At 38.0% G+C, this 65,353-nt stretch overlaps 1 protein-coding gene across 2 annotated transcripts; it reads left to right on the top strand.

Moving 5' to 3' along the window:
- Positions 1 to 19,415: 19,415 nt before the first annotated feature.
- LOC111142474 (VAMP associated protein A) lies at positions 19,416 to 59,249 on the top strand. 2 transcript variants are annotated; one of them, XM_022495660.1, is made up of 7 exons: positions 19,416 to 19,738; positions 40,483 to 40,635; positions 44,227 to 44,330; positions 44,813 to 44,893; positions 50,763 to 50,897; positions 55,153 to 55,326; positions 58,482 to 59,249. In XM_022495660.1, exons 1-7 carry the CDS (start codon positions 19,660 to 19,662, stop codon positions 58,638 to 58,640), a joined length of 885 nt encoding a protein of 294 aa, XP_022351368.1. In that variant the 5' UTR covers positions 19,416 to 19,659; the 3' UTR covers positions 58,641 to 59,249. The 2 variants fall into 2 exon arrangements, with proteins under 2 accessions (XP_022351368.1, XP_022351369.1); XM_022495661.1 differs by lacking the exon at positions 50,763 to 50,897 and having other exon boundaries at positions 19,419 to 19,738.
- The last annotated feature ends 6,104 nt before the right edge of the window (positions 59,250 to 65,353 follow it).

Here is a 65,353-nt window from a genome sequence, read left to right as displayed (position 1 = left end):
ATTTTATTTATTTATTTGACAGACAGAGATCACAAGTAGGCAGAGAGGCAGGCAGAGAGAGAGGCGGAAGCAGGCTCCCTGCCGAGCAGAGAGCCCGATGCGGGGCTTGATCCCAGGTCCCTGGGATCATGACCTGAGCTGAAGGCAGAGGTTTTAACCCACTGAGCCACCCAGGCGCCCCTCTAGTCCCACTTATTGACAAGACTGTCTTTCCCACTGAATTTCAGTGGTGCCCTTGTTTTCCAATCAATTTCTACAAAAAATAATCTTCCTGGGATTTTGATTGGGATTGCAGTTAAGCATGTGTTCCATTTACTTACCCCCATAATCTCAGCAATATGAGACTTCCAATTCTATAACATGGTATATTACTTGATTGATATATATATCTTTAATTTCTCTTCTTGAATATATATATATATATATATATATTTTTTTTTTTTTTAATTTTATTTATTTATTTGACAGACAGAGATCACAAGTAGGCAGAGAGGCAGGCAGAGAGAGAGGAGGAAGCAGGCTCCCTGTGGAGCAGAGAGCCCGACGTGGGGCTCGATCCCAGGACCCTGGGATCATGACCTGAGCTGAAGGCAGAGGCTTTAACCCACTGAGCCACCCAGGCGCCCCGGTTTTTTTTTTTTTTTTAATCATAGGTCTTTCTTTATGTTGAGGTTACTAAGTGATGACATGGACGATGACCTAAAGAAAACCCCTGAAAACAGTCATGATAGATTTTTCAGGTGATTTTAAGCCATTCCTGATGTAAATCAAGGGAGGAAGGCAAAGCACAGCTTTGCAAAGGCAATTCTGTAGGGCCAACACAATGCAGAGCAAATGTGGGGCTCTCTGACAATCTAATTCCATCCAGGGATTAAAATCTAAACTAGCAGAGAATTGATTCATGTCCTTCAGGCTACCCACCCTAAGCACCATTTCTTTGGACTGTTTGGATAATGGTTAAACAGTAACCAGGTCAAAGTTATGTTTTCTGGCACAAAGCTTGAGTATAGGCGTTCTGTTTTGCTGGTTAAGAATCATGCACTTAGAAAAAATGAACCAAGCAATTGTCATCACCTCTAAGATTGAACATGAAGGAGAAATAAGAAGCATGTCTAATGAGAAAGAAGATTCCAGATAATCAGATTGGCTGCATGATGATAATCTAACGGGAGCCCTAGCCAGAATCAATAGAATACCTGTTTGCTTTGATAAGAAAACTCAACAGGGCCACCTGGGTGGCTCAGTCAGTTGAGCGTCTGACTCTTGATTTTGACTCAGGTCACGATCTCAGGGTTGTGGCGTGGGGCCTGCTTAAGATTCTCTCTCTTCCTTCCTCTTTGCCCCTCTCCCCTTGCACGCATGTTCTCTCTCTTAAAACCAAAATGAAACAAAAAACAAAACACCAAACAAAACCAAACCAAAACTCAACAAAGTGGCAGTATTCTAAGTTATCTGCAAAAAAATCAATAGCTTCCTTTTGATTCACTGATAAGTGATTAAGAATCATTATGGAAAAAGGTCTCCATTTACAATAGTGACAAAAAAATAGAACACCTAGCAATAGTCCTAGCAACAGTAAGGATTTTTAAGACTAACGCAAAACATTTTGAGACATATACAAATAGATCTGAATAGAGGTGCCTGGGTGGCTCAGTGGATTAAGCCGCTGTCTTCGGCTCAGGTCATGATCTCAGGGTCCTGGGATCGAGCCCCACATCCGCCTCAGCATCCTTGCTGAGCAGAGAGCCTGCTTCCCCCTCTCTCTCTGCCTGACTCTCTGCCTACTTGTGATCTCTTTGTCAAATAAATAAATAAAATCTTAAAAAAAAAATAGATCTGAATAAAGTGAGACACAGTCTACTTTCCACATTGGAAAGAAAGATTGAAAAATGTTGAGTCTTTCCGCTTGAGTAGACTTAATGTGATCCCAACCAATATCTCATTGAGATCATTGGGAGAATCTGACAAAATACTTAAAAATTCAAAGATAGGAAAAAGTTTTAAGAAGTAATGAAGAGATATTTGCTCTATCAGATAGTAAAAAGTAAAATGTAACTGTATTGTAAGTGTACAGTAAGTGTAGGGATACCAATAGAAGTATTGATGAAGAAAGAAGAGAGAGGAAACATCATAGTAACCAAAAATCAGACTTCAGTATATAAATAGTAATATATCAATAAAGAAATGTTTCACTTTGATCAAATGTGAGTGGGTAATTTTTAAAAAATTGTTAAACATTAGGTGTCTTGGGACCCCTGGGTGGCTCAGTCTTGCCTTCGGCTCAGGTCATGATCCCAGGGTCCTGGGATCCAGCCCCACGTCAGGCTCCCTGCTCAGTGGGGAGCCTGCTTTTTTCTCTCCTTCTGCCGCTCCTCCTGCTTGTGTTCATGCTCTCTTTCTCTCTCTGTGTCAAATAAATAAATAAATAAATAAATCTTTTTTTTTAAAGATTTTATTTATTTATTTGACACAGAGAGAGACAGATCACAAGTAGGCAGAGAGAGAGGAAGAAGCAGGCTCCCCGCTGAGCAGAGAGCCTGATGTAGGACTCGATCCCGGGACCCTGAGATCATGACCTGAGCTGAAGGCAGAGGCTTAACCCACTGAGCCACCCAGGTGCCCTAGATAAATAAAAAAATCTTAAAAAAAAAAAAAACCACATTAGGTTTCTAGGCCTCCATACTTGTAAAATCGGTTTTAGTAGTTGTGGGCAGGGTCCAGGAATCTCTCCCCATAGTCCAAGTTTAGTCCCAACCCCACCCCCAAACTCCCATCCTGTGTGCACCGTAGGGTTGTCTTATCCCCAGATGGGTTCCCTTCCCACAGCATTTCCTTCCTGAGACTCAGTTACTCAGTTTGGGAAACCACTGCTAGAGAGAGGCCTGACCCCCTCCCCCTGTCAGGGGATGGGGACAGAAGGGGGATCTTTGCTGTCCAGGTTCCATACAAGAGGCTAGGCTTGAGCAGGTTCAGTCTCCTTGGAGATGTCCCCGTTGGCAGGAATCCTCACTAGCATGCCCCTTATTTTTCTGATAATCCAGAATATCACTGTTGGAGCAAACACGTTTCCACTACATAATCCCACCTCAGTGACTGAATTGCCTAACCCCACAAGGAACTTCCTCCCCAGAAACCTCTTCCTGTCCCCATAATTTGCAAGGCTGCTTCTTTTCCAGTGGAATTAGGACTTCACATTATTAGACCAAGCATCCTTCCTTCGCACTCTCTCAGATTGGTTCCACAGGAACCTAATGGGTTCTAACAGGAATAAGAAAATAGGCTCGTTGCTGAGTCATGTTTACAGGGATTTCTGTGAGTTTATTTGAGTAAAAATTGATTCCAACAGGGAAGTGCCAAACTGGAAATGGCTACGTGTTCTGCCGACAAGAGCCAGGGGAAGACTTGGTGTAGACAAGGTGTGTGAGCAAAGAAAGGACATTATTTGATTGGCTAGAGCTTCAAGCCTAATGGGCTGTTTGAGATCGGCTGTCCTTAGGTTTTGATTTCTTAACCTTGAGGCATTTATAGGCTTAGATTTTCGATTGTTTACATAGTTTGAGTCACCTCAGGCTAAAGGCCTCCCTATTTAATTAATTAAACAAATGCTGGAATTCAGCCCACTGAATTCTAGAGCAGAGGTGTGAGGTCGCTCTGTTAAACGCCTCTTAATAGACTGGCCAGATTTCTGAACTTCACTTATTATAAGGATGGTCCTCCTTCTCCTGTCAATGGAAGAGCAGGTGGAAATGAGAAAATTGGTTTCCTCTTCTAGATTCACCAATCAAAAAATAAAATAAAATAAGAGTAAAATGGTCAAAATACTAAAAACAGAATGATTCCTGTTTTCTGTAAAAATTGAATAAAGTATTGTTAGCTCTCTGTGTATGGATATTTTTTCTTTCATTCTATTCTTGTTTTTGTTTATTTGTTTTTGCTGCTTACATAGACAGTGAAAAGAAAAAGCAGTTAATGAAATGTTTTGGGAGAACCCAGCTGCTAAAGCAGAATCTGGGAGGACTGAAATAAGAGGGAGCAAGCATATGGCTCAAGGTCAAGGATGCTTCTGGCCAAGGCTTCAACTGTGGAACTTCACCTGAGGCTTTGTGTTCAGGTTGAGCATTCTGGGCCTTTCTGGCTTTGTGTTACCCATAGACTTAGAGACAAAATCCTCTAAGATCTTCTGCTTGAGGATGAAGTGCCTACGTGGTCGAAGAAGCCGTAAGGAAGGCAGTATAATTGTGTTTTGGTGGCAAGGGACAGAGACCCAACACAAACCTGGTCCAGCAAAAATGGAGAATGTGTTGGATCTTGAGACTGGAAATTCTAAGGGGACAAAGTGTTTCAGGGATATGTGGAGGTTCGATGAATATCACCAAAACACTGATGTTTTCCACCTCTCAACTCAGCTACCCACCACTCCCTCTCTAAAAAAAAAAAAAAAAAAAAAAGTTGGTGGGGGTGTTGGTGCCTGGAAGGCTCAGTCAGTTAAGCGTCTGTCTTCAGCCTGGGTCATGATATCAGGGTCCTGGGATTGAGCCCCATATCAGGCTCCCTGATCGAAGGAGAGTCTGCTTCTCCCTCTGCCCCTCCCCTTGCTTGTGTTCTCTCATTCTCTTTCTCTCTCTCTCTCAAATAAATAAATGAATAAAATCTTTAAAAACATTTTTTTTTTAAATAATGGCACTTTAATCAGGAGATCCTTCAATAGCCAAGGTTGTCACCTATTGCAACAATAGTTGCAATAGTCACGCATTGCAACAATGACAAATATTGGGATCCAGATAGCAGGGAGCCAGAGAAAGCCCACGGCTGTAGCTTCAAGGTTTAGGAAAATCAGGATTTTCAAATTCCAGAGTGGAAAAAAAATGATGATTCATTTGAAAATGAAAGGGCCAATGTTAGAAAATGATAAACATGAAGTTAAGGGTGGTAAAGACAAGCAGTGATTGAAATGAAGAAAGGTGAATCATGAGCCCTGAAGGAAAACGTGATCATTCTATTATATATTGATTAGAAGTGTGTTACTTTTACTCATACAAGTTGAGAGTCATCTCTTAAGATGGTGATTTCAGGGGGCGCCTGGGTGGTTCAGTGGGTTAAAGCCTCTGCCTTTGGCTCAGGTCATGATCCCACGGTCCTGGGATGGAGCCCCTGCTCAGCAGGGAGCCTGCTTCCCCCTCTCTCTCTGCCTGCCTCTCTGCCTACTTGTGATCTCTGTCTGTCAAAAAAAAAAAAAAAAGAAAAAGATGGTGGTTTCAAATAAGAGGGCAATCTGGCTTGGGGAGGAGCAGAGAAGGGCATGGCCGTCCCCCCACAGAACAGTTCTGCAGGTCTTCATTGCTGGTTTTCCCTAAATGCCCCTGAAGGGTCTCTGGCCTCTAAGAGCCACCTCACTAGTGCAATCTGAGGAAGGTGGAAAGGACTGCTTCTCCCTCCCATGCCCCAGGAAGGCCACAAAACCTCGGTGTTTGAAAGGCAAAGCTAAATGCAAGTGTAATGACTCACAGATCTATATCTTTCACAGACATTAGGAAGATACAGAAGAAATTCACCAGTTTGCAATGATTCTTAGTTTAGAAATGGCAAATGAGGCTAGCCTCCCAGGGAAGGGTTTAAAGAAGATTTCCCTTAAATCAGGCCAGTTAACACTGGCAAGACTACAGTGTGTTATCATGCTATCAGAAACAGCGAAACGGCTAGAACTGCAACAGTGTAACAATTCAGCATTAATGTTCTTTCTTAAATCTCCCTATGTTCATTTCCCTAATAATTTTGATCTCTTTCTGTGAGTTTGAAATTGCTCATAGGATAAAGATGCTTACTTTCAAATATCTCTGCTTTGGCACCTGAGGTTTTTAAAAAAAGGATTTATAAATCCAAATTATAATCCTACTTCATTTGCGATTGCAAGTTTCATGTATGTTTATTGAGAAAAAAATGCTAAAATAAATTTGGTGGCTGTATCGGTTGGATACCAACTGCCTTCCCTCACTCTCCTTAGGACCCATCCATGTACTGATTGTTTTCTATTTGTGGTTTAAAACACACACACACACACACACACACACACACACACACACACTCTGAGATTTATTATGTGAAGGTCAGATACTACACATGTTTATCACTGGTATTTAAGTTGAAAGCAGGAAGATAGGTTCACATGTCAGTAATGAACTCTATCCACAGCCAATAGATAAACTGCTTTCGATGCAGGGAATATTCAGAGCCCGTAGGCTGTCTTGTGGGAAGACTGTTTAGAGGTGCTTGTGAAACTGAAAATGCCTGTTTTTAATTAAAATCAATAAACTGGTTTTTAATTCTTAGGATTCTTCTATCCTTTACTGACTTGCTCAAATATGAGCTCTTGATAACCCTCGTCTCTCCTCTTGGATGGAGAGGAGATGCCTTTCCCACAATCCAAGTGAAATATGTCAAATGGCCCCTCTCTGGGAGGAAAAGGGCTTGAGCTGAACAGCAAGGCAATAGGGAGTTGGAGTTCCTTAAAGGTCAAGGGCTGAGAGTAGAGGTCTCTTTTGTGCAGGCAGCAGACGTGACTACATAGCTAAAAATGAGCACTGAGAATGAGACCCAAGAAACCAGAAGGGGACCATGGAAGTTGCCTCAACCATAGGGGTGATGGTGATCAGTGGTTGTAAAAGTCAGAATCTGGTTACCGGGCAAGGAGACAAGGGAGGGCTCAGGGGAGACGATGTGCAGAAGGTGTGGGAAGTGGAGGAAGAGGTCACCTGGGACAACCACTGGTGAATGGGGCTGAGGTGAAGTGCAGAGTTGGGTCCCCTTGACTTCACGAGCCATGGCGAGTATGGACAAGATCTTAGTGTTTAAGTGCCGCCCTAGCAATACACTTACTACATCTCTTCCAAGTAGATCATTGGGCTACAGCAGAAGTCTAAAATCATATTGTTTATTAAATTTTTAGGAACTGTAACCAGATAATGCTTACCAATCTCACTGTAAGTTAGGTAATAGATGTCCAAAAAGTCTATCTGAACTAGGGTATATTTAATTCCACAATGGAGTTTGCTATCCCTTGACAAAAGACAAAACAAAATGTGTTAATGTGTGAAAAAACCCTGGCAGTTTGGGGTCCTTGACTTGTGGGGTAAGAGCTATCCTAGTGGGAAAGACTAGGAATGAGTCTTTAAAACTGCCCCCATTCCCCAGGTAGGTCAGAATAGTAAATCAGTGCAATATCGCATCACAGAGGCTCATGCCTCTGTTTAAAGCTTGAAAGGATACAGGGTAGTGGCCCCTCCTATCACATCTTTATTTGAATAGCCATTCTGGCACTTGCAGAAAATGGATGGTAGAACGTCACAAGCTAAACCAAGCTGTAGTTCCTTTGCAATTGCTGGACAGAGCCATATGGTTGCTAAAGCAGATTAATAAGGCTTCAGGTACATATTATGGGGCCAGTGATTTGGCAAATATGTTCTTTTCCATTCTGAAAAGAAACAATTGGTCTTCAGGTGGAAGAGACAACAACAATCACTTACTGTTTTGCTCCAAGGTGTTTTGAAATTTTCCATCTTTTGTTATCACATAGTATGAAGAAAATAGGAACCGTCTGGACCTCCTGTGTAACAGTGATACATGACTTGATGACATCACACAATCGAGGAGGACAGCAGAAGCTAGAGTACCTCAGTGTCCTTGGCAGGATGGTGGAAATTCAGGGACCTGCCATTCAGGAAACATGTCAGGGATCCAGTGATCAGATGTGTGCTGAGATGCCTTCTCCAAATTAAAAGATGAATTCTCGCTTTTGCATCCCACAAAGAGAGAAACAGTGCCTGGCATGCCTCCTTGGTTTCTGGTATAGATAGATAGATACAGATATATATATATATATCTGTATCTAACTATCTGTATATGTATGAATGATTATTCACTGAAGCCTTGGTTGCTTATTGCAAAATATCTCTTCAGAACTATTTGGAGTACTATTCAGCTATAAAAAAAGAGTGAGGAAGCTCTCTATGAACCCAATATGGAGTAATTTCCAGGATATGTTAAGTGGAAAACAGCAAAGTACAAAAAAGAATATAATATGTAACCCTTCAAGTAAAAATGAGGGTGATCTAAGAAAGTATACATGCATCTGTTCATTATCCAAGGAGGGAAAAAGAATGGTTTTGACTCTAAGAACCATATCAATGTTTCACATATGCCCCCAAATAAATAAATAAAGCAAAGAGGAGGAGCAAAATGGAATACAAACAGTAAAAAATGAATTTAATTGTATTCCAAGTGAACAGTATAACCATAGTGAAGGGAGTGGGAAAGGAAAGCACTTAGGTAAGTAACCTTGAAAATCAGTATTTTGACTGTAACTGTAAAGTAAAAGGCAAAATGAACTGTCACAAATATCCACCTCTGGTCAGTAAATCTGTGAGGTATGGGTTAGCAATTCTGAGATTACTCTATGTGCATTGTAGGTTTGAGCAAATAAGTACATTTATTGTGGGTAATGAGAGTAAGGTCTCCTACTATCCCATGAGAATGAAGTTGCAAATAAGGGAGAAGAAGGCTAGAATGAACTCTGTGATGTTAGATTGGAATGAAAGGTATCCGTATGAACTCATTGTTTTGAAGATAGTAGATAGATGGGTGCTTTGGTGGCTCAGTGGGTTAAAGCCTCTGCCTTCAGCTCAGGTCACGGCCCAGGGTCCTGGGATCGAGCCCTGCATTAGGCTCTCTCAGCAGGAAGCCTGCTTCCCACTCTCTCTCTGCCTGCCTCTCTGCCTACTTGTGATCTCTGTCTGTCAAATAAACAAATAAAATCTTAAAAAAAAGATAGATGATAGAGAGATAGATCGATAGGATCAAAATACACATGCCTGTATATTTAAGTATATGGATTTCATAGCTCTGCCCATTAAAGGGCGTGGAGACAATGACACTCCAATAAAATGAGCACATCTAGGGGCCAATCTTGGTTTCTAACTACCATCATCCAACAAAGGATTTCAGGATCCTCAGGGACTCAGCAAGGAAAGTATAGCGTGATCCTGAAACATCTTGGAATACTATGAAGCAAAGAAGTGCTTAGAAAATGTTGATGGTATGTTGAAAGACACAGGAGCCAATCTGAAGGAGCTCCCAATGGCCAAATGTGGGAGAAGGTGAGCAACAACATAGAGAATGGTAATAGTGGGTTAGAATAAAATAAGCTTCTGGGGCCCATTCTTACATAAATAGATGAAGAAACAAAGGCATGATGGAGAAGGGACAGCTGTTCCTTATGGAAGATTCCAATGAATAAATGTAGAAGGAAAGATAGAAACAGATCATCACTTGTTCCAGGCAAGAATCATTGGCGGATACTAATGAGTGAGTGAGAGTTTGATTAGAAACGGCATCTGCAGCGTCTCAAAGCGTCTCGTAACAAGATAGTAACTTTACAGGAAGGAACCTGGCAGACAACACCTTAACCACGTGAACAAAGCTATCAAAACCAGAAATAAATTGGCGTTGTGCACATCTGACAGAATGCATTGAGAAGAACCAGACATCACTGCTGTGGTATCCTTGATAAAAATGCAGAAGCTCCATCCAACTGGGAGAAAACATCAGACAAACCCCAAATGTGGGTCATTGTAATATAACTGGCCAATGCCCTTCAAAAATATCAAGGTCATGAAAGACAAAAAGACTGAGAAACTGTCCCAGACGAGGGAGAGAGCACAACTAAATGCAAGCTGGGGATCTGAATTGTATCCTAGACAAGTCAGAGGACATTAGTGGGGAAACTGGAGAAATTCTAAGGTCTATGGGCTAGTTAACAATATTGAATCAATATTGTTTTCCCATTTTGGGTAATTGTTCTAGGGTTCTGTAAGAAACTAACTTTAGGGGAAGCTGGGGGAGAGCAAGGCGTAAGTGGAACTCTCTGAACTCTTTTTGCAACTTTTCTGTAAGTCTAAAATTATTAAGTAATTATTAATAATTACTTAAGTAATTTTTAATTAAGTAAAATTAATTAAGTAAAATTAAGTAAAAATTAGAAAGCAATAAATGTAGATTGAGTACCTTCTGGATCCCAGGCCCTGTTCCAGATGCTGAAGATACAGCAGTGAACAATGGTTTTGTAAAAGCAAATGTACAATCGAGGACCAAGCGTTGTTTACCACATTGCCAAACAGTTCTGGAACTGATAGACTCCTTTCCATAATGGCATGGTTACTACATCTTCTTGGTGAGCACAGCCTAATTTCAGTTTAATGTATTTCTTCTGAAACTGAATCACTCTGGTAAGATTGATGTGTGATATAACACACATTATCTGGATTGTACTTTGTGTCACTATAGAAACATCAAGAACAATTCATACATGTTAAAATCCATGGCTTGCATCTGAATTTCGACTTCATTTCCATTCTTTGGCTTTACAATTTTTCAAAATCTGTCATTCTGTTGATTTTCAACCAGATTAAAAATAGGATAAATTCTATCCCAGTAGCTTTGTGCTGAATTTATTTGTCCGAATTGTGTCAAATCACCATCCCTTGGTGAGGAAACAGGACAGAGGGCAGCCCGGTGGGCCAGTTCTAATGCTGACTCTTGTTCCTGACCACAGACTGCAATTGTGGGGAGATTTAAGAAACCCCCAAAGTGAAACTGGCCATAAATGACGATGGAATCAGAACTCTGATATTTATGTGATTTATTCTTCGCCAGCATATGCCAGCATCAGTGGGTTGGTCATGTAAAGGGAGCCAGGAGGAGAGAAATAGAATGTGAAAAGAAATTAGGCATTGTGCATGTTTTTCCAAGGGTTCTAGCATTTTCACCACACCAGGAAGAAAGTAAAATCATGTGAACTACCTTTAATTCTGAATAGAGCGCTCAAGGTAAGGAAGGAGCTCAATGAATTTCTTCAACAAGTTTCCTCGGCCATGTAATTACAGCTAAATGAAATGAAATCTACATATTTGGCTTCAACTTCTTTCAAACATGTTGCAAACTGACAAAGGCTCCTGAGTAAACCACTAGGATATTTACAGCATGGAACAGTTCCCCTACAGACATCCTACTGTCTGCTTGACTGACATATTTCTTGGCTCACGCTATCTAAATGAATGAATCTGTGAAGTCCAGGGACACCTCTGGGCTGACTTGAATGAACTGTTTACTCTGTGCCTGCCACCCCCGCTCCACCTCACACTAGCAGCAGTTGCAATGAGTGAACACATCGTAGTCGCCTTGATAATGAACCTTCCAGATTCCTGACCGGCGACCTACGAGGTCTCAGGTTGGGTGTCTATTTAATCACTGGGTCCCCATCCTCCCTGCGGCCCCTGGGTTTAAACTGCTGGTTTTCCTTAACCTCTGCAACCAGAAAAGGGATCTCCAAATAGATTAATATTTCTATTTTGTAATATATTGATTAGGAACTTACTTAATATAATCCAGACTTATGTGACAGCACCAGCAGCAAGCTCAATGGGATGCCTCAAGAGAATTTTGGAGGGGGGGAATGTATTTGTCAGATTGTTCATTGAGTTTGCAGGGGGATAATTCAACTGCTCAATTCATTATTTTCTTCATGTAAATGTACGATCCTAGTTATCCCAAGCTATATAAGTTAAAAGAAAGGAGCCAAAAATGGACATTCATGCCTGCCTACGAATAAGCAATTATGAAGGAGGGAACAGTAATGGTAAAATTTATTTTTTTATTAAAGATTTTATTTATTTATTTGAGAGAGTGAGTGCGTGGGAGAGAAATTGAGCAGGCGAGGAGCAGAGGGAGAAGGAGAGGGAGAAGCAGATTCCCTCCTGAGCAGGGAGCCTGATACAGCCTCGATCCCAGGACTCTGGGATCATGACCCGAGCCAAAGGTGGACGCTTAACCGACTGAATCACCCAGGCGTCCCGTAATTGTAAAATTTATTGAGCACTTACATGTGTCAGATATTGTGTTCAGGTATTTACAAGTATTATCTCATTTAGTTTCACTGCAGTCCTGTGAGGTAAATGGCTTTATTATCCCCATGTAAATTGTTGATACAGAAATTGAGCCCAGATTTGAGGAAGCCAGAGCTCTCTGATCCCTGAGCTAGTGCTTAAAATGCCCATGACAAGTAAGGTCAGAAAAGCTATTGAAATGCAAGAAAACAGCAAGAACACGGTGATGGAATGCAATGAGCAACCATCTGTGCTAAATAGAAATGTTTTTATTCTTTTATTTCATTGTGGTAAAATATACCTCCCATTAAATTTGCCATTTTTAAGGGTCTAGTTCAGGGACATTAAGCACATCCGCCCTGTTTTTCAGTGGTCACCACCATCCATCCACAGAATTTTTTCATCTTCCCGAGTGGAAACGCTGTGCTCATTGAGCACGGACTCCCCATTCTGCCCTCCCCCAGCCCCTGGCCACCACCATCCTACTTTCTTTGTGATTTTCACCACTTAACGAAATGGGACTTCACAGAAGCAGAATCGCCCTGTATTGGTTCTCTTGTGTTTTTTTTATTTCACTTAGCAAAAAATGCCTTCCAGATTCATTCTTATTGTAGCATGTGGTCAGAATTTCCTTTTGAAGGCTGAATAATATTCTGCTGTAGGTATCTACCCCAAAACAAAAAAACAGCTTTCAGAAAAAACAAACGTTGGGGCGCCTGGGGGGCTCAACCTGGGTTAAACAATGTGGGTTAAACGTCAGCCTTCGGCTCAGGTCATGATCTTAGGGCTTGGGATCAAGCCTCATGTCGGATCCCTGCTCAGTGGGGAGTCTGCTTCTCCCTCTCCCTCTGCTCCCCGCCCCACTGCTCGTGCTTTCTTTCTCTTTCTCAAATAAATACATAAAATCTTAAAAAAAAAGAAAAAATTAATGTTTTAGTAGAAAATCTTGGAAAGGTGTGTGTGTGTATGTGTGTGTGTATCTTTATATGCATCTGGACGTAAAAAGATGCCACGACCTTGAAATGGCCAGGTATCTGCAAAGCACTTCCCGACTCTCCAGGACTTAATCATTCCTGTTACAATTCTTCCATAATTCCTTTCAGTTCCTTCTCTTAAAACACGTCACTTGGATTATGCTGAAGTTTTAAAGTTTTAGACTTGTTTAAGTCTAACTTGTTTAAGTTTTTAAATTTAAGTTTTTAATTTTTTTAAGTTTTAGACTGTTAACTTCTTCAGGGCTGAAGTTAAGTATTAGTCTTCTTTGTGTCTGCCCGAGCCTACACCACAGAACTTGGCCCCAAAGAAGCCATCAACCAACACCTGGAAAAAAGGAAAAGAAAAAATTATTTCCAGTTTAAATTTCAAGTTTTTCATTAAGAAGATAACATTTGGCTGTGGGTTTATTTATTTATTAATTAAAATGTTTTTATTAACATTAACTAGTATTAGATGCATATAAACAGTTTGGTCACTGGGCAAACGAGGCATTTGGCTATGGGTTTAAATGTTCAACAATTTACATTTCTATGGTTTATATTTCAAAGGAGATGTCAAATTTTGTGAACAATCATATAATAATCAATAAATGCCAAACACTATGCTAAGCACTTTATACAGATTATCAGTACTCAGAGACTATTAGAACTCAGTCCTATCATTAGTACTATTAGTACTCAGTACTATTACTAGTACTCAGAGACAATATTAAATATAGGATGTATTGTTGCCATTCTATAGACAAGGCTATAGCGTTTAATTGCACAGTGATGGAGTCTGAATTCCAATCAGTCTGATGTCCAAATCTGTGTTCTTCACCCCACATGTACTCTAGGTTTTGTTAGGGCTATACAAAGAAGCCTGTGTGTTCAGAGACTATGAGAATCGGGCAAGGTATCAAATGTGGATTCTATGTTCACAGGCATCTTTTAATTTCTACTTGTGTGGTTGCTTTTAAGGATAACTATATCTGTGAGAGATAACACATTTAGAACTGCTAAGAATTTGGTTGCTTACAGGTGCTCTCACTTTTGCAACCTAGAGAAGGAAAATGAAATGAGCAAGAGAAGAAAATGGTTCAGTAAGCAAGAATGGAGTTAATGAAAATGTACAATATTGGAGGCCAAATTACTGATCCAAACAGTACAAGGATACTTAGATATGCCCTGTCTTCAGCAGCTGACATGGAGTGGGATCTGGTGCCTGATGACAATGAGGGAGGGAGACAGATGTCCTCAATACATTCCTGATGGAGGTTTAAATTGTTACAACCTGTTGGACAAGAAGTACACAGTATAGCAATGCCTGGGGAGCTCATTTGGTTAAGCATCTGCCCTCGGCTCTGGTCATAATTCTGGGGTCCTGGGATCAAGCCTCGTGTCAGGCTCCTTGCTCATCCGGGAGTCTACTTCTCCCTCTGCCTGCTTCTCTCCCTGCTTGTACTCTCCCTCTCTCTCTGAGAAATAAATAAATACAATCTTTAAAAATAAATAAGTAAATACCTTACAATTAAAAAAGTATGCAATATATACTGAAATAAGAAATATCTTTGATCCAGTGGTCCCAGCACTGGAAATCTCCCTTTGGAAATAAAAGCATTCTATGATAAATATACACGTGTAAGGATGTTTATTTCAGTGCTATTGGTTGAGAGAAAAGCTTAGATCAATTTACATGTTCATCAATAAGGGGACAAATGGTTCTGTAGTAGGGTTATCTATTCTATGGATTTAGCTGTTAAAAGACTGAATTAGATCTTTACCAATTGACCTGGCCAGATATTGTTAATATACTGTAAAGTGAATCAAGCAATGGTCTGGTAATGTGTTAGAATTTGTGTTAAAAAAAAACAACCACCCCAAAAGCCAACTAGCTCTGTTTTTGTAAGTATGGATAAGGTTAGAGAGTGATACACAACTCAGGCAGTTAAACTGGTTACCCTAAGTGGAGTAGAAATTGGGAGGTGTAGGAAGAAACTTTTGGACCATCTGCTTTTTTTGGATTATGTCATCTGCTACAATGGCACAGATTGCTTTTACAGTATAAAAGATTAATTGAGAAAACACATATTCTTCAAATGATTCTTTGTAAACAAAGATGATTAATTTTACAGTTTTAACTGCTTTAAATGGTTATAAAAAGAAAAATCCCCAGGATAAGTCTTTTTTTTTTTTTTTTCCTAACTCTTCTTCCAGCCTTGATTTTATCTGGTGAAGCTCCCATCTGCCTTCTGTTGGAATCTATATTTCTCACCGAAGTCTTACAAATGTGCTACACACAGTAAGCGCCACCTACAAATCCCCCTTTACGTGACGTTGCATCCCTGTGATACCTCCTGGCCTTGTCCATTTTTTAGTGAGTTATCAGTCTCCGTTGTGTCTCTCTGTTTTAGACAGATCTCTTGGTGTGCAGTGACTCTGCTTCATTCCTGTTTGACCCCCAGCATCCTTGTTACTCGGGCAGGAGAATGGTTTGCAGTCCTTGCCTTCCAGAACAGCTCAGCAGATTTGTGCCCTATCGACTTCCTTCCTGAGCCACTCTTGGCTTCCCTGATGCCTCACTCTGCAGTACTCTTACATCATAAGCTGCAAGAACACAATGAAGGGAATGAGGAGTTTTTAACATTGGGAGGAGGGGTGGATGAGCAGGCTCTAGACTAGGCTCCCCAGGAATGACTCCAGGGCAGGACTGAACTGGCCCATCTGGGCAGCTGCCACCTTGGAGGCTGCACCTCTTGCCTCTGACCCAGGACTCAGGAAGCTGGACCCAAGAAAGGGCCACTGCTTTCGTTGACCTCCAACAACTGAATGTCTTGATATCCAGGAACCTAGTAAATGGATGCTGGAATGCTGGTGCTGAAAACTTCAAGTCTTGGGGGTTTTGCCTCAACATAAAAACAGCCAGAAGGTGCAGAAAGCTGATCTCTGTCTCACATCTAACTTTTTTTAAGATTTTTTTTTTAAATTTATTTGTCAGAGAGAGTGAGCACAGGCAGACAGAGTGGCAGGCAGAGGCAGAGGGAGAAGCAGGCTCCCTGCTGAGCAAGGAGCCCCATGTGGGACTCGATCCCAGAACGCTGGGATCATGACCTGAGCCGAAGGCAATCGCTTAACCAACTGAGCCACCCAGGCGTCCCTCACATCTAACTTTTAAGTCTCATCTGAGTGTATCTCACTACTCAAACTTACTCAAGAACAGAATCCTAGCTGCAAAGGAGAGAGTTCCTGTTTGTCTCTCCTGCTTGAATGTAGCCCTGTGGGAGCAGAGACCATGCCTATTGGCTCCCCACTAAACCACCTGCAGCTTCCGCAGTACCAGGCACACAGCAATAATCTAACGTTCAACACGTGCAAGGAAACAGTGCTGGTTCCAGGCACTACCCCAAGCTCTTCACGTGCATTAACTCATTGAATTCTCCCAACAAACCTCAGATGTAGGTATTATTACTCTCCCCAGTTTACAGATGTAGAACAGGCACAGAGAGGTGAAGTAAGTTTGCGAAGACCGTACAGTGATAAAGAGGACTTGAACCCAGCGTTCAGACTCTTAATACACTTTATTGCCTCATGTTTATTTCAAGTATGCCCATTTCAACGTTGACTGAGTTGTATTACACAGTGGATTGATCCCATACAAATTCATAACTACAGAGTACTTTTATAGAGGAAAGCTTAACATGTTTAACTATGGAGATGGTTATACTTTGTTACCATTTGTACTGGTGGGTTTTTTTTAATCCTTGCCAAACCTGTGAGATAATCTGTCCAAAGGTGAATAGCATTAGTGATTCAGTGGGTTGACATAATATTCAAGGACTTCATACTTCTTAGACTCATAAAAACTTCTTAGTAACCACAAAAATTTGCTTGAGTATATATATATATACATATGTATGTATATATATGTGTGTATATATATAGGTATATATATTTGTATATATATACCTATATATACACACACACATTGAGTATGACTATATATGTATATATGTACTCTGTGTATTTGTTAATACAACATAGGAAGAAGATTGAATATTTGGCTCCATGTTTCTCCATTCCTAACTTAAATGTTAAATGATACATAAGTCAATTACATTTTGGATTGTCTTAATCACTTCTAGTTATCATTTCATTGTGGCTTTGGGAATAACAAAAATGCATGGGATGGAAAACTGGGCAACTTTCCCCCAAAGTTTAGCTTTGCTCCTGCCATGAGATGCTCTCATCTGTCTTTTCTTTCCCATATTTAACAACAAAAATAAAACTTGCTGTTATTTGGTAGTTCTGAGAAGAGTGTGATGATGTTTGTAAAGATCTCTGAACTGCTAGAAGAAAGGTATTAATAAATACCAAAGCATAAAATAGCATACTATTTAATGAGAATAGATGATTCAGGAGGACTCTGAGTCATTATTAAGGAGCTGTTTTAAAATAGTAATGGAGGAATTATTCCAAAGATGTTTCATGGATTCTTAGATTACCAGATATTTAAATTCTCCTATAGTTCTAAGGCAATATGATATTTGAAGCAATATTGAAAAGACAAAAAGTACATTTCAAAGGTAATGACTTAGACGGGCAGAAGTTTCTTCATTGTATAGACTGGGAAACTGGAGTACATCCAGTTCAGACTTCCCACTGAATTCATAGTGAATGGGTAGCCATTGTCCTGTTTGGGAGTGAGGGGGAACTTCCCCAGCATACTGTACTTGCTAATTGCTGTCCCCTCACTGGGGATTCCCAAATGCTTTCCGGTGAGAGAAATGTCCATCTAGCTGTGGAGGAGCCAGTTCAGCCAAGGCTAATTAATTTGCCCATGGATAACAGTTCTTAGGCAAGTAAAAAAGAAAAAAGAAATTGCAGTTTGTGACAGCTTTAGGGCTGTCAGTTCACAGCTAAGGATGTGTGAGACACTATCCCATGGAGTGATTGTCAATCTTAACATTTTTTTTTTTTTCAAAACCTTAAGCCGTCTCTTGACAAACATACGGTTTTTGTATTCTTCTTTGATGGTGATTGAAATTTCAAAATAAATTTTGTGAATAAAAATAAACCAAAGGAAAGACAAATTTAGAAACTACTTTTCCCGACTATTTAAGCACTCCTATCCTCCGAGGTTTTTCACGGCTTGAGATACATTCTTCTGGTGTAGTACAATCTTCCAATGACGCTGCGTTAGCTGTTCTGGAGAGCTATCCCCAGATGGGCCCCGAGACATGCATGGACTGAGCTTGAGAACTTGGGACTTTGTGCCTACACTTAGATTACTGTTCACTTGCTCATTTATTTTCAAGACAAACCGCGCTGTTCCTTCATGGCAGCAGCCTCAGCATGTCCTTTCTTTTGTGGTGAGTCCTAGGGACTAAAATTCGAGTAGTACCGTACAGGTTTATTTACGGCACATTCATTTGTTTCATTTGATGTTCCTGTCCCCGAGTACCCTGGCACTCGGTTAAAGGTTTGTAAGCACCTTTGCTCACAGATCTTCCTCATTCGGTTCGGTTTACTACACGCTATCCATAAATGATACAGATGGGATTCAGGTCCAACACGGGAACGTGACAACTGTTTCGGTTTGGGTCTATCACGAATAAAACCGAAGAACAGATGCCCGCAACTGAACGCGGTAGATTTTGACTTCTATTTCCAGCTCGTCAGATTTCCCCAACGGCGGGTTTGCTTCCTAAACGAGGGGTGTTTCCTCATCTGCTTTTGCATCACTGGATTGAATTCAGGAAGCCGTAGTCGTTGGATTGGAATATGACCGAGAATGTTGCCCTACCAATAGAGGGATGGGTAGATTTAGATGGAGAATAAATTGACAAATCCCGGCCTGTTTTCCACAGGGTGTATTTTATATTTCTAGGCGGGCGACCTCAGGTCAGTTTTCAAAAGTTGTGTTTTTTTTTTTTTTTCTTTCTTTCCTTTTCAGCGCAGAGGAGACGCTCTCTGAAAGCCAAAAAGGAGTGTCAGCGCGCCCCACCCCATTCGCCTCCAACGGACCTCATTAGCCTTCCCGCCCACAAACAGCCACTACTACAATTCCCAGCAAGCATCGCGCAGGGCCCCAAAAGGACCGGGTCCCACTGGCATGCTGGGAGTTGTAGTGAGTGAGCCCAACTACTCTTTCCTTCTGTTAGGCATCCCCACTCGGAAGACGGTAATGCGCTGCTACAGCAGGCTCTCCAGTTTCGTAGTCGGAGCTAAACGTTACCGAGGATTGCGCCCTTCTGCCCTGCGGTGCGTATCGCATCGGTGCCACCGAGCTTCGCTCCGCCCTCTGTGCACGCCCCTTCCCTTGACAGCTCGAGCTCCGAGGGGTCGCGAGGCCCGGAGCGCGCAGGCGCAGCAGCCGGCTCCGCGCAGGCGCAGCAGCCGGCTCCGCGCAGGGTAGCTCTCGAGGGCGGGACGAGCGCAAGAGGCTCCTGGCCACCGGGGCGCGCACGTAGGCACGCAGAGGCCGTCACGTGGGGTGCCGAGGATCGCAGTGCGCGTGGCCGCGGCGGCTGGTGTGAGGTTGAGTCAGTTGTGAGACCCAGAGCTGCAGACCCAGAGCTGCTGACCCAGCGGGCGGCCCAGTGGCCCGGCCACAGAGCGGCAGGCGTCGGGGGTTCGGGAGCCGTGAGCTGGCCCCATCACAGAGCTCGGCCGAGCCGGCGCCGCCGTCGTTCCCCGCCCCCAGCCAGCAAACCGCCGCCGCGGGCGCGCCCCCGCTCTGCGCTGTCTCTCCGATGGCGTCCGCCTCCGGGGCCATGGCGAAGCACGAGCAGATCCTCGTCCTCGACCCGCCCACAGACCTCAAATTCAAAGGTGGGCTGGGAGAGGGCTGCTGCCCGGGTGGGGCGGGCGGACGGCGTGATTTAGGGTGGGTGGGGGGGTTGAGGGAAGGTCGGCGGCGGGCGCGAGTGAACGTCCCCTCCCCCACGCCCCGGCACTTTCCATTCTGCCGTGGCTCCCCGCTCCGGCCCTCGGCCTGCCTGCCCCGCGTCTGGCCGGCTCCCTCCCTCGCCCGCTGGCGGCTCGATGCGCGCGCCGGCCGAGGCGAGGCGGAGGGGCCCGGCCCTGGCGCCGCCGCCGCCATCTTGCGGTCCCGCGGGGGCGCCTCCCGGGTGCTGCCCGCGCTGCTGCCCGCGCCTGGCTCTCGTCCTTGGCCCCCGGGGGCCGTCGGGCGTTGTCTGGGAGGGTGTGGGTGGGCGGTGACCTTAGAGCGTGTGCTCGGGTCCGCGACGGGAAGGGGGGGGTCTGGGGGTGGCGCAAGTGCGTCGGTCGCCGGAGCCGGCTGTCAGCGGCGGTGGGAGGCAAGGCAAGGCGAGGCGGTGGTGCGGAGGCCCTGGACTTGGTTCCGAGAGCGAGCCACCCCTCCGCCTCGAGCAGGGGCTGGGTGGAGCCGGCCCCCGGCCCTTGCGGAGGGGGTTGCTGCCTACCTTTTTGCCTTGTTTAGAATTCGGCTGTCAGGTACGAGGAGAGTTAGGGAGGCGGAGAAGCCCGTGAAGTCCTCTGGTTATGACTTACCCGGTTGTGTTGGCAGAGACCCAAGCGCGTGCGGGCAGGAAAGCTATGCGTCAGCCCGGGAATTGATAGTAGTAGGTTAATAGTAGACGTCTTCCTGGTCCTCCCGTATGACATTTCAGCTCACCTTCCGCGCCGGGCGGACCTGGTGTTTGCTCTTGTTTAGCTCTTTAGCTTAGCTCTTTGGCTGCGGAATCTTCAGTGTTGGGGACTTTTGCCTCTTACGTTTGCGGTTTCGGAGAAGGTTGATGAGGTGTCGCTCAGCTCTGGAGCGCCCTTAATTTACTTTGTAGCAATGCCTCTGATAAATTATAAGTCCGATTTGGTGATCCCTCAGGAATCTTGAAGGGCTCTTTGGCCCATTTGTTTTTCAGTATGTAGGGTACCTTAGGGAAGAGAGTTAAACTGGCTTCTTTTTACGAATACCGAAAGCGTGTGGCGATCCAAAATGGAAAGATTCCTTCCTGTCTTCATTTCAAGTGTAAAGTGATTCGCTTTTTGGAAGGTTCATTATCTTGTATTTCAATTTCAGCAGTTACGATGAGAGCAGTTTTTGTGAAATGTGTAACCATTTCAGTGCTTACAACAAAATAAATCCTTTATTGTTGTAGAAGATTGAGTCCAAAGGAGAAAAAATTGCTCTCCATGGGCAACGTTTTAAATAGTTTTTAGGAATTTTAAAATACCGTTTTTTGGTATTAGAGTAATGGTGTATAGCTAGTTTATTTTGCAAGCTTTTTAGTACATTTGCAAATTTCTTTGAATGGAAATGGGACCTGCTTTTTCAGTAAGGATTTAGTTTTAAGACAACACAGATATTTTGAGAGGCACTAAATGTATTTTATTTTAACAAGTTTGTGTGTGTGGCATTTCATATCGTTTTAGTTGAAAGGGAAAAAAAAACCTTTGGGGAATCATGAAATTTCCTTAAATAGCCATTATCTTTGGTTGGAGGAATTTAATGTAAACCCTATAATGGGTTGTGTTCTTTTGAGAGGTTAAAAGAACTTTTACTTTTTTTTTTTTTTTTTAGATTTTATTTATTTATTTGACAGAGAGAGATCACAAGTAGATGGAGAGGCAGGCAGAGAGAGAGAGAGAGAGAGAGAGAGAGAAGCAGGCTCCCTGCTGAGCAGAGAGCCCGATGTGGGACTCGATCCCAGAACCCTGAGATCATGACCCGAGCCGAAGGCAGCGGCTTAACCCACTGAGCCACCCAGGCGCCCCAAAAGAACTTTTACTTTTTGACAGGCTGAGTTTACAGAGGAAATTTATCTACTGGATAACCATATGTATATTGCTATTAGGGACTTAGAAGCTTTTAAAACCAGTTTTAGGCCAGGAAATGTCCACGGAATTTGAAGTTTTCAGCCTAGAAAAGTTGTAATGTTGCCAGAGTAAGAGACTAATAGTAGTGGAGAAGCGAGCTACAAAAACTCAGAACCCTACGCAATAACATTCATATGTTTCACTTATTTTAGGTCTTGTAGAGTTATTAGTCATGATTATAGAACAGGTTTTTCTTGTGTTATGGATGAAAGTAATTCCCAAGGACCATTTTTAAAAGTTTGGACATCAATAACCACTTTTTAAAATTGACTTCAAAAAATATTTCATTGAAAAATTTATAGAGACATACTCAGTTGGGCCACTTATTTAGTGAACACTTACTGAAAGCTTTATGCCATCCCTGTATTAAGATTATTCAGCTGAGTAATTCAGCAATAATAAATTTATATTCGGGGATTCAGTGCAAAACAAGGTGGGGGAAAAGATTTACAGTTTGTAGTTTAATGGGGAAAGCACCCAGTAAAACAGTGAAACATTTTAGGTTTTATCTTTGCCCTTGAGGAGCTCTTGAGACTAGTGAGGAAGACCTAAAAGGCTTGTAGGTGCTATAACAGAGGCAGACTGGTATGAAGAGAGACCCCACCCTCACCCCCCAGGTTTCTTGAAAGAGGCTAATTTTCATTTAGGGAGTAGGAGAAAAGGGTTGGGCAAGGGAGTGGTAGTTTACTCAACCACTGATGTAAAAGAATGTGTGGCTTATACTTCAGTGGTTTGCTGTGTGCTTCTGTTCTAAGGGGGAGATAATGGGGAGGATTGGGAAACAGGAGGGTAGGATGAATTAGGAGAGGCGACCTTTGGTGTCATTTGATTGCTTCCTTCCTTTATGTTTTTTTTCTAGTCAAGGGTAAATAGTTTGCTTTGATGGAAAGCTCTCTGTATTCCAGTGCACCGTTCAGCACTAAGTAAGGAGACTCATTTAGAATCCACAAACTCCATATGCTTAGTTTGATGATGATATAAAGTCATTTCATTCTCACTTGCCCTAAATCATCTGTAATTTTTAGTTTAAGTCTGTTAAAGGATAGTTTTCAAAATTCTCTTACCTTTCAGTAGGCTTATTTGAATTCTTTTGAACTCAACATTTGACTAAGATGCTTACTCTAAGAGGGACTCAATCATTCTGAGAATAGGTAGTGAATTTTTCTGTCATATGCATAATAGTCATCTTGATAGGAATTATCAGCACTTGGCACAATTATGGAGAAACAGATACCAGTTTAATACATTTTTATAAGTACTTTTATTAAAATTTTTTGTTTTATACAGTTGTCAGCATATGAAGGTTCTTTTATAAGGGTGTAATGAATTCTAAGGTAGCTCTTTTGTTGCTTTGGTAAAGAAAAAGAGGTAGATATTTTCAAATTCTGTTTAAATCATGGCAGTAATTTGACCTAGAGTTCAGATTTGAAATTTGATATTATATCTGAGATGATTTTTTTGTCCCATTATAATTTATTAAAATTAAATTTTTTCCAGTTGTATTATACAATTTATTTGTATAGTAGTATTGTAGTTTTGGAGAGTAGTTGGAAGAAAGAAATTTAGAAAATGCTAAAATAAATTGCCAAAGTATTCTTCCTAATAATAATCAGAGAAAGGACAGTAGACTAAAACCATTGTGTTGAAGGTGGTCCATAGCAGTATTGAGCCAATAAAGAAAATTAGGCTCTCTTAGGAACCAAGAAACTGTTATGTGTCCGCCAGAGCATCTTTGAATAGCAGCACATTACTAAGAAGTCCAAGTGAGGATGTAGAGTTCTACTCTTGGCACACTTTTAGGTCTTTCAGATCAGCTCCTGTTTCACAGTGGCTTCATCAGATCCCTGGGGTGATTTCCCCAGCCTTTTCCTGGGCTACAGACATCTTATTACTTCATTCCTTAAAAGCTTTCTAGTAGCTCTTGATTGCCCCCTGGATAAAAGTCCGTTTTTTTTTTGTTGTTGTTTTGTTTTGTTTTGTTTTTTTTTAGTATGGCATTTAATTCCTTCCGTGAAATGCTGTCTCCTCTTGTAACACCTGTTCATCTGCACGCATCCATACTTTTCACCCTGAGAAAGAAAAACCCTTCTCATATCCAAGCTTGTTTGTTCTCTTTTTGTTGGTTAAGGTAAAATCCCTCATGACTCATACTTAGACCATGTTTTCTCGGATATTTTCCCTCTCATGTTTTCAGCCACTGGCTTCTTCCTTTAAACATACAAATACACATAAGTTTTTCACTTTAAAAACAAATAAGCAAACAAAATAACTTCTTTGACTCCCAGCTCCTTCTGGTATTTGTCCCTTTCTCTCCCTCATTTCCTTTGCAGTCAGACTTCTTGGAAAAATTGTCCCTGTTCACTGTCCAGTTTCTCACCTCTTGTCCACTGTAGTACTGCTTCTGTCCTCACTGCTTGTTGATTGCTGATCGCATTGAGCATTTCCAGTGCTTCTCTCTTTGGCACTTGACATTATTAACATTTTTTCTTTTTAAAAACTTAAGTCTTTTGACTTCTGTGTAATTGTTTTCTAATTTTCTTTGCTGTCTTTTTTGTTTCATTTGTGGGCTTTTTCTTAATTGCTAATGTCTCTGAGATTCTGATTTGGTTCTATCTCTGAACTTTCCTTGTTCAGTCTCATTGTTTTGATGACTTCTCTTCTTTGCTCTCTCTTTGCCCATGTTGGTTCACACCCAAATTTATATTTTAATTGAGACTTTACAGTAGTCAGTTTTAGAATTGCTTATTGACTGTCTGGATTTGAATTTTAACTCAAGACTTTTTGCGGGGGAGGGGCAAAGGGAGAGAGAATCTTAAGTAGGTTAGGAGCCCTACACAGAGCTCATCTCACAGCCCTGAGATGATGAGCTGAGCCAAAATCAAGAGTCGGGCTCTTAACTGATTGAGCCACCCAGGCACTCCTTAACTCAGACATATCAAATTTTTTTATAACCCAAGTTTTTTATAACCCAAGTGGATTTTTTATAACCCAAGCCTACTAGTCTTCCCATATTTTTAATATTCTGTGGCATCATGATTGCTTATACCAGAAATACTCTGTATATCTTTTAATTAAAATTTGTATTTCTTCATCCCAGAGATAACTCTTGAATCTCTTTTAAAACAACTCTGCTTTTAAATATATTCATTTTAATTCATTAAATTATACAATAAAGATTTGAGTTTTTGCTATGTGTAGTAAGTGTTGAATTAGTGTTAGAACTACAGTTTTGAATAAAACAGAATCTTTGTTATTCATGAGGCAATTCCAGTGGGAGAGATAGACACCAATCTGGTTATCAGAACGAGGAGATGTAGCTATGAAGTAGTGTGTACTGCTATGAAAATGTGAAATAGAAGACTTTGGTCTGGAAAGAGAAGACACAATTGTCTAAGATTTTCTAAGAATGAGCAGTTTCCTGGGTGAAGAAGAATGGAAAATGCAGTAGGAGTTGCATGTATTTGCAAAGATCCTGTGGCAGGAGGGAGGATGAAACATTTAATGTTACTTAACATGTTAAACTAACATCTCATGAGTGTTGTGCTGGTTTGTTGGTTGAGTAAGGAGTTTTGTTTTTATCCTAACCCACTGAGGGGTTTTAAGTGGGGGGAATGGTAGAGGTAGAGGGAATGGAGTGATAATCACATACATATTTAAAAAAAAAAAGCCCGACATAATTCTGGCGACAACATCAGATAATATTAGAGGGGAAACAGAGATGAATTAGGCAGTTGTTCCGGTCCAGGCAAGAAGTGACAGCTTGGTCTGAGGTATTGGAGATGGTGAAAAGTTAGAGGGTCAAGCCAATGAGACTTGGTGGTCTATTAGATAAGCTTATGCAGAGTAGAGGTATCTTGGATGTCTCTAAGATTTCTGACTTACGCAACTGGAGGAATGGTGGTGCTGTGCGCTGAGCTAAAAAAAGAAACACTGGATATTTGAATGAGGACCACATGTGTTTTACTTGGGGTGTTTGGGAGAGTGATAGGAGGAGGATCCTGATTTCATTAGGTATGTTAGATGTCTTTAGGTCCTTTCAAGATAATTAATAAAAGGTAACTTAGTAGGTTTTGGTTATATGGATGTGTTACTGAGGGAGAGGTCTGGGGTTTGGATAATTACTTTATTTTGGGTGATGATCTCTTGTCTTTTTTCTACTAGTCTGTAAATAGGCCTGCTTTTCACTTGTCTTTTTTCTACTAGTCTGTAAATAGGCCTGCTTTTCACTACCGTCACACTGCTGCTAGAACTACCTTTGTAAAATGCAAACCTGGTATTATTGCTCCTTTGGTTAAAGAACCTGGCATGTTTTCCCATTATGTAGATGAAAAAGTCCAAAATCCAATGCCTACCTCTTCATTTCTCTTCATAGCTCTGGTTACATGAAACCATTTCCCCATACGTTTTAAGCTGTTGCAAGACTTTGCACAGACTCTGTCCAGAGTATTGTTCTCCCTCATATTTGTCAAGCAGTCTCCAGTCCAGTCTTCACTTTTGTGAAGTCTTTGATTTTGAGGTCCATGTTGGTCATCACCTTCCTTCTTCAGGCCACTATTGAAGCTTGTGCTTATCTGTAATATCACATTACATAGTATTTATGCTTGTGTATTTTTTCTCTCCCAAACTGTAGGGTTAACTATTTGAGGATATACTTGTTTTATTTTTATGTCCATGGTAACAGGATCTGGCATGGATTATGGCCCAGTAAATGTTGATTGCGTTTATAGGACTCCCATGATTTCTCCTATAATTCCATGGTTTTCATCTTGGATCTCTTTTCAGTGGGGTTTTCATCTGTTTTTGCAGGTAGTTGAGTTTTCAAAATTTTTTTAGTTCCACAAAACAGATTGTAGGGTATTTTGTTAAAAGCTGACTAACCATGAATCTTTTTCATCATTTTGCTTCACCCTTTTTTGTTTGTGAAGTGTGAAGCAGGACTAGGTGATTTCCTGGATAGTTTTTCTGGCCTTAAAGGTTTTGAATATGTGTGACAGCTGAGAACAAAAAGAAAACAAGATGTTTCTGTAAGTGGACAGATATATATAAGGAATTGGGAAAACTTGATTTGTTCTTGAAGGTTTGGTATTTTGTGATTGTTAGTGCTGGTAATTTTTTTGTTGGTTTACTGTATTAGTTACCTTTTAATTTCCTTTAGGTAAGACCTTCCTTCACCATGCAGAGGTGTTCTGTGAGGAGAGTCTGTTAGCAAGCACCCTTTTATTTTCTCAGAGGCACTTTCTGCCCTCTCTTTTTCTTGTGCTTTTGGATCTTAACCTTGATGGACTATTCATTGGAGTCCTAGCTGCCTTTCAGAGGAGAAGGTGGTTAATGTTAATACAGAATAAATCTTACTTTTCTCTTCAACCGTTAAAAGTTGTTTTAAAAGAAGATTAAATGTAAGAGGGTTGCTCTTACTTGCAAAAGCTTATTTATTTATTTTTTTATTTTTATTTTTAAAGATTTTATTTATTTATTTGACAGACAGAGATCACAAGTAGGCAGAGAGGCTGGCAGAGAGAGAGAGGTGGAGGCAGACTCCCTGCGGAGCAGAGAGCCCGATGCGGGGCTCAATCCCAGGACACTGGGATCATGACCTGAGCTGAAGGCAGAGGCTTAACCCACTGAGCCACCCAGGCGCCCCAAAAGCTTATTTATTTTAACTGAAATGTGACTCAAATTACTAGATAAAAAGTTTAAAACTTCTTATGAAAGCTTTTAAATATTCATAAAAATACTGTAATGAACCTTTATACTTAAATCTAATAACTTCATATCCTTAAATTTCATAATCACAGCAGTTTATCACGTTTGTTTATTTTTTGTATGTTTGCTACTGGGTTTTATTTTATTTTTTTTAAGAATCAAATCAGCATTTATTTGAATGAATAAATAAAAGGACGTCTCTGAAGTGTCTGAATTACAAAAATAAGTTTCTCACAGGATTTTTCTCCTTTGCAAATTTTTAAAGGTATATATATATATATATTTTAAAAGATTTTGTTTATTTATTTTTTTAATTTATTTTTTTATTTTTTATTTTTTTTAAATATATAATGTATTTTTATCCCCAGGGGTACAGGTCTGTGAATCACCAGGTTTACACACTGCTACGGGGTTTTAAATGGATTGTGGATATCAAACATTTCAAACCTAGATACGTGAGCTTGCTTTTTTAATAAAGGGACATTTTCTTTACATAATTATAATGTCATTATCTTAAAACTAAAAATAATTATTTAATATCGTTTAATATTTAATCTATTGAAATTTCCCTAATTGTACTTCTCTTTTTAGCTGTTCAGTCTTCTGTGTATTGCATTTGGTTGTCATGTATCCAAGTCTTAATTTTAAACACCGCCTCTCCCACCTCTTTTTTTTTTCTTTTTCTTGTCATACTATTTACTCGTTGAGAAGATCAGGTTGTTCAGTAGAATTTCTGATACTCTATATATGTCTGAAATGTGTTTCCTGTAAATTTGGATTTAGATTTGAAGGCTTGATTAGATTTAGGTTTCAGTATTTATTGGTAAAAATACTTCATGGGTGGAATTCTGTCACATCAGGTATAGTGTCCTGTTATCCCAGTTGTAGTGATGCTGATTTGTGGTAAAAGCCTTCAAAGAGAAGTTGTGTAGATATGAGCCTATTTCTGGTAATATGTGCAAAAAAAGAGATTGGAAAGAAAATGTTAACAGTCAGTTAGCTCTGCTTTAGGATTCAGGTGTCTTTTGTTTTTATATTTTTACTTTTCTGTGTTTTCCAGGACTCCCATTGAACATGCATTGCCCTTTTTTTTTTTTAAGATTTTATTTATTTATTTGATACAGAGAGAGAGAGATCACAAGTAGGTAGAGAGGCAGGCAGAGAGAGAGGGGGAAGCAGGCTCCCTGCTGAGCAGAGAGCCCAAAGCAGGGCTTAATCCCAGGAGCCTGAGATCATGACCTGAGCCCAAGGCAGATCCTTAACGGACTGAGCCACCCAGGTTCCCCTGTGTTGCTTTTCATGAGCGAGAAAAACTTAAAATTATTTTACCAGTCTTAATACCTTTAGAAGATTAGATCCCAAAGTCTTCATTTGTTCTTCCTGTATTACTTCCTTTTATTTTTAATTGGTAATTTAAGTCTTTTACAGTCTGAGGTCTTATTTTTTAAAAAAAAATACGTTGTTATAGGAAGGTAAATAGGAAAACAAGTATAATGTTTGCAACCTTGCAGTAACATTTTACAAATGAAGTTATATAAAGACAAATAGAAAACCATGTGCATCTGAAAGTAAATCTAATTTATAGCTATCCTTTAATAATTTACAAATCATAACTGTATGTTAAATGTGTTGTTTCTTTGAGCGCTTACTATTGGCATCAGTTGATGTTCTCTTGTGAGAAATATGAGAAGTGAGATTTGTTTGGGGGTATTTATTTATCTGAGAATGGCTCCTGCAGGTACATTTTTAGGATCCCTTGTCCCCCGGTGTTGACTAGTCCAGTGGTGAGCACCTAACCCAAGGCCAGCAAATATATGTGCTGATGACTGACCAGCCAGAATTTTGATACCACTCCTTTAAGCACACTTAAAGGTAGATGATAGGCTTTAGGTCTTTAAAGTACGCTGATTGGTGCCAAGTCTTAAGCAGAAGCAACTAGTTGAGAGAGAAGAGGGGGAGAAAAGCTGGCCAGAGATCTTGTAGTCCCAGGAATCCGTTTCTCTTGAATGAAGGCTCCTTTTTTTTTTTTTAAATATTTATTTACTTATTTTAGAGAGCGCGTGAGTGGAGGGAGAGAGCATGTGCATGAGTGGGGGGAGGGTCAGAGGGAGAGACTCAAGCAGATGCCCTGCTGAGTGGGATACCTACACTGCCAGGCTCAATCCCTTGATCCGTGAGATCATGACCTAAGCTGAAACCAAGAGTTGGATAGCTCACCCAAGCCACCCAGCGCCCTGTGGCCTCTTGTTTTAAGGCCAGTTATACTTCATTTCCTGTGTCATTGAGACTTCTTATATCTTTATGATAACTTAAGTATGATTTTGTTCTTCATAATCAATTCATTGCTTAAACAAGATTGGACTTCATAAGTTGTGAAAATATTTTCAACTTTGTGATGGTCACACATTTCACTTTATGAAAATAATCTAGATCAGTGTCTTAAATTTTTATGGAAAAAACATCCACATAGTTATTTTTGATGACTTACTTGTCATTAATATACCATAGTTTGCGGGGTGCCTGGGTGGCTCAGTGGGTTAAGGCCTCTGCCTTCGGCTCGGATCATGATCCCCGGGGCCCTGGGATCGAGCCCCGCATCGGACTTTCTGCTCAGCGGGGAGCCTGCTTCTTCCTCTCTCTCTCTCCCTGCCTCCCTCTCTGCCTACTTGTGATCTCTTGTCTGTCAAATAAATTAAAAAACAAAACAAAACAAAACATTCAATCTTTAAAAAAATATATATATATGTGTGTGTGTGTATATATATATATACACACACACACACACATATATATATATACATACCATAGTTTGCTTAGCTGTTGTTCTGTTTGGAATTTGGAATGTTCTTTATAACTAGAATAATCATGAACATTTTGTACTATTTTCAAAATTCAGGTTAAATGAGTCTAGTTAATGTGTATTTTAAAGAGCTTTCTAAGGATTCAGTTGACATTTTTAAAAATAGAGATGTTAATTAAAAAGAATTGTTAACATGAGAGGACTTTAAAATACTTAGCTTGTAGTGTAATTCGATAGATTTCTTATGGCCCTACATTTTGACAGATTTTATTTTGAAGCTGTGTATTTCTCTCTCTCTCTCTCTCTCTCTCTCTATATATATATCCATTTATACGTATTTACGTACTTGGATAATCTGACGAGTTGGAGTGACTGCCATAGCTTTAAAGGTATAGGGTATCTTTGTTTCCTCTTTAGTTGTTTTCTCTATAAAATCAGAGATACTTTTATAACACGGGGGAAGATCAAGCACTTGGTCTTGTTTTCTGAGTACTGTTCCCACTACCAAAAAGTTCACTAACAGTTGATCCTCAGAAGGTGTGTTTTTCTGAAATTTTTCAGTATCCCCCCCCCAGCAAATAAAAGGTATACATGTTAAAAAGTCCTCCTGATCATAAAATTCTGGACACTAAGTTTGGATGGAATACTTAATGTAGTGAATTGAAAAAGGATGGAAAAGTGTAAAGCAAATAAAAATTACTGAAATGTTACCATCTAGAAATAACGACTGCTAACATTTGATGTATTTCTTATGTTTTCTGTGTATAATTGTACACACTTATTTCCTGTATTTTTGTTAATATTATTGTGATCATTTTCTTATGAATATGATCATTTTCTTCTGATCTAACAAGTTTTAGATATGTAAATGGTGCTAAAAACTTTTATTTCCATTTCTCCCCGAATACCATTTTCCTTTTTTGTTTCCTACCATCCTTCTTTTTTTTTTTTTTTTTTTTTTTTTTTTTTTTTTTTTTTTTTTTTATAGGGATCACAAGTAGGCAGAGAGAGAGAGAGAGAGAGAGAAGGAAGGAAGCAGGCTCCCTGCTGAGCAGAGAGCCCGATGGGGGGCTTGATCCCAGGACCCTGGGATCATGACCTGAGCCGAAGGCAGAGGCTTTAACCCACTAAGCCACCCCCCACCCCCCACCATCCTTCTTAATTAGATTTTAAAAAGTCACCTAAACTCTTAAGATACGGAGCCACCTCTGTTTTAATAAAGATGTTAAATTAAGTATCAGGCATCCTTCATGTTTAGCTTTGAATGGAAATGTTCTTTTTCAAATAGTTTTTTAGGTGTGTGTATGTCTTATTTTTCTTTAGTAGAAGGTTACACAATGGAAGGATGTAGTTTATATAAAGTTACAAATCAAAATGTTTTGTTTCTGTGAAAAGACAATTTATTGTTTATTCTCTCCCTGTTTTCAAGACTGTCACTGGGATTGTTTAGCAGAGTGAGTGTCAAAAGTTCTAAAAAAGCACTTCTAAAATGTTTACAATAACTTAATACAAAATGTTAATAAAGCTGTGAAAATTTAGGATTGAATTTTCTGCTATCTTGCCGTAGAGTAGAAGATATTCTTTAATTAAAGCCATAAGCAGGTGAAGTTGATCATAATGTCACATAAGTTTAGATAGAGCACAGAGGAACATTGGAGGTCATTTTGGTCTACTGATGCTAAAATGCATGGGGTTAGACTGCCCTTGGAGAAGTCAGGTGGTTTGGTCAAGGTCACTCACCTAGCTAAATGGTTTTAGATTTGAAACCTCTTAATTCAGTGTGCTACTTTATAGTTTTTACAAATGTCATATTACATCATCAATAACAGAAACTGGCCCCTCCCTCTCCAAAAGGCTTCCAAAGGAATGAAGAGAACAGATATTTTGACTTTTGATTTAGGTGCTTTTCCATGTGAAGTTAATGGATGAGCATTTAACTATATGATCAAAACCCAACTACGTTTTTTGAAACTGGTACAAAAGAAAGAAAAAGACAGGGTTCCTGCCTATCAGTAACTTCTTTTAACTATGACTTTAAGCCCCATTCTAGATGAGAAAAATAGGGGTTTTTTTTTTTTTGTTTGTTTGTTTTAAAAGACTACACACTACTGTATTAAGTGGATTTTGGTGATTTTTCAGCTATATTCTCATCATGTATTCATGATTCAGGATCCATATTTTTATAAGAAATGTTAGTGAAGCTTTAAAACAAGGTATGTTTAGTATTTTTGAAACCTTGAGTAGAATTGACTCGTTTTTATTTTCTAGAAAGTAGTACTCTGTTTATTTGTATAGATAATATTTTTACAATATATGTTCACTCCTTGCTCTGACAGGGATTTTTATAGCTGTAGAAAACAGAACAGTAGAAAACAGAACGAAGACCCAGTCTTCATGGACCTTGTATTCAAGCCTGAAATTTCAGTGTATTTGGAAAAAATAAAAATAAAAAAAAAACACAAATAAATTAAGGTGACTTCATTTTTAAAAATTCTAATGAAAATGTTTTAGGGCTTTCTTGGATGTAAAACATATTTTCTTACTGTTTATGATGCTTACTTAAGAAAATGTTAAGTTGACCTGTGTATTGAGAACAAGAGAAATACAATATCCATTTAAAAGTCTTTTTCATATATTATGATTTGACTGCCATTTCATGGCTTGTTAGAAATCTACCTGGAATGCTTATGAATTAGGAAACAACTGTAGCTAGGTAGTTTGCATAAAATATATACAGAACTTATGAGAGTTCAAGCTCTGGAGTCACACCTGATTTGACTTCCCCACCTTCCACTGCATGGTAGTTTATGGCCTTGGGCAAGTGTTTTAACCTTTCTGAGTCTGAGTTGACTTATCAGTAAAATGGGGATAATAAAGTGTCTACCTTGTAAACTTGTTATGAGGGTCATAATTCGTGCAGAGTTCTTGATACATAGTGCCCAGTAAAGGCTAGCTGTTATGAAAACTTGTTAGCACTATTTTTACTATTACTACTACTGCCATGCTACTATAATTGTGGACAATCTTAGTAGATATTCTGTATACGGTACGGTGTATATTCCACATGCATGATTATTTTAACAGGACATGTATTCAGCCATGTAATCTTTATGTAACTAGAATACTGTATAATCTGATAGAGCTGTTAATTTGCTAAAACCTGTGGAAACATTGAAGTGTAGTCATCACCTGCTTTGCTACAGCTGCATTATTTATGTGTTTGAGCTAAGCATCCAGTCTTCCTCTTTAGAATTTTTACTATTCTGTTTCAATAAAGGTAGGATGAAGGAGTAAAAATGTTATGGTTCACCTAAATGACTTAAGACCTAGAGTTACAGCATTTGAAACAAAGCACACATATTTCTGATATTTTTTATTTTGTTACATGTTCATTAAAAAGAATCCAGGTGACTGTTCAAGCATACTTCACTGCATGTATAGCGAACAAGCAGTATTAAGCAGCTGCTATGACTTACAGTCTGTGTTAAAACTCCATTTCATTCAGGAATGGATTGACTATTTCTTCTTAGGGAGTGTATAGTTTAGTTGGATGAGATAAAACATGTACATAATAAAGTAAGTGAGAAGTATTCTGAGAGAGGTATAGAGTATGTGTTGTGGGAATTGTGTGGTCATCCATCTTTCTCCTCCAAGATTCATGCTATGGCTCATTGCACTGTGCTATTAATTATTCAGAGACCACTAACTGAGTCTGTTCCTCATAGCCAAGAACTCAGAAAGACCTTGTCAAGAACTGAAGGGTCTGAAAATTGAGTGTACTATAATTTTATGAGTATTGGTAGAATATATGAGTTCCTGGGTTCAGAGACAGAGGACTTTATTATTCATGACAGTGTATGTAACATGAGCTTTGTATTTGCGTTGATTTCCTTTGCCCCCTCCAAGGGCAACACATGGATTTAGTTCAGACAGATGCTGCTCACGTAGTGGGTTTGCATCATAGCTGAGAAGACATTGAGTGTAGGGAATCTGAGTCTTTGCTACTGGGCTGCATGGAAACTTACCTGACCTTTTTTTCCTAGAGGAAGACCTTATCTTTATTATAAAGGACAATAAAAAGCCTGCTCTCTCCTCAGGAGGGAGGCATTGTTTTCCAAGACTGTTCACTCTTTAAATACACCCTTGACAAGATGATCTGGATGAAAGCCCCAGTGCCTCTACGTTGAAAACATGCAGAAATGCTGGAGACCTGTAGAGAATTATCTCCCAGTTGGACTCGGAGTAGCTAGCCTAAATGGATGACTCAGAGTTCATGAATTAATGTTCATGTACATTGCCTTTTTATTCTTAAAGCTGCATCTCAGAGGCCTGTTCAGTTTCTGAAATGCTCTATGCTATAGACTACTGCTTATCCTGAATTAAAACTTGATCTTAAGAGTAAGCAAATACTGAACTCAAATTGATATGCATGTTGGGGTGTTCAGGAGTGGGTGTACTGATGTCTTCAGCTTACTTTGCATCAAAAATAAGGTGGATGGACAGAGATGGATAAATAGGTTGATAGTCTCAAATACAACAAAATGTTAATTGTCCAATCTAGGTAATAGATACATGATTGTTTACAATGATTTCAATTTCTTTCTTTTTTTTTTTTTTAAGGACTTTATTTATTTGACAGAGAGACACAGTGAGAGAGGGAACACAAGCAGGGGGAGTGGGAGAGGGAGAAGCAGGAGCATTCCTGCTTCATTCAAGCTTCCCATGGAGCAAGGAGCCTGATGTGGGGCTCAATCCCAGAACCCTGGGATCATGACCCCAGCTGAGCCAAAGGCAGATGCTTAAGGACTGAGCCACCCAGGCGCCCCAATTTCAATTTCTTTGTATGAAAATTTGCAGTAAAATGTTGGGGGAAAAGCCAAGCCAACAGCTGTCTTCTATTCTCTCTCCCAACTCAGTTTTTGTAACTAAACTCACCTTGGCATTTCAAGAAAACTTGAGTGTCAATTCATATAAAAATGTAGATAGATGACAACATTTCAAAAACTTGTCGGAGTGGTTCTACTTTCAGCTCTTTTAAGCGTCATGAGCTTCTTTTTAAAATTGGGAATTTGGAGATTAAGGGTCCCATTTTTAGAAGTAAATCATTTTTCTGCATGCTAGCATTTTAGGTATATAGCCTGAGTATAAAAGGCATTTCATGAAGGAAAAATATTTTAGATAAAGGAAGCAGACTAGTCCCACCTGGCACATCCTTCTAGGTAACTGTCCTAAACTTTTACTACATTTCTGAAATTTTAGTTCTCAGCTTTTTAAAATTTATGTCCAGATTTTTTTTTTTTTTTTACACAGAGACCATATTTGTGTCTGTTACATTTCTGATTTTCAGAATTTGGGGCAGGGCATAGGGATTTTGGCTTACTGGCAATAACAGTTGTGTTGGAATTAGGACACAATACTTAGTGACAGGAAATATTATGGCTGCTTAAAAGTGAGGCTAAAGGAGGAAACAACCCATGTAATTATAAAAGGTAGGATTATTTTGATTATAGTTTTTTTGTTGTTGATGAGTACAGTAAGTATCATGTGGAATTTTCTTATGTGGAATACTATTATATACAAACAGTGAGATTTCATCTTTAACCTAGGAAGTATGTATGAAATGGTAACTGATTGGTGACTAGTATACTATTAGGTAATCTTGAAATGGACTATTTCAGTGATTGTTTCTAAATGTTAAATTAAGCATTTGCGTTAGACAACTGGCAGGATTTTCCTCCACTTAGAGGAATTAAGGTTTAGATGTCCTCAAAAAGTACTTGTTTTTTCTATAAATTGCTTCAGATGTTCACTTCCTCATCAAAACTCACTTTTTTTCAGGTTTTTTTTTTTTTTTTTTTTTTTTTAAGGATACATCAAGAATCAGCTTTTCTAAAAAATTATTGTTTTGCATAAATGAAAAGTATGTATGGTTTATAGAATTACCAAAAAGTTAAATATCCATGTAATCACTGCCTGGGACAAGAACTAGAGCTTCGCTAATCATTTTAAAAATCTTCCTTAGGGGCACCTGGGTGGCTCAGTTGGTTAAGCCGCTGCCTTTGGCTCGGGTCATGATCCCAGGGTCCTGGGATTGAGTCCCACATCCGGCTCCGTGCTCAGCAGGGAGCCTGCTTCTCCATCTCTGTCTGCCGCTCTGCCTGTTTGTGCATGCTCTCTCGCTCTCTCTGACAAATAAATAAAATCTTTAAAAATCTTCCTTGTACCCTCCCAGTTACTCTCTTTGCCTGCAAAGTTGATCCCTGTACTGTATGGTAATCAGTTACTTGTTTTTCTTAATGGTTTAACCAGAGCTTTGCAAAGGGTAAGTTTTCATTTAGTCAAGCAGGAGATTACTGATACAATGCAGTGGTTTTTAACCCTATTGGACAGGATCCCCATTTTTATATTTTATATTCTTTAATGCCCACTTTACCATGTCAAAATAAAGTTCATATATAATATTGCCTGCCAGCATATGGTTTTAAAATTTTAATATGATGTCCTAATTATAACGTAAAGGAGAAATAAAAAGAAAATTTATGACTTAAGCATTTCAGTGTAAATATTTGGGCATCACTACAACAAGAGGGAATGAAGTAGCCAGATACTTGTAACCTTCCTAATAACAAGTAAGTTTGGATTTAGTAGAACACAACAGTTATCTGAATAGGGCTGACTGGTTTTCTTTAACATTTTGACTTAATAAGAGCAAAATAAGAAAGTTTATGCATATGGGTAGAATTGTGTGTGTCACAAATGCTGATACAAGTGTGTTGTGATTCAAGTATCATGAGCAGCATTGCTGTTTGTACAGTAATTTTCTGTGATGGTAAACTTAACCTTTTCAAGTTTTGGAGGAAAGAAAACAGATTTTTCCTTTTTCACACAATAGATATATTTCTGGAAAGATTTTCATTAGTATGAATTCCTGGGAGGGGTTATTTGAAAATTCCATAGGATGACGGCATGATACTTACTTGTATGTGACTGCCCAGGCATTGCAGAATGTCTAACATCCTGTTCATCCCTGCATCCCCGCAACCCCTCCCCCCAACAATGTGTCCCCCCTGAGGAGGGAGCCTGATGTGGGATTTGATCCTGGGACTCCAGGGTCATGACCTGAGCCCAAGGCAGTCACTTAACCAACTGAGCCACCCAGGTGCCCCTCGCCAGGTCTTTTTAACCTGAGGATTCAGGGATCTATGATATATGGTAGCTTTTTTGTTGTTGTTGTTAGATTTTTCTTTATTATTACTTATTCTTATTAAGCGCCAGCTTAATACTGCAGAAAATTTCAAACCCTTTGACAACCCATTCTTCCCTTTCCCACCCAGATTCTTGATAAAGAGCTCTTAAAGTGAAGACAGGGTCTCTAGTCTCTCTCTCGGATGAGACTTGATCAAGTAAAGGTGAAGCTGTGTGCATCTCACTGTACAGTGCTGCCCACAGCTGTGTAGACAGTGCTTGCCCAGGCTCCTTTCATCGTCCAGGTCCCGGAAGACTCTTGTTCATGAACGGTTCACAAAGCCTTCACCGCCTCCCCCGGCACCGGCCCTAACCTCTCTATCGCACTCTTGCCCCCCAAAATTCCATGTAAATTTTTTGTGAGTATTTGGCTATTTTGGGGTATAGTATATAGCTTTCATCAGATTCTCAGGGGGTTCTGTGACTCACAAAAGTGGATCAGACGTTTCTTTCCATGATTTCTTATAACAGTTAAATCTGGTTATTCTTAAAGTGAATGCTCATCAGTGTGAGCTAAGTTTCCATTTTAACCTGGAAAATAGACTCAGACTCTGAGCTGTTTTCTGGGATAGCAGCGCATATGATGCTATGGTAGAGGGACACAATGGAGCCGAAAATTTCAAATTCAGACGTTAGGTGGGCTTACTCATTTGTTAGGTGGGTAGTTTCACATTTTACTGGTCAGGTTAATATATTCAGTTAAGAACTTTGTTTTAAATTGGTGGTCTTTTTTCTTTAGAAAAAAAGCCTTTTATATCTTCATCTTTATGTATTCATCAGAGGGTAAAAAATATCTTTTTTAGATATTAGATATAAAATAAAGATATCTTTACATCTTCATCAGGGTCTAAATAAAAAAGCCTCTTTTATCTTCATCTTTACATAGTTTGCATTTTTGTGTCACAGCCACAATCTATTATTAAAGATTTATAAGCTCAGGCAATATAAATTTTAAGTACTACTTCAGAATTCATATGTTGTTGGAATTGACACATGGTAATTTTCTAAATCACTTTTAATTAAGTCTGTTATTTTACCTTATTTTGGAAAATCGGTATTTTCCTCTAAAATTGAGGTGATTTAAAAAATTGAATTTAAACATAAGTATGTTATAAAAATAGGATTGTTCAAAATTAAAGTCTTGTGAAAGGTTTCTTTTGTCATGTTTCTAAGAAATTGTTTTCTTATCCATGCTTGCTGCTAATGTTGAAATAGCCCTATAAAAATTCACACATTCTTAAATATCTCTAGTAATTTATGAATTTTGAGAATGTTAAGAAATGGAATCTGTATATCTTTTAAGACTCCTAGTTTCATCAGTAGTTTAAAATATGTCTCTAGCCAATGATATTGTGGGTTCGAGTGCAAAATGGACAGATTACCCTGTTCCTTTTACCTCCTATGCTATAGTATTGGTGGAGTTGTTAATTAGCTGCTTGTGGAAAAATGCAAGCATTTGGTATTGAAGAAGTAAAGGGGGTAAAATAATACACAAATTGAGTGATTAATGTTACCATATAATTAAAGCAACCTGTTCAGAAGATCATACTTTGTATATATACTTAAAAAAAAATGCATACCTGTTGATTTAAACAGCTATTTTTCGTTAATTTTTTTGTAGCTGTTTCTCTGCCTTTGTGTTTTCTACTGTTGTTTTCTCCCTCTTAGGAGTTCTAAATCTTTGTTGGAAAATACTTTACAACTTAAATTTTGAGTGTAGAGTAAGATCATTTCATTCCTTAGGACTTGGAATAATTACCTTTTAACGACCTTAACTTTGGAGTCTTTTTCCTTGGCAGATCTGTTTTCATCTCCTGCACTGTTCTGAATGCCTCTTTTCATTTGACTGTTATTTGTTTTTCCCCTTCAAATCTTTGTCTTAGACGATTTTCCAGTATTCAAGTAAATGGGAAATAATCTGGTAGAGTTGAAGAATTTTCTCAATCTGGGTTCCATGCTGTAAGGTTTGCCTATAGTCATGCTTATTTTTGTTTCTTTAGATAAAGATAGTTTCTATAATAGTTGTCTTTGATTTTACCCTTTTTGCTTTTAAAAAATATAACTTGAAACTGATTGCTTTGAAAGCCATTTAAAATTGCTTTTGGTTTAGTTAGAAGTGTGTAGTCCCTGCTTCCTCTTGGATCATACCTTTAAGTTTGTATTTTGCCCAAAGTAAAAGATACTCATTTTATTGTCTGAATTAATTTACATAATGTCTTACAGGCTTTTCTTCAGCCAAGATAAAAAATGGCTGTAATCTTTCTTTTACCCTCTTTTAAAAAAAAAAATGAGGTTATACTAGTTAGGACTGATTTAATTCAAGTAGGAGTAGATTACCCTTCTGGTTTTTTTGTTTTGTAATCTCATGTTTGGGTTTATCAACAAAGTTTAGAAACTTTGTATCTAGAACATTTCACATAGTGCTTATAAGAAACACTTAACAAATATATGAGTGAATGAATGAATGAATGAATGAGTGAATGAATTAGACCTAATTGAGGTGTGAAGCAAGAACACTATTGTCACTAGATGTAGTATCTTTAGATAAAGAGATTTTTGCTATAAAATGGAATTTGCTTGGTAAAATCGATTTGAAGACCTGCACTGGTTTGCAGACCACTGGAAAAATCTCATCTCTTCAATAATGTGGTAAAAGCACACTGTAAGAATATAGTTGTGGGCTTACTTCATAATCAAAACTTTGAAAATACTTTTTATTTGATAGAAATAATACGTGTTCCTATAGAAATTTTATACAATATAGTAAGGAATGAAGAAGAAAATGACAGTTATTTGTAAGTCTACCACCTGGAAAAAAATACTGTTAGTTTTTGATACAGTTAGGTGCACAGACTTCAGTATATACTTTAAATAAAATTGAGGGTATATATATTCAGTTTTGAATTCTGGTTTATATGTGTGAATCCAATTAAGATTTTTTTCTGTTTTTGTTTTTTAAACCTTACAGGCCCCTTCACAGATGTAGTCACTACAAATCTTAAGTTGCGAAATCCATCTGATAGAAAAGTGTGTTTCAAAGTGAAGACTACAGCACCTCGTCGGTACTGCGTGAGGCCCAACAGTGGAATTATTGACCCCGGGTTGACTGTGACTGTTTCAGGTAGCAAATCATGTTCTGAATTTGAACGGTATTGGATTCTGACCTTTTTATGGTTATGTTGAATTTGGTGTTAATTAACAGGGTTTCATCTGGAGGGAGGGAGGGAAATAGTTTTTAAGTTATTCTGGCTTGCCTTAGTTCCTGTCCTTTGGTTTTCTTTTCCTATATGCCAGCTGTTGCAGAACATTTCATACCCTTATCTTGGGGTTGAGGGTATCTGTGGTCAATTTGTAAACAATAATTGTCATTTTAAATATTTTATATCCTTTATTTCTACCACTCAGTACCATATTCGCTGCCCTTATTATTTTATCTTTGAAATATGACATCATTTTTGTGATGGATCATTCTTTTCAGATCTCTAGCTGTTGTTACGTGTTGCATGCAGCTATACAAGTGTTATTCCAAGTCTTAAAAATGTACAATGCCTATTTTTTGCTGATTGTAGCAAATTAGATGAGTGTTTCTACCTTTCATTATAAATGCCAAAGTTTAGTTTTTTGGTTCCCTTTTATGTTTACTTGTAGTCCAGGGAATATGCTTGGTTCACTCTGTATATGGATTGCTGACCCCTGCTGTGGGGTCTCTGCTGTTGCTGTAGTTAATGCCCTCTCTAAACTTCTTTCTTCATCAGACTTCCCAAGACAGTACTCCTTAACAATATTCAAAGTTCTCTGTGACCCTGAATCCTCCATCAGTAGGTATAGCCAAAAACTGAGAGCTAGTTGGCCCTAGAAGAGATGTTTTTAGTGAGTAACGTGATATGGTGGCCGGGTAGGAATGTGTTTGTGTTTGTCCAAGTTCATGGGAAAGACGATGGGAAGGAAGATAAAGCAATGAGTACATGCATTTTGGAAGTTGCCTTCTAAATCTTTAAGCCTTTTAGCTAAGTTGGAAGAAAATAGAATTATTTCTATCCATGTGGTTAAAAATAGTTTCTTGGTGCATCTAGTTTGACCCTTAGGAATCCGTAAAACTATTCAGAATGACATTATCTTGGAAATTTCTAAACTGCTGAAGTTCTGTTGTATTATTATTTCTTAAAAGTTTGAATTGTGTAGGTTCACTTAGATGTGGGTTTTCTTGTGATAAAGACTATACAGTACTGTAAGTGTATTTTCTCTTACGATTTTTAAAATTTATTTTCATTTTTTAATTAGAGAGCATGTACATGAGCCAGGGCTAAGAGGGCGCAGAGGGAGAGGGAAAAGCAGACTCCCCACTGAGCAGGGAACTCGATCCCAGGACCCCCAGGATCATGACCTGAGCCAAAGGCAGATACTTAACTGATTGAGCCACCCAGGTGCCCCCCTCTCTCTCTTTTTAAAAGATTTATTTATTAATTTGAAAGAGAGTGCCTGAGCAGGGGAGGGAGAGAATCTCAAGCAGACTTCCTGCTGAGTGCAGAGCCCAATGCAGGGCTTGATCTTAAGACTCTGAGATCAGGACCTGAGCTAAAACCAAGATTCTCAACCAACTGAGCCAACCAGGCACCCTTCTCCATGATTTTTTTGCTTTTAAAAGATTTATTTGAGAGAGTGTGTGTGAGTGGGAATAAGGGCAGAGGAAGAGAGAGAAGCAGACTGCCTGCTGAACCTGGAGCCCAACATGGGGCTTGATCTCATGACCCTGAGAGCACATCTGAGCCCAAATCAAGAGTTGGACAGTCAACCGACTGAGGCATCCATATGGTCCCTCTTAACGATTTTCTTAACATTTTCTTTTCTCTAGCTTACTTTATTGTAAGAACACAGTATGTAATATGTACAGTATGGAAAATATGTGTTAATCTATCGTTTTTGTTATCATTAAGGCTTTTGGTCAGCAATAGGCTATTAGTACTTAAGTTTTTGGGGAGCCAGAAGTTACATGTGGATTTTCAACTGCATGTTACATGTTAAGTCCCTATGTTGGACAGAGGTCAACCTGTACTTCCAAAACTCTGTCTTCATAAATCCCTTTTGTTGAGCATCTGCCATATTAAAAACTCCAGACACACTAGTTACTGTTTCCGTAGCCTGCCCGCAGATTCTTCTCCAGTTAGAATTTAGCTCTTCAGTTTTTAGTGTATTGCGTTTCTTTATAAGTAGTCACTCAAACTGTGCTTCCTTCCTCTAGCAACTTTTCCTTGATTGACTTTGTATTACATACTCCTTTCTTTTTTCCTTTTTCTCTTTATCACTTAGTTTTGTGGGTTCTTTAAATTTGTCATATTTATTATTTTTTTAAGATTGTTTAATTCTTATATGGTCTGCAATAACTTAGAATATAATTGTCATAAAATCACAATCAGTCATGTTTTAAGTTTTCTTCTTATTCAATTCCCATTGATGACCCTGCAGTGATGGCTTAGTGAGGGCATTTAATGGACATTCACTGGGCTTCATGTGGATTCCGAAGCATTTATCCTGTGCATTTTTTTCTGCTTTGTATTTGCCCCTTCAAAATTTTTTTTACCCATGATGGGAGTTATGGACATCTCAGATTCACTTAGAATAGGATTTTCTTATGTAATTGCTGTTTCTCACATTTGCTTAATTGCATTTGTCTTTTTGAAAGTGTTGATATACATGTATAAAAGATATATCTTAGAAATCATTTACATATTAGGGGAATAATTTGTACAATACCATATGTATATATATTTTGTGTAACTATAGATTTGTTCTTATAGTCTTTGTAATATAAATTTAATAAAAGTTTTGTATCACCTCTAGTTCTAAGGAACCCCTAAAAATCCTCTTTTAAAGGCTACTGAAAATCTTGAGTGCTTAGAAAAATTTGAATATAATAACTGGGATGCTAGAAAGCTTCTGGAAATGATCAGAGTATACCTCTTCCTTATATACTTTTTTTTTTTTTTAAGATTTTATTTATTTATTTGACAGAGAGAGACACAGTGAAAGAGGGAACACAAGCAGCTGGAGTGGGAGAGAGAGAAGCAGGCTTCCCGCTGAGCAGGGAGCCTAATGTGGGGCTTGATCCCAGGATCCTGGGGTCATGACCTGAGCTGAAGGCAGACGCTTAACAACTGAGCCACCCAGGCACCCCTATACTTTGTTTTCTTAGAATGAGATTTAAACAGATTGATAAACTTCTTGAATAGATATTTAAAATCTATTTTTGAAATATTAGTTTTATTAGAACACGAAAATGTATTGAGTTTTGAAGTTAACTTTTAAATTCTCCTTTATGTATCCCTGCTGTTTGATTCTAAAAGATATTATCACTAAATACCAAATGAAGCCTTATATTTACAACTGGTTTTAATAGTTTACTAGATTTTAATCTGAGTTTATAGGTATTATAATAGTTAATGTTGGCAACATTTTGAAAATTTTCCCAAACTTTAATTTAGAGGAGGCTGTCATAGATTTATATTTATTTTTTAAGTAGCTGTTTATTTTGTTGGTTGTTAAAATAGTTGGAAACCATAAAGTTGATTCTGGATCCTTAATGTAACCAATCCAGGATTAGGTTTCTTGAACCCTTCCTGGTTTTCTTTAAGTTTGCATATTAGTTAATTAAGTAGTAGGGATGATAAGCAAATGCAGAAGAAACAAAGCAATGTGTTTTTTTCTTCTTATTTAGTAATGCTACAGCCTTTTGACTATGATCCCAATGAGAAGAGTAAACACAAGTTTATGGTACAGACAATTTTTGCTCCACCAAACACTTCAGATATGGAAGCTGTGGTAAGTATAGCGGTGGAATGGAATTTATTTTGAGGTATGTTGTTGAAAATGTGGGTTTTGTACAGTCCTTATTTGAGAAAGCTAATTTTTAATTTAAAAATACGTAAATCTGTTAATTATAGATAATTCTGACTTAATTTCAAGAATGAAAGAATTTTGAAATAGTATTTCTTAGAAACAGTTTAGAAATGCTACTGCGAGGAACAAAGCCCTTCAGTCTCTAGAGATGTTAGTGTGATTTTAACAGATGGTGATAGTAGGTTTCTTGAGGATTATATATTTATATTTATATTGCCAGATAAGAGGAGTAGGGTCGTCAGTTCGGAGTGCTGCTCTGTGTCCTGCCTGAGCCACAGACTCCACCTCTGCTCCAAACAGCCTCAGTCCCCTGATGTGAAACCTATTGGTTGTCCCTTGAGGTGTGAAACCTATTTGTCACAGTTAAACTTGCTCTGTCTCATGTTGGTTTTGTTTGTTTTTAGTGGAAAGAGGCAAAACCTGATGAATTAATGGATTCTAAATTGAGATGTGTATTTGAAATGCCCAATGAAAATGATAAATTGGTAAGTAGGAAAATGGGAGAAGATTGGAGCTATTAAGTTCTCATTTACTTTGAGATTAATTTTGCTTCTGTTTTTGGCCTTTTGGGAATGTGTGAAAATGCTATTCCACATTTTAAGACACAGTGCTTACTTAGGTTTAAAAAGAACTTGATATGCTTTTTTCATTTTAGAATATTTTGTCCACTCAAGAAGAAAAATACTTTCAGATACAGTCTTCATGATGGAGAAGAACCATTTAATTCTCCCAGTTTTTTTGCCACTTTTAAATAAGTTCAAGTTCTTTAGAATGAGACACACACATGCATAAATACAATTAAATAATAGGCATAAACCACTTTTTGACAACTGTATACCCGTAGCCTGGGGACAAAAGATTTAATTTACATGGAAAGCAGTTTATTCCAAGTTTGCCTATTCCCAGGTATTTTGTTTACTGTTGATTTTGGTCAAAATCCATCTGATTTTATTTCTTAGTAAATAATTTCTGTGTTGCTTTTTGATTAATGTCAGGCAAATACAATTTGAAAGACTGAGGAATATATGTGTACAGTTAGAAAGTTGTCTGAATGTATAGAATGAGTTGCGGTCACTTAACCCTATTCTTTTGCAATGCAGATTTTAATCTTTTTCTGTGGTTTGTTGGAGGGACTTGAAAAAGCTAAGTAGGTTTTTCCTTTTGGTGACTTAATATATAAAATAATACGGGTAAATAGAAATGGTGAGTACAGTTAGGTTGCACTCTGACATGACTGTTGCCTTGATCTGGAAGCTATTTGCCCTGTTGAAAAGGAAATTCACAGATTAGATAAATACCTGTAGTCAATTATTTTGTTACTCTTTTAGAATAAGCTGAAATGAAAGAGTCCCTGAGTGGTAATTTTTATTGTGTCTTTTAATCCCCTTTTAAAGGAATGTTGAAATATTTGCCAAAAATAAAAAATGTGAATGCGTATGTTCTTACTAGAAAGTGAGCGTTCACTGGCATATTGATGCTTCCCGTTTGGAGTTTACTTTCTCTTTTGCCTGTGCTGCCAGAAAGCTAATAGCTTGCTTAGTTTAGTTAAGTATGCCATTTAGATATAAAAAAGGGAAAAAAAGTTTTTTTTCCTTGGGATGAGAACTCTGAGGATTTACTGTCTTAACTTTCAAATATACCATATACTTGTGTTAGGTATAGTCATCATGTTGTATATTATATCCCCAGGACTTAAGTTGTGTCATGATTGGAAGTATTACACCTTTTGACCACCTTCAGCCAGTTCCCCCATGTTCTTTCCCTTTGCCTCTGGTAACCACAGATCTGATCTCCTTTTCCATAGGTTTGTTTTTATTTTTTATTTTTTTAGATTCCGCATATAAATGAGATTGTACAGTATTTGTCTTTCTCCGACTTACTTCATTTAGCATAGTGCCTTTGGGGGTCCATTCATATTGGCACAGATGGCAGGATTTCCTAACCAGAACTTCTATATTCATTCGTTGGTCCGTGGCCACTTAGGCTGTTTCCTTGTCTTGGTTATTATAAATAGTGCTGTGGTGAATATAGGGGATGCAGATAACTCTTTGATGTAGTGTTTTCATTTTCTTTGGATATATTCTGTGAAGTAAAATTGAGTAGAAATGCATCTGGATATTTTCTCACTTAGGGTTATGTCATCTTTTACGTTTCTTTAATTAACATGGTTAGAGCTGTGACTGTCTTTCATCTGGACTTCTGTTATACTCCGTATAGCAGACAGTTTGAGATTATACTCTGAAAAGGTTCACCCAAGTATCTGATATTATTGATTAAGAGTAAAAAAACCAAACTGGAAGTCGATGGAAATGATATTGCTATGATAGTTATGCCTGGCCATTTTAAGCACCCCATAGAGGAGAGTAGCAGGTGTACATACATACAGGTATGGCACCTAGTAATCCATGAAAGCGGTTTTGGGCTTGAATAAATACTGAACGGAGTTTCTGGAGTCCTATACCATGGAGCATGAGCAGAAATTGTTTGGCCCTGGAATCTTTTCAGAGCAAGTATTATTAGGAACCCAAAGTCTATTCAGTATAATTTCAGAGTACACCAGAGACTGATTCTGAGCCTAGATGAACTAGTTACAGAGTGTATTTCCGTTAATTGAACTGCTTGGACTTGTGGTGTAGTTACTACCTGATTAAATGGTAAGGAATAAGTGTTAAAGATAATGATTTTTTAAAACATTTTATTTGGAGGACCTTTAAACACTTAGGAAAGTACAGTGAACTCCTGTGAACCCATGACCAGTTTTAATAATGATCAATTTATGGTTAATCTTAATTCATCTAACCAGCCCCCTCACTTTTCATCTCACAGTATTGTTGTAAGGCAAAACAAGATACAATTTTATCTGGAATTGTTTTGATATATATTACTCAAAGATAAGAACTTTGAAAAAAGGAAAAAATTACTGACAATACTGTAATTAAGCCTTTTATTTTTAGTTTAATTTACATTCAATTAATTAGCATATGGTATATCATTAGTTTGAGAGGCAGAGTTCATTGAATCATCAGTTTATATAACACCCAGTGCTCATTCCACCTTGTGCCCTTCATGCCCATCACTCAGTTACCCCGTCCGTCTACCCCTTCTTCCCTCCAGCAACCTTCAGTTTTGTTGCCTGTGGTTTGTCTCTCTCTCTCTGATTTCATCTGGTTTTATTTTAACCTCCCCTTCTCAGTGCTCCTCTGTTTTGTTTCTTAAATGCCACATATGAGTGAAATCATATAATTGTCTTTCTCTGATTGACTTATTTTGCTCAGCATAATACCCTCTAGTTCCATCCATGTTGTTGCAAATGGCAAGATTTTATTTTTTTGATGACTGAGTAATAGTCCATTGTATATATATATACACACCACATCTTCTTTATCCATTCATCTATCGATAGACATCTGGGCTCTTTTTATTGTTTGGCTATTGTGGACATTGCTGCTATGAACATTGGGGTGCATGTGCCCTTTTGAATCACTACATTTGTATCTTTAGGGTAAATACCCAGTAGTGCAATTGCTGGGTCATAGGGTAGCTCTATTTTTAACTTTCTGAGGAGCCTCCATACTGTTTTCCAGAGTGGCAGTAGCAGCTTGCATTCCTACCAACAGTGTAAGAGGGTTCCCTTTCTCTGCATCCTTGCCAACAAGCTTTCAAAAGCTTATAATATTAATATCAAACTATGTAGGCAGATTCAAATTTGTCTCACAAATGTCATTTAAAAATTTTTTTTGCAGTTTTTTTGAATTGAGATCAGAATAAAGTTCACATACTGCTTTTTGGATGATACATTGCCTGAATCTCTTAATCTATAGATTCCCTTTCTGTTTTTCTCTTTCAGATTTTTATTGAAGAAACTAAGTTTGTCCTGTAGACTTTCCCTGTAGACTAGATTTGCCGATTACATCCTTGTGGTGTCATTTAATTTTTCTTGTTTTGGTATATTCTAAAGTTGGATCTAGAAGTTTGATTAGATTTTGATTTCTTTTCACTGGAGGCGGGGAGAGGCAAGACTGCTTTGTAGGTGGTGATAAATTCTCAATATATGATGTCAGGTTTTTTTTTTTTTTTTTTTTTTTTTTTTTTGTGAAGTTAGTGATTGTTGGTGTGTAGTGGGTGAATGAGTGGTTCTCAACCAGGGGTAATTTTGCCCTTGAGGGTACATTTGTCAACGTCTGGGGACATTTTTGGTTGTGACAACTAGGAGGGAGAGGTTCTAAAGTCATCTGGTTGGTAGAGGCCAGGGATATTGCTGAGCATTGGCAGTGGGTAAGACAACCCTCACAACAAAGAATTATCTGCCCCAAACATCAATACGGTCAAAATTGAGAAACTATAGTTTAGATTCATTAATTTATTTAGGATTGAGTAATGTTATTTTGTCATTCTTAGGTTTATTAGGTATAATGTTTGTGTTGAGAGAAATTGGGCTTATGTTAACCACCCCATCCCACTCTCTCGCTCCTGCTCCCAGGTCCTCCTCACCCATCTTCCCCCCAAAAGAAGTAGATAGGTGTTTAATTCAATTACGTTAGGTAAGTGTATCTTAACCTATTTGAGGTTCTGGATCTTTTTAGGTATGCTGTTAGTGTTGAGGTATTTACATGTTCTTAAGAACTATAGAAAAGGATATGTTACTATTTTGTTGATTTCTTCAACAACCTTGATACTGAACATATAAACAAAACAATGAAGTTATGTGGTTGTCAGGGTAAAAAAGATGCCAGGTCTAGAAGTATAGTGGTTGAGTTCTTGCTTTTAAAATTTTTATAATTTAAAGAAATCTTTTTTTTTTTTTTTTTTCCAAAACAGTTCTAACATTTTGAATCATCATTAGAGTGGGCTCTTTTTGGGAAATAATTCTTTGATTTGCATCACAGATGGAGTGATCTAGGATTCCAGGAAACCCTCCCCCTTTTTTTAAATAAATGGAGGTACTATTAATAATTATTCCAAGACCAAGCATTAACTAATACTGTTCTTAAGCATACTAAAATTCGTGGTCGCTCTAGTCCTAGGGAAACAGCAGGTTTTTGGATATATGTCAGTAAATTAATGGCCCATAGAGTCTTCAGTGGAGTTGTGTTCAGTACTAGGAACAAGTGCCGCTCAGCATGTTCCCTGGGCTGTTGAGAGCTGGAGGCAGATGATACTAAAGTGTTGACTGCTCTGTTTTTGCAAAGTTGTATTCTTGGAATTATTAGCTCTTTTAGTTACTATCAACTCTGTATTATGAAATCTAATGTGTATTTAGTGGTAGTGTTTTTTTCCAGGATTGAATGTGGTTTTAATTAACTTGTTATTTTATGGTGTTTTATCACCTGTTTAATTCTTTGTGTTCAATTAAAAAATTTTTTTTTGTTTATTTTGAGGCCTCCGGTTCTACTTGAAATTTTCCATATTTCTTAAAATATATTGCATTTTATTTATGCCCTCCATCCTAATGTGTGTTGATGACATATTATTTTCTAGGAAAAAAATACCAATTTATCTTGACTGATGGGTTGTCAACAAGGAATTTCAGTGGTCTTATGTATACAAAGAACCTTTATGATTAAATATACACATTGTTTTGTGTTGAGACAAGGAACAGATTGGGGACAGTGCATTATTAAGTGAAATGGAGTTCTCATAGTTTATATACATTGACCTGAATATCACAAAGTGTTATTTTAAAGGGTGTATCAACATTTTGGTATCCAATTATTTTCACCTGTATTAAAGGAATTTGAGAAGATAGGAAGAGAACGATGGAGAAACTGATATACTAGAATGTTATATGCATTTTTAAGTTTATTGGTCCTGGGAAAGGGTGTGTGTGTGTGGGGGGCTGTGTGTGTGTGTCTGCATTTGGGGGTGGGTGTTGTTGAGTACAGGAGAGGCTTATAAAATAATGTATTTGTTGAATCTCAAGAGAGAAAAATTCATTTAACTTAAAATTTTTCAGGTTGAGTATTACCAAAGATAAGAAAATATGAAGTGCTTGCTTTTCAGATATTGACAAGCATTGATTAGCAACAGAAATCAGAGCTACAAAATTAGAACATGTTCATTTTAGGATAGCATGAGGCGAGCATAAATTTAATAAGATTTATACATTTAATTAGCATAATGCAAATTGATCATAGTGCATATTGTTTGGGAAATAATATAAAAAGCTATGAAAACTTTTGTACTTTTTGCTTTAACATAGTTATTATTAGTGTTATATCTTATATATAATATGTTTTTATAGAATAAAATGTGAATGTCTAAGAGCCTAATGATTTCTGTGTTAGTCATTCCCAGTACATGCAGGAGAAATCAGTTTGATGTGAATCTGAGAATATGTTTCCCATGCCACCTCAGGGTATAACTCCACCAGGGACTGCTCCAGCTGTCACTTCAATAAGCAGCATCAACAACACAGTTCCAACAACTGGCAGTTATAATACGAAGAATGATCCCAGGGGACTCAGTGTGTTCAAACAGGAGAAGCAGAAGGTTTGTTTTAGGGAGCTAACAGCCATAGGAGTTTTCTAGTGTTACTGGTTATATTAATGTAGTTTACCTAGCACATATATTATGAGTATATTATATGAAGTAGATAGAATTGAAATCTTCAGCTGTGTTTAAAAAATACAGTAGAACCACAGATCACTTAAAAATCAGGCACAGAAACTATTCTCTGTTCTAAAAAAGCAAATTGAGCACTTAAAATCTCAGCAGTGAGCAGGACAAATTAAGAGTGAACATTATGAAGTTATGAAGTTGGTATGATTTTTTTCTGTCATTGGGATTTTGGGAGCATTCTTTAAAAAAGGAGTTAAGAGCTTATTTGAGTAGAGTAGCAGGTATAGCAGTAAAGGTAGGAGCTGGCAAACATTGATCTCCAGGCAAGTATTTGTTCATATATATTTAAAAAAAGATAAATGGAATTATTATTTTGTTATCAAACACAGATAATGGTAACCCCTCTTTAACTATCATTATTATTTACAGTGCCCCAGGGTAGGAGAATATGTGGTTAAACCCTAAAGGTCTTAGGTCATAGTTGAACTTGTGCGTGTGCATGCATGTGCATGTGCGTGTACATGTGTGTGCTTAACATCTACTTAAGATGACAGCATGTCAGTAATGACTTCTGGGTGGTGTAATGGGTGCTGTATAGATTCCCTTTACCATTTTTTTGCTTACTGTATACTTGAGGAACCCTACAGTTTGAACAGTTTGCTTATACTTTGATTTAGTGTTCCAGAGAATATGTAACTGAGGCTTAAAAAAATTTGATCTTTATCTAAATGTCTGATACTTTTATTTTAGTTACTTATTTCTGGGAATCATGATTCTACAGAAACAGTAAATTGGTTTTTTAAGAGTGAAATTTTAAGTCTCCAGTAACCTTGTTTTTCAAATACTATCTCTTCCTAGGTCAAGGCCTTAGTTATGCCTATAACAATTTCATGCCACAGCCCTTAGTTTTAGTCATAATTTCCTTTATAGACTTTAAAACATCTTTTTTGAAGATTTTATTTTTAAGTTACCACCCAGTGTGGGGCTTGAACTCACAGTCTTAAGATCAAGAGTAGTACGCTCCACCGACTGAGCCAACTAGGTGCTGCTCTGCCTTCATGTTCATTTACATCCCTTACTCATTATAGTCACAGGAATGTAGCCTCATACTTCTGTTCCTTAGCTCAAGGCTTGGCCTTCACAAGGCTTTATTGCAAAAACCTGTTTTGCCTTACATTTTGCTTTGTCCCTTCTGTTTTCAATCCCTTGCTCTGGTTTTCTAATTACCCCCAACGGGTAATTTAGAATACTGGAATTGAAATTCTGATGGTTGTTAAAGAAGAATAAAGAAGTAAGTTCAGTTTATGGATGGAAAGGGATTATTGCAGATAGGCTAAATAATATAAAATAGTGGAAAATGTACAAGTTGTGAAATATTTTTTTGTCTTGATATTGTGGCCTTGACCTTCCCATTTACTCTAGTTGCAGTGGAAATTTAATGTAATACAATGTTACTATTCATCAGTTTCCTAAGAGTCACAGCATGTTGAATCCCTCTAGTTTGCTTATTTCATGGTTCTCAGAACGACCGCTTTCCTCTTTCTGGACCAGCCTAAAGCAGCTCTCAAGAATGAGCTGTTTTCCTGGAGCCAAACCTCAGTAATGGAGCTCCTGAATGGAAGTATGCATTTAAAGCCTCAGCAGCCTTAGTGTTCCCTTCAGACTTTTCAGATGGTTACTATATGTATGACTCAGCCCCCTGCCTAACTCCCCCTTTTATCCCCCGGTTAAGTTAGGTTATATATGCTTATACTTTAAATATACACAAATAAATTAGATTTCATTGCATCTGCTATGTATGTTGACTGGTTTGTAGGGAGCCTAAATAGTACTTGACAGAAGTGTACTCCCAAGTAACTTGTTTCATGTCTGCTTGACTCACTGTTGAAATGTGTTTTTAAGCTTCACTGTATCTTTTGCGTTCTAGCCTTTATGTTTATGCTTCACAAATTGGTTATGACATTTCCTTTTTGTTATAAAGAATATAACATTAAAAAAAATTTCAGTGAAAAAGAAAAATCTAATTCTGTCAACCATAAGAAGATATTCGTTGACATGTTATTTAAAATCCCAGAGTGGGAAGCTACCCATGAAATGTCTAAGAAGAGTGAGATTGTTAAGTAGTTTTGTTTACGCACAGAATAGAATATTTAATGACATACCATGTCACTTAAAATGATAATTAAAAGATGAACATACAAATGGATAAAGAAGAAAATGTTAGTGTATGCTGATTTTATAAAATGTGCATATGAGAAAATATTGAAAGTAATACATAAATAACACTTGGGTTGGGTTGATGAGATGGGTAGTTTCCCTCTGATAATTCTGAATTTTCTGGAATTTCAAGAGTTCATTTAAAAATAAGCTAATTGTGAGGAGTTGATGATTTCTCATTTTTGTTTTTTTTAATCTTCACTTGTTGGCCTCATGTATCGCCTCTTGATTTTTTTAGTCAGCTTTCTGGTTTTGAGTATATATTTTTTTCCAATTTCATAATCAGAACCTGAGGATTCCTTAGTTGCCATATTGTTGACTGTTGCTTTCATCTTTATAGAGAAAGACAGTGAGCTGCTCTCTTTTTACGAATTTGGACTTGTTCTAGGTTGGAATTGGAGCACACTTGAAAAATCATTTTGAAATGAATTCTAATTACTATTAAGAGGAGGATTAAGAAAGAATATTAATGGAGAGCAAAATATATTTGAAACAGATTTTTACGGATAGAGATGGAATTGGTCAGAATAGGGGAAGATAGGGTGAAGAACAAGAAAGCTAGTAAGAGGACAACTCAGAGAAAGAAATTAGAAGCGGGCTTCTTAAAACTCTTCACAGCTGAGAAGCTTCTGAAGAGAAACGAAAAAATCTGAATGTTGACAGTCAAATAGTATAGTGTTGTACATTAGAACCTCATTATAACATTACTGTTTTTACATGGGTGTAAGCATAGTGGTGAAATCACATTCCCTTCATAAGAGGTACTAGTTTTGCCCCTTGAACTAACAATTATTTACACTTAACATAAATTTGGGACCTGAGATGGTGTGGTAGATGTGTAACCTATTATTGAGTTCTGTGGAATGCCATGAGGTTGGTTTTGGAAATGTTTTTGTTAGAATTTATATCTGAATAAAGCAGTTAAAAATAATATTAAATTTCTAGCAAGTAAATTTTTAGTTGAAGAGATGACTTGTTGCACTAATACTGTTAAGGTGTAGGTGCTGGTATAAATGACATTCAGGTAAAGGACATTGAAGCACTTTAGACCACAGGCCCTGGGACACTTACTTAGGCACTGCCCTAGATATTTATCTATATTTGGTGAGAATTGGTAAGAATTGCAGTTTTAGGGCTCACAGTTTTAAAAGTGTCTAAGTATTACTGTGATTCCGTATGGAATTTCATGAATTAAAGCAAAACAGTGTTGGTGATGATTTGAAAGAATTATTTATGTATGAGTTTAAGAACATGTAATTAACTCCCTTACCACCTCCTTTTTTTTTTTTTTAAACTATGATATGTTTATATTTATTATTTCCCTTCTATGTTTATATCCTGGGTATTTTTTCCCATTAATAGAAGTCAGGTTTTAAGTTTTTCTTAGGTAGTCTTGTAATATCATTGGAATTATTACTATAGTATCCCCCTACCCCCACAGAATCTCATTTGAATTACAGAATCAGAGCACTGAAAATGACTGTCATATTTGGATTTTGGTTGGCGTCATTCCGCATACTTTCATTGAATAACTACTCTTGGCCAAAGTGCTGGGTTTTAGCACTGGTTTTTAGCACACCTATATCCACAAACACAGAAAGGAATGACTCTTGCTTTCCCAGAATTTGAAGTACTGTAGGAAGGAACGTCAGAAATACATTATTATATGATATATGATAAGTGCTATGGTAGAGGTAAGTGTGAAGAGTTTTGGGAGTAGAGGAGGGAGTGGGGTGCTTTTTTTGACTTCTCTTTCTGACCTTTATTGATTTAGTCCTGCTAAAATTATTCACAGATGACTGTAACCTTGGGTATTTTTAAAAAGTTCTTATTAATGAAATCATAACCTCAGAAATTTCCATTTAAATGATTTTTTGGAAAAGAAGGGTATGGAGTTTCAACTTGAATTTGTTTAAAATCTAAAGGAGATTTGGTCAGTTAAAAAAGTGCCACTATCTTTGTAATACAGAATGATCTGGAACCTAGCAAAACTGTTCCACTGAATGCTTCTAAACAAGATGGACCCATGCCAAAACCACATAGTGTTTCACTCAACGATACCGAAACAAGGAAACTCATGGAAGAATGTAAAAGACTTCAGGGAGAAATGATGAAACTATCAGAAGAAAATCGACACCTGAGAGTAAGTTGTTTTTGAAGATAAGTTGATTTAAATGAAGGCATAAGATATGTGAATATTATTAGGCTGTGTTATCCATCAGTTTTTAAATTTATCCATGGTCATTTCTCATTTTCCCTAATTTTATTATGTCTTAGCTTTTGCTCCCCACTCTTGCCTCTAGTTTTACGAAGGCTTCTCTTTGCCTGCAAGTTCCTTTCCTAGTAGATGCCCTAGTTTTTTGTGATCTAGCCGGTGGCATTGCTAGCTTCCTCTCTCGTTTTTTACATTTTTATGGCCTTTACATTTTGTGCCCTAGTCATATGACTTGCCTTAAATGGTGCTATCCCATATAGCGTAGGGACATACGTGGCTGTTGAGCACTTGAAATGTAAGTTTGAAGTGACATGTGTTGTAAGTGCAAAACACCCAATTGATTGCTTAGACTCAGTACAAAAGAAATACCTTTTTTTGTATTACTACGTATTGAAATAATATTTTGGTTATATTGGATTGAATTTTATTGTTAGAATTTTACCATTTTCTTTTTACCTTTTTAATGTGCTATTAGAAAATTTCAAAGTACATGGGTGGCTCACATTGGAAGCTTATTTTTATATTGGACAGTGTTGGACTAGAGTATCCTGAAGAGGCCTCTCTGTTAATGATAGCTTTTTTGCTTTAGTTTGAGTTCTTCCTTCTGACTGATTTCGCTGTGAAATCCCATTCCTACCCTTATAAACCCATTATACATGTATGATTGTCTCTTGGTTCCTTGGTTCTTGTCATCTTTTCAGTATAACCTTTTCTAGGACTCTCTCCTCCCAGAAGAAAAGAAATATGGCTTTGGAATGCTCTCTCCTTGGTTTCCATGAAACCTCTGTCATCTTTTAACTGCTCCTGTCTGTTGGAGGTCTTTCTCCCTCTAGTGGGCGGTAGTTCTTTAGAGGCAGGGACCTGTGCTCATTCATCTTTGCATTCATAGTACATGCATATAGTAGTCATTCTTACATTTGGGTGAATAAATGGATGAACTGGTGAATGAGGACTAATTGAATATGTGTGGGGTTTATTAATAATTTGTCTTGACAGTAATTATTTCAAGACCTGAATATCTTTAAATTGCCGTCAAAGTAGATGATACAAAAATACACATAAGTAAATAACCTAAATTAAGGGGCTTAATCTACATTTGATTCTTCCATCTGTTAAATGTATACAGAAACTACATATACTCTGAATCACAGGCACTGTATCTTGAATTGATCTGTGTTGAAATAATTGTTTATCTCTTCCTATTTCATAGTACCCCTCAGAGGCCCCCAGCACCTCTTGGGATAGTGGAAAGATTATCTTCATTTCACACTAATATCCATACACCATAGATTTTTAAGGATGCTCTTTTTGTTACCTCTACTTTATCTGCCATGACTTCTGTGGCACAGTTCTGTTCTTTGATAAAGATGGGCTCCTTAGCATGACAAAAAGCCACTGTTTGTTTCTTGGCAGGAAGGGGAGAAGTGGAAATGGTAGGAATGCCATAAGTAGGGCAGGGCTGGAATATAGGAAGAGTGGACAGGGAGAGAGGTGAGATTTGGGTGCTGGTATCTCCTTTTTATTTATTGGCTGATGTTTTGTAGGAGATGTTATTTGAAAGAGTGTTTTGCTGTTTACAAGACAAAAGAACCTTGAAGGCTACTGGCCTGTAGGATCAATTTCAGGTGCTTTATTAACATTTCATGCATAAGACCCATCATAATTTATCACTGTTCCTTTTTATTCCTTTAGTCCTGTGTTTCTTAATCCAGACTGTTCATCTGAATCTCCTAGTGAGCTTTTTAAAAATACGGGTCCTCTCCAGACCCAGTAAATCAGAATCACTAGGAGTATTGTTTAAAGTTCTCGATGGGATTGAGAATAATTTTTTCTTCACATAGGACTAATGAAAAATAAGACTAAAAAACCCCAGCAACCCTCAGAAAATCCAGTAATTGGAAATAAAAAAGTATGACCTGAGGTGGATTCTGTAATTCATTTGGCATTAGTAAGCATACTAGAGAAATCACTGTGAGAAAATAAAAATGAGCTTGCACTAAGGAAGTAAAAATCTGTCCTGTCATTCATCTGGTTGAGATGTTGGACACAGATAAAGCCAGTTGCCTAGGTAACAGGTATCAGTATTTCCCCTGGGATCACACTGTGACTGGTAAAGTGTCATAACAACCTTCTATTTTGAGTGACTATTGCTTTCTTACTGAGAAACCTTGTCCCATAAAATCACACTGTCAAAAACTTTGCTGTGTGAAATCATACCGGTAAGAACTGAGCAGCAGCCCACTCTTGTCTAGAGGATGTGAGTCACTGACACAGAGAAGTAGCCTCCCTTTCTAGTCCAGGGGCATAGCCTCTGATGGGGGGTGGGGGGGGTGGAGGGTTTTCTGTATACAACATTCCATAGCTGTTGTAGTTTGTTGTTTTTCTGAAGAAGTAGGATTCGGCATCTCCTTTGCAGTAGAGACCCAGTGCTGACCCTTCCACACATGGACCTCCTGCTTTGAACTCATCAATACACTTGCTTTTTAAATTTTATCCTGAAATTCCCCTTTCTTCCAGATCCTGTAAAATTCCTGTCTTTTCCTTAGGCCAGATACTCCCTGTGCTGTGTGGGCACCCTGGTTGCAGTGTGTCCATAACCCTGTTGGACCACAGCTTTGCTCCTGGTGGTCTTTGGTAACAGTGTAAAGATACCATGGGCCACCACGGAAATAAGTGCACGCACAGAGCTCTTCCTTACTTAATATATTTTAGTGACATTTTTCCCTTCTGTGTAACTATATCCGTATCTGATTTTTCACTTTTTTAGGAGTACATTTTTCAGCTCTAGTTTTTAGAATCGGCATTATTGAGGTATAATTTATATTCCATTGAAGCACCCATTGTGAGTGTACAATTCAGTCATTTTTAGTAAATTTATAGACTTGTGCAGCCATTACTAGACTCCAGTGTTTGAATGTTTCCATCAGCCTAGAAAGTCATCTTAGTGCTGGTTAGCAGTTAATCCCTGTTCCCACGCAGCCACGTGCATGCTGATCCGCTTTCTGGCCATAGAGCTGTAGCTTGGCCGTTTGACTGTATGCATATTTGTTTTTAAAACCTTTTTGTGCATATATTTTTTTCAGGATGAAGGCTTAAGGCTCAGAAAGGTAGCACATTCGGATAAACCTGGATCAACCTCAGCTGCATCCTTCAGAGATAATGTCGCCAGTCCTCTTCCTTCCCTTCTTGTCGTAATTGCAGCCATTTTCATCGGGTTCTTTCTAGGGAAGTTCATCTTGTAGAGTGAAGCATGCAGAGTGCTATTTCTTTTTTTTTCTCTTGACCAGAAAAAGATTTGTTTACCTACCATTTCATTGGTAGTATGGCCCACGGTGACCATTTTTTTTTGTGTGTACAGCGTCATATAGGCTTTGCCTTTAATGATCTCTTACGGTTAGAAAACACAGTAAAACAAACTGTTCGGCTCCTGGACAAATTGTATATTACCAGATCATCACTAGCAGATGTCAGTTGCACATTCAGTCCTTTATGAAATTCATAAATAAAGAATTGTTCTTTCTTTGTGGTTTTAATAAGAGTTCAAGAATTGTTCAGAGTCTTGTAAATGTTATTTTAATAATCCCTTTAAATTTTATCTGTTGCTGTTTCCTCTTGAAATATGATTTATTTAGATTGCTAATCCCACTCATTCAGGAAATGCCAAGAGGTATTCTGTGGGGAAATGGTGCCTCTTACAGTGTAAATTTTCTCCTTTACCTTTGCTAATATCATGGCAGAATTTTTCTTATCCCTTGTGAGGCAGTTGACTGAGTTTTTTCATCCTTACAATCCTGTCCCATGGTATTTAACATAAAAAAAAATAATAAAACTGTTAACAGATTCTTGCTCGATAGCTTGTTTGTGTGTCGTGTCATTAGGCGGGGGTTCCAGGGAGTCCACTGAATGGTAATTTGAAATTTATGATGCATAATTTTATTTTGCATTGAAACCCTTTCAGATGTTACAGTATTTATAATTAAAAATCCTCATTCTGTTAAGGAAAGGGATTGATAAAATTTTAAGCTACTTTTGGTATTTTCGAAGATCATAGTTTGTCTTCAAGATAATATAAAGAAATCCCATGAGAATACAAAGACTATAATTTTAGTCCATTTATATGTATGCCCTATGGCTCTGTTGCATTTGATTCTTCTAGTATATTCTCAAGGAAGACTTATTCTCCTTGGTTCTAGTCCAGTGCTTTTTAACCAGCCTAAGAACTCCTTTTATTTTAGAACATTTCGTAATAATAGTTTAAAAGTAGGTGTTTTTCCTGCTCAATCTGACATTCAAAGTAAATTTCTATTATGGAAATTTGGAATTAGTAAGCAAGTCTTAGGAGTTTTCTTTGTGGAAAATGACTTTATCCTTTGCAGATCTACCTGTTAATGTGAAACATTTTCAGTATAAATATGCATTTTGAGGTCTGATTCTTTCTTGCACTTGGTCTTATGTCTTCATTTATTTCACTTGTACTAGCATAGAAAAGTTTGGAATCAGAGACAGTATATTCAGTTTTTCTACTAAGGGCAGTCGAGTATAAGTGACTCTTGATTCCTGAAAATAGGTGTTAGTTTTGTAAACGATGCACTTGTTTCTGAAAGGGAAACTAGACTTTGGGACTTGATGCGGTGCAGTGAAGTGTGTTAGGCCCAGGTCTCTGTATACAGTTTATAAACAAGTGAAATATTCCTTACAGTTATTTTGGTTGCCTTTTCATTTTGACTATGTTTTGAGTTTGTCAGGCCACATGTGGTGTGTCATTGTACCCTGTGGCATCTTATAAAGCCTCTTGCCTTGTGCACAAAAGTTAATAAAAGCAAACAAGTAATGCCTATCCATGACTAGCACGCTATTACAAGTAACGTTTTCACTGTTGTTCCAGCGCTTTACAGTCGTCGTAAAATTTCCCTCCCTTTCTGATAACTGGAAAAGCATGCTGAAAAAACATCTTGCGTTTTGTCCCATAAATGCAAAATCAGTAATTCCTTGGCTTAAAGCTCTCTATAAAAGTCAGCATTATTGATGATAAGTATCAAGCTTGATATTTCATAGCTATAATTTTTTGAAAAATTTGAGTTCTCAAAAATTTAGCAGAATCCCGTTTTATGGGAATGCTCCTTAGAACTCATTTATTTCAGCCCCCTTTTTTATAGTTCAGGAATCTGAGGCCTTTCTGAGAATTAAGGGAACTTGTCCTGTGTCTCACAGGTAGGTAGAGGTAGAGCTGGAACAGGGAGATCTGCTCTCCTGACTCTAGCTTAGTGTCTTTTCTGGTAACTTTGTAGAAAAAAAAAATTGCCTAATTTGACATGACTGAAATTATGAACATAAGATGCTATTTAATAAATGTATGTGAAATTTCATATCCTAAGATTGTATCACAGGCTACTGTTGAATAGACTCATGTATATTTGGTTTTAGTGTTATAGGTTAGAACCCTCCCCCCACTGGTAATATTATGAAATACAATGTATTTTTAGATAGGCATTTTACAAAATGCATTATGCAAAGGTTGGTTTTCGGGTAGATTGTAGTCTGGGCAGTATCTGGAAAATAAAGTATACATGGGCTTTTTAACTGCTTTACACGTCGGGAGATGCTCTGATTGTATAGGAGACCTAATTTCTATTCTTTTAATTGCTGTATCAAATGTGGTCAGATTATTTTACTACCAGCGGTTACTTTGAAAGAGTCCAACTGTATTAATTGACTGATAATATATAGATTAAATTGTTTGTCTTCATTCCTTACATGTTTAGAAATTTTTGCTTTGTCTGCCTGCTTACTCGTGTATGTAAGCATGAGGGAAATACATTGTTGCTAATACTGAAATCACAATCAAGTTACTAAGGCCTTAAGTTCATATGTGACGCTAAATGCACTACCTTATTTCATTCTATAACTAATGTACCTTAACTTTGCCCATTCTTGTGTTTACAAGAAACAAATTTAAGAATTGTATTCTGAGTGTGTGGTTTGTTACCTTTAAAAAAGAAAAAGAAATGACACTTGGAAAAAAGTATGTAACAAATTCAAAAGTTCTGGTCAAAGAAAAACAGTATTTTTATTTTCTCCTTTAAGTATCTTAGCTCAGAAATTCTCCTAAAATTGAGATTATCTGCTGTGGGGATTATTTTTGGATTTTAATCATTCAAAATACGCCACTCTGAAAACAACTTCTATCAGTAAGATTAAAAAAAAAAGTTCTTAATAGGGTAGATCCCCAAATTGTGATCTTTTGCCACTTTAAAAACATTCAAGTGAGTTTTCCTAGAGTTTTGCACATTCCTTTTCAGTGATTTTGGTGTGTGCATAGATTTTTTAAAAATTCACCTATATGAAGTTAGGGAAAGATCAATGTTTACCGTATGGAAAAACAACAAAAATAAGAAGGTAAATAAATGATCTTTATTTTCTAGCTTTCAAAGGAAATCAGACTATTGCGTGAATAAATAAACTGTTTAAAAATGTGGTGAAGTGTCATTTTCCTTTCCAAGAAACAAAAAAAGGAATTTGATTTCAACAGATTATGATGGTTTGTGTGTTTATGTTAAATAGTAGTAATCAGTCACTCACCAGGGCTAGTCTTTTGCTTAGTGACCTAGGTGTAAAGTACTTTTGCATGGAAGTGGGAACAGCTGGATCTTTCAGTTCCACATTTGATAGCCCACTGTTAGAAGCCATGCTTCTGGAGAGTTCTGTGCTGGAGCAGTGGCCTCTTGGAAATGCTCAGCCTGATAGGCATTGGTGTGAAGAAGTTTGGACATTAATATCCTTAAAGGAAATTTTATCATTCCACATTTCTGATTGTAGGAATGTTCATATGTTAATTTTTAGGGAATTTAGAAATAAAATTATAAAAATATAAAAAGTAATGGCAAATCATGCATCCAGCATTATCAGTTTATATGAACATTTGATTTATTTCCCTCTAATGATGCTTTTTAAGCATAATTTTGCATACAACTTTGTATCCTATAGTTTTCACATAATCATTTCTCTGTGGTGTATTGAAAACCAAGTAGAAGTTGTTGCCAGATTTCTTATGTTTACGATCACTTTCTTGACCACAAGGTGATGAACGTTTTATGTGTAACAGAAAGCTTGATTGGTCAGGTGGTTACCCTTCTAGTTAGGCACGTTCTCCTACTTACCTCATTTCCTTTGTTCTAGAACTCTCTCTCTTGTTTTCCAGTTGCTCCTTAACATAGCACCCATCCTTTTTCTTTTCGAATTTTTATTTAGATTCTAGTTAACATACAGCGTATTACTCAGTAGAAGGATTTAGTAATTCATAACTTAAATAGACACAACACCCACTGCTCATCATAACAAGTGCCCTTAATGCCCATCACTCATTTAGGCCATCCTCTTTGTAGTGAACAACTCTTTGCTATCATTGAGAGTCTCTTAAGGTTTGCTTCCCTTTCCTTTGTTTTCTTTTACCCCCTTCCCATATGTTCATTTATTTTGTTTCTTAAATTTCGCGTGAGTGAAATCATAGTATTTGTCTTTCTCTTGTCTTCCTTGGCTTAGCGTAATACACTAGCTCCATTCACATCGTTGCAGATGAAAGATTTCATTCTTTTTGGTGGCTGACTAATATTCCATCTCTCTCTCTCTCTCTCTCTCTCTCTCACACACACACACACACACACACACACACACACACACACACAGTCTGATTCCATCAGTAGATGGACGTTTGGGCTGTTCCCGTAGTTTGGGCTATTGTTCATAATGCTATAGACATCTGGGTGCATGTACCCCTTGGAATCTTTTTCTTTTCTTTGGGTGAATACCTACTGGTGCAGTTCCTGGGTTGTAGGGTAGTTCTGGGTTGTAGGGTAGTTCTGTTTTTAAGTTTGAGGAACTTCCAGAGTGCCTACGGCAGTTTGCATTCCTACCAACAGTGTAAAGAGGTATATAACGCCCATCTTGAAAAAAGGTGCAGGGAAGTACTAAGATAACTATTCTGTTTTTAGCATTGGTATTCAACTACAGTAGTGCATTAACTCATGTGAAGAGCTTAAAAAAATAAAGATACTGATGTTTGAACTGCAATACTGGCTTAATTGGTCGGGAGTGGAGATACCTGGCGTGGTCATTTGTTTTAAGCTCCAGTCATTTTAATTTGCAGCCAGACAACTGTTTCATAGGCTTTTAAATGCCAAAGCCAGATACAGATTATGTTTAAATAAGATTTAAGTCTTAAAATATAGGGCAATTGTATTTTCAGGATTCTTTGTATATTAATCTTAAACAGGTTGCGGGGTTTCTGGGTGGCTCAGTTGTTGAAGTGTCCAACTCTTGATTTGTGCTCAGGTCATGATCTCAGGGTTGCGAGATTGAACCCTGCATGGGGTTACATGCTGGGTGTGGAGCCTGCTTGATTCTCTCTCCCTCTGCTCCTCCCACCCCATTTCTCTTAAAAAAGTTAAGCTGCAGGAGTCACCTTTAGGTATTGCTTAATGCGAGAGCTGTCTTTGTAGAAGTTAGGATTGTAAAATGCCAGCAAATATTCTGTAAATACATGTGAGCTGTCTGCAAAGATGATTTGAGAAATTTTATGGGATTATTTTTAATTACCACTTTGCTCATAACCCCACGTGGTTATCTTTACCCACTAGGAAATTGATTCTGCCTGTCCTGTATTTCTCGAAGTATGAGATGGTTTTCAAGGTGCTTATGAATATGTGCCAGGTACTGTGTGTCAACTCATTAAGTCCTCACTCAGGACCTTTGAAGGGGGTACTGTTCTTATCTGCATCGTGTGCTGGGGCAGACAGGTTCGCAGAGAGGTTTACACAGCTTTAACAGCACAGGACTTTGATCCTGAGGGTCTGATCCTAGAGCCCATACTTTCAGCCATTGTTAATTTAGAAGGAAAGGGAGTGACCTGTACCCTGGTCCAAGTCCAATATTGTCTCCACAGAAAATTCATACGGTAATTATGTGATGCCTTTGATCCTTTTCTAAAGGCTGTACTTAACATTTCCTTGTGAAAACATTTGATTTTAAATATTCAAAGACTTTTCTTGCCTTTATCTCCCAAAGAAGTGCAGAGAAAACATCTGCCCATTGACAGTCTCAACTCAAAATCAATAGGAACATTATTAAACAATTAATGCATTAAAGAAGGAGGCTATAGAATTTAAAGGAATGGTTTATGTAACCAAGGCTGGAGAACAGTATGACTTCACTCTTCTATATGATCCTTTAAGATTTAACCATTATTTAAAAAAGAGATTTAACCATTATTTCAGTTTCTGAATTTTGATAAATTGTATAACTTCTTGATGCTGTTCTACAAGGAACAAAGGGTGTCAAGTAATACAGATACTTAAGACTCCTGAGGGAAACCCAAATGTTTTTGAGGGTGACAAGTTACACCTATGTTCTAAAAGAGTGTGGTGAGTTGTAATTGCAAGGGACTGAAATCTATTTTACATTATCTGAGCAATGAGAATCCCTTATTGTAGTATGTTGCGTGTTTTAGGAAGTAGAGGTTTGTTAGGAGTCATATAAAGGTGTTAATACGGTTTTTTTGGGGGGCCGGAAGGGGGTAAACTTGCTTTTTCTGTGTTATTTTAATTGAAAGTATATCCTTAAATGTATAATATATAGATAAATATAAAGGTGTTGGGTGTGTATCATGCTACTTTGAATTAAATTTAGGAAACTATTCGCTTGGGAAATTCGACTTGTAAGAATCAAAGGAAAATTTTGTTGCAAAGTATTTTGGATGCTTTTTGTTTACTATCAAGCAAATTTTACAACATATTAAAATAAAATTTAGGTTTTCTTTTAGGGGTTCCTGCCTGGCTCGGTCAGAAGAGCGTGTGACTCTTGGTACTGGGGTCATGAGTTCAAGCCCCACGTGGGGTGTAGAGACTGCTTAAATAAATAAAACTTAAGAATAGATTTTCTTTTAAAAGTTTACTAATGGTAT

This window comes from Enhydra lutris, unplaced genomic scaffold, assembly GCF_002288905.1.
Source record: "Enhydra lutris kenyoni isolate GAN:26980312 unplaced genomic scaffold, ASM228890v2 scaffoldscaffold8, whole genome shotgun sequence".
NCBI lineage: Eukaryota > Metazoa > Chordata > Mammalia > Carnivora > Mustelidae > Enhydra > Enhydra lutris.
Note: the sequence above shows the minus strand (reverse complement) of the source record. Positions and strands in the feature narration are given on the sequence as shown.

Bases quoted from the DNA above. Each gene is read 5' to 3' on its own strand.
- LOC111142474 (XM_022495660.1), top strand. From the start codon at position 19,660: ATGGCGTCCGCCTCCGGGGCCATGGCGAAGCACGAGCAGATCCTCGTC. The intron at 40,636-44,226 runs GTAGCAAATCAT...CTTCTTATTTAG, and splicing joins GTTGACTGTGACTGTTTCAG to TAATGCTACAGCCTTTTGAC. The intron at 50,898-55,152 runs GTTTGTTTTAGG...TTTGTAATACAG, and splicing joins TCAAACAGGAGAAGCAGAAG to AATGATCTGGAACCTAGCAA.